Raw genomic sequence first — 60,863 nt, 5'->3', positions numbered from 1 at the left:
TATGTCCCCTAGTCTCCTTTGCCTAGATGTAAAGATATTCTCTTTAGTTACAAGCTTTTTCCGGATTTTAATTTTACTTGTCCCTTCTTTATCTTTGGTCTTATTTCTTCTTCTTTCCTTACATCCTCTCAGCTTCCGCTATGAGGATATTTTTACATTCTTTTTCTTTTATTATTATTTTACTTCTAATTTCACCTCTTTCTCCTTTTCTTACCCTTCTATCTTTTCTTTTTGCATTACGTGTGCTTCTAAGACAATTCCCCATTGTTAAAGGGCCCTTCCTTCCGGTGGCGGCGTCTTCTTGCCTCGGCCGGGGCTGGTTCCTTCGGGATACCGGCTCCGAGCGGGGCACGAAGACTCCGGGAGCTGTGGGTGGACCGAGCTGGGGCTCGGGAAGCCCAATCCGAAGGCTCCAGGGATGGGGACACCGGGCGGGTCCCTCCGGGAGGTTAACCCCTCCCCCGGGGCATGATGATAGCTGGGAGGTGTCCTGTTGAGTACTCGCGTGATCCAGGCACCTCCCATTTAGCTTAGGTGGGCGTGAGGTTTTAGTGGGTAGTCCCCGGGGGCTCGCCCCCCGGGGAGAATCCCACATAACCCCGGCTTCCCCCAGGGAGTCGGGGTATGTATAAAACATTTCCTCACGATAAAAAAAAAAAAAAGGGTTAGGGTTAGGGTTAGGATGGGGTCCGAGGACCTGTGGCCTCTACAGTGGGACCAGCTGTCCCACTGTCGAGCCGTTCTCTCTATTTGAGGGATGTCACAGGTCTAAAGTCCTCTCGCTCCACCTCTTCGTGGTGGACCCTGGGAACACACATAGTTGTGTGTTGCTAACGGAGCGTGGGGCATTCCGCGGGAAGTAGTCCCAATGATGTGTGAGGCGATGCCGGCGGGATCTTCGGATCCTGGCAGGGCCTCCCATGCCGGTAAGGCTCACACGGAGGAATGAAAACCGCGGGCTCTGTGTCCTGCGGATAACGATCGGGGAGGTCGCCGCAGGGCCCCATACCGTAAACTGGTGGTCATGTTTTACCGGAACGGGGGGCTTGCCTTAATCGGCCGGCCTGCGAGGAGGATAAACCTCTATAAAAAAGTCTCTATTCCCAAGCTATCGTAAACGTGGCGAGGGGAAACTCCCGGGCTAAGCACCGGGGGTGGGCGGTGGATGCACCGCTCATTAGCGTTTGTACACTTCGGGATACCTGCCGACCTCCCGTTGTAAATAGGCTTGCCTGGGTAGTGGGGGCTCTGCCCAGGTGGACGTTTCTTTTTCCGCCGTACTCGTGGGATCATTATGGATTGTCTTGAAAATAAAAATGAAGAGGTTAAGGAGGGGGAACCACACCCGGAAGTGGTTGAGGGGGGGCTGTGGTGGCACCAGTGTCACCACAGGTTATGGGGCCACCGGCCCCAGTGGGTGGAGACCGGCCCAAGGCCAAACCGGTCAAGGGATTGCCGGGACGCGGCGGGCCCGACGTGGAGGAGGACCGTGTGTCGGTCTTGTCGATTAGGTCGACCAGGTCGGCCATGTCGGCCAGATCGACCCCCTCCACCAGCGGCGCGGGTATAAAGCGGCCGCTCACCCCGACTCCGGGGAGGGCCTCGCCGACCCCGGCGGATAAGCGGGATAGGTTGGAAGATGATCTAACCTTCTCCCAGCTTCCCCGCCCGGAAGTGAGAGCCCTGCTCCCCGGGGAGCTGACCGCCCTCCTCGTTGGGCTCGCCCGCGAGAACCGGGACATGGCGGAGAGGTCGCGGAACCTTAAAGGTACATTCGTTAAAGGTTTCCGTGACTCCTCGGACCTGATCGAGGAGGTCGCAAACGAGATTGACCGCAGGGGCTTCCCGCGGGGAATCCCTGCGGTTGGCTCTGGCCCCTCGTCCCTCACGGATCCCGAGGCCAGCTTCCTACGGGAGCGCTGCGCGGCGTTGGAGAGGGAGATGCGGGAGACCCGCGACTCCCACGAAGCCATCAGGGGGGAGTTAATGGCGGTCAAGCGGCTGCGCGACGCTCCCTCCCTGCCGGCGCCGGCTGTCGTCGAGGACACCGCGGCGCCTCCATCGGACCTGATGGTCCAGATGCGGGCGCTCATGGAGGCTGGGCTTAGCTCCATCCGCCATGAATTGCGGGTGGAGTTCCGGCGTGCGGTCGCGGCCGTTGCCCCGGCTGCGGGGGCGAGTAAGACGCCCCGCCCGTCGCCTCACGTGCCGCTGTCCCCGCCGAGGCCTGCACCTGCGCCCGCGGCGCCGACGCCCGCGCCGCCGACGCCCGCGCCGCCGACACTGGCCCCCGGCCCGGGGGCGGGAGGGGCAGGGGGAAAGAAGAAGAAGAAGAAGAAGAAGCCTCCGGCCCCGCCCACTCCGCCGATGGACCCTCGTCCGGCCCCGTCCCCTGCACCTGTACCGGGTACCCCGGCTAAGCAGGGGACCTGGGCGGAGGTGGTCGGAATGCGGGCCATCTCCGCGGCCAAGGCCGCTGCTAAGGCAGCGGCCCAAGTCGCGGCAGCAGTTGCGGCTGGCGCCGCTAAGCCGAGGAGGGCTGCTGCTTCCGCCCCGAAGGGCTGGAAGACGGCGGCCAAGATCAGGGCTCCCCCCGATCAGCGGCGGTGACGATTACCGTCCCGGAGGGGAGCAAGGCCTCCTATGAGGAGGCCATCAGGAGGGCTCGTCAGGGCGTCGACCTCGAGGCCCTGGGCATTGGGGCCCTCAACTGGAAGCGCGCGGTCACCGGGGGCCTCATTATCGAGGTCCCTGGTGCCGACGGGGGCCCCAAGGCCGACGCCTTGGCGGCCAAGATGGCTGCCGTCCTGGGGGGGATTGGAGGTGAGGGTCTCCAGGCCCGTGAAGAAGGCGGAGTTTCGCCTCACGGGCCTGGAGGTTTCCGTAACACCCCAGGAGGTGACGAAGGCGGTGGCTAGGGCCGGGGGCTGTGCCGCCGAGTTCGTTAGGGTGGGGGAGCTCAAGGCTCCGCCCAACGGACTCGGCACCATATGGGTGCAGTGCCCGGCCGCGGCGGCCTTAGGCATAGAAAAGGCGGGGAAGATACCCGTGGGGTGGTCCACCGCCCAGGTGGTGGTGTTGGCGCCACGACCGCTGCAGTGTTTCCGCTGCCTGGCCTTAGGCCACGTACGGCAGCGGTGCACTGCGGAGGTCGACCGCAGCGGTCACTGCTACCGCTGCGGGGACGCCACCCACCGGGCGGTGGAGTGCAAGGCGCCACCCCACTGCGTGGTATGCGCCGCGGTGGGTCGGCCGGCGGGCCACAAGGCGGGGAGCAAGGCGTGCTCCCCGCCCCCAAAGGCCATGAAGGGGGCGGGCGGTGTGGCGCCCTCCCCAGTTGCGCCACCGGATACCCCGGTGGCGAAAGCGGCCGGTCCCTCAACCTCCAAGGAGGGGGAAAGTATGGAGGTGGAGGCGGCTCCCAGCGGAACGGGGGGTAATGACCCCCCGCAACCCCCACCGGCGGCTAAGGAGGGGACCAGAGTGAAGGCCAATTAAGGGCCCATATGCCCATATTAAGGGATGTTCCTGGACCGGCTGGGGCTTATGATAGCCCCGTATATAGCCGGTCCAGTGTTGGTCCTGGGGGACCTCAATGCGAGGTCCACCACCTGGGGTAACCCCGGGACCAACGCCCGAGGCGGAGTCCTGGAAGACTGGGCGGAGGGGATGGAGCTCCGGTTGTTAAACCGGGGCTCCGTGCCTACGTGCGTGAGGTGGAACGGCTGGTCGATTGTGGACGTGTCGTTCGCGACGGCCGCCGCCTCACGCCGTGTGTCCAACTGGCGGGTCTAGGATGGAGAGACCTTGTCTGACCACAGCTACGTCCTGATGGACGTGGCTATGGTCTCGGACTCACCATTGGACACGCCTCTCCGACGTGGCACCCCGCCAGCGCCCAGATGGGCGCTGAAACGACTAGACGGGGACCTCCTGAGGGCCGTGATAATCGGCTCCGCCTGGCCTTCGGCCAGGGAGCGCGGGGAAAACGAGGGGGCGACTTGGATCCGGGGCACGTTGCAGATGATCTGTGACGTGGCGATGCCCCGGGTACTTCGCCGTTCGGCCGGCCGAGCCCGCCGCCAGTACACCGGCGCCCGTCGCCGCCATTTCCTGGGCGGCGACGCGGAGCCGAGGTTCGCCGAACTTTACAGGGAGTACAGATCGGCGGCCGTGGCCCTCAAGCGTGCGATTGCCGCTGCTAAGGCCAAGGCATGGGATGAGCTCCTGCTCACCCTCCGTGACGATCCGTGGGGACGCCCGTATAAGGCGGTGCTTGGGAAGCTCCGCCCCTGGGCGTCCCCGGTCACGGAGAGGTTAGACCCGGAATTTCTGGGGCGCGTTGTGAGTACCCTCTTCCCCCTGGTGATGGGAACGAGGGGAGGAGGGAACGCGCCCCGGGTCCGACCATTGAGTGGTCGGACCAATTCCGGGTCACCGAGTGGGAGCTGTACCGCGCCGTCCGGGAACTCCGGGCCGGGGGCAAGAAGGCCCCTGGCCCCGATAGGGTTCCCGGTGGTATAATGGCCTTAGCTCTGGAGGTCCTCGCCCCGGTGTTCAGGAGCGTCATGGACGCGAGCCTGCGCCAGGGAGTCTTCCCCAAGGAGTGGAAAGAAGCGTGCCTGGTTCGGGAGGCGCTCAGTTGCGCACAATACGATTGCGCACGTACACATTGCGCACATATCTTTTGGACATAGTATGATTGGACACAAGAAGAATCGGAAACGTTTCAATTGCGCACACGAAAGATCGGACACATCTCAATTGCGCACAAATAGAATTGGAAACATATTTATTGCGCACAGATAAAACTGGACACAAGCGAATCGCGAACAAATAGAAATGCGCACACTAATTTTAGACAGTGATGGAAATGCGGCCAAGTCGTGATTTATTTCGGGTTATGTGCGCTTGATGTTAAGTGTCAAATCCATGTTTAGGATTTCCTGTGATGAATCTGTAAAATTAACCGAAACTAATTAATATTTGAAGTGTTAAAATGAATGGTTTTTAGAGTCTGTAGTAAATGTTAGGGTTAGGGTTAGGGTTAGTTGTTAGGGTTATTTGTTCGCAATTCGCTTCTGTCCAGTTTTATCTGTGCGCAATAAATAATGTTTCCAATTCTATTTATGCGCAATTGAGATGTGTCCGATTCTTCGTGTGCGCAATTGAAACGTGACCAATTCTTCTTGTGTCCAATCATACTGTGTCCAAAAGATATGTGCGCAATGTGTACGTGCGCAATCGTATTGTGCGCAACTGAAGGCCTCTCGCCTGGTTCTCCTCCACAAGGAGGGGAAACCCGCAGAGTCTCCCTCTGCATACCGGCCGGTGTGTTTACTCGACGAGGCAGGCAAGCTATTCGAAAGAATAATTGCCGCCCGCCTCGTCGAGCATCTGTCGCGGGGTGGTCCCGACCTGAGCGACAGCAAGTTTGGATTCCGGAGTGGGCGCTCCACAATTGACGCCCTGGAGCGTCTGCGCCTCCTCCGTGAACGGGCTGTCGCTCGGGGCAGGGTGTTGGTGGCGGTGTCGTTAGACATATCTAACGCCTTCAACGCCCTGCCCTGGAAGGAGATAGTGGGGGAGATGGAACATTTCCAGGTGCCCCCCTATCTCCGGGAGGTGGTCGGCGACTATCTCCGCGGCAGAGAGGTGGTGTTTACCGGCCGGTATAGCATTGTGCACACGAGGGAGACGCACCGCGGCGTCCCGCAGGGGTCGGTCCTCGGACCGCTCCTGTGGAACTTGGCGTACGACGCGGTGCTGCGGGTTGTCCTCCCCCGGATACGGGTGTCATCTGCTATGCGGATGACACCCTGGTTTATGCCGAGGGGGGGACTGGAGGAGGACCAGGCACCTGTGTGAGGCCGCCCTGGACTGCGTGGTCGGGCGAATCCGGAGGATGGGACTGACCGTGTCCGCCGCAAAGACCGAGGCGATCTGGATGTATGGATCGCCTCGGCCGTGGCGGCTACCCCGTGGTCAAGATCTCCGGATTCGCGTCGCTGAAACCTCCGTCGCGATCGGGCCCAGGATGAGGTACCTGGGCCTGGTCATAGACGGCCGCTGGCGATTCGACTACGACTAGAATATGCCGATAACTTTTCTTCGTCGACGGCAATGGCCCTAAATGATTCGATATGATATGTATCTAATGGTACTTCGCCCTTATAGATCGGGTTGAGAAAACCGTACTGCTTCCCTAATTTTCGTTCCACAAGTATGCATTCGATACAGTTCGCAATAATCTTCTCTGTCTTTAATCTAATACCCGGAAACCAATACTCCCTTTTTAATAATTTTTCTGTTTTCGCCGCTGCGAAATGCCCATTCCCGTGCGCTTGTCGTATCACCTGTGCTCGCAACCCTTTTGGCACAACTAGTCGGGCTTCTCCGTCGACAACCTTAAAAAGCAACCCGCCCCTTACTACGTAGCCGTCTATCTTTCCTTCCTCGGTCCCTTCGTATACCCGGCGCGTTTGGTCGTCTTTCTGTTGCGCTCGCCTAATCTTAAATACAATTCCGCTATCCTCGCAAATCGCTAAACATACCGGCAGCGGATTTCTGCTTAACGCGTCTACATGCGACATTGCTCTGCCCGGTCGGTGTTCAATCGCGTAATTGAACTCCTCCAGCAGTTGGGCCCATCTTGCTATGCGCACGCATAAGTCTCGCTTCCTCATCGTCAGCGCGAAAGATTTGCAGTCTGTGACTATCTTAAATTCGATGCCTACAAGATACGTTCTAAATTTTTTGGGACCCTTTATGACTGCGAGCACCTCTAGCTCGTAGCTGGAATACTTTTCCTCCGCCGGTGTTGTCTTCCCGCTCGCGAAATATACCGGGTGCATTTCTCCGTCGTCGTCGCAGAGTTGCATTAATATCGCCCCGAAACCGTACATTGATGCGTCCGTATGCAGTTCGGTCCGTGCTTCTGTTCTATACAATTTTAGCACCGGCGACTCGCATAATTTTAATTTAAGCTCCTCGAACGCCGCTGTCTCCTTGGTCCCGAACTCAAATTTGACGCCGTCCCGTAATAAATTGCTCAATGGCCTTGCGATGAACGCGTACCCTTTTATAAATTTCCGGAAATACCCGGTTAACCTCAGAAAACTTTGAACCTGTTTGGTCGTCGTTGGTTTCGGGAATTTAGCGACAGCGTGCGATTTTCGCTCGGACGGTCGAATCTCGCCATTCTTGACTATGTGCCCTAAAAATTCTACTCTGCTTAGTAATAACGCGCACTTCTTCTAATTTGTGTCGAGGCCCGCCTCTCTCGCCGTTGCAAGTACCTGCGCTAGTTTTTGCGTACCGGACTCGAGGTCGACTGCTGATACGATTAAGTCGTGCACAAACGATAATACTATTTTTTCGCTGTTTAATTTTCTAAATACGGCATCGATAAACCTCGCGAAAACGGCAGGTGAATTGCAAAGACCGAAAGGTACGCGCAAAAATTCGTACTGCCCGTCGGGTACAATGAACGACGTAAATTTACGGCTGTCTTCACTCACCGGTACGTATAAAAATCCATTTTTTAAATCAAGCGTGGTGAAAATTCGCGCGCCCTGCAATGCGTCGAGTTGCTCTTCCACTATCGGTAGCGGATATCTATCTTTCAAAATCTTTTCATTCAATTTTCGATAATCTACGCACAGCCGTTTTGAACCGTCTTTCTTGTTTAGTAATACAATCGGACTCGCGTACTCTGACAACGATGGCTGTACAATGCCTTTCTGCATCCATTCCTCGATTTGCTTATTTACTAGCGTTCTCTCTGTCGGCGCTAGCCGTCGCGCTCTTTGGTACACCGGCTGTTCGTCCTTTAAAACTATACGCATTTTAACATTCGTTTCGCGCGTCTTTTCGGGAACGTAGTTCGCGACCATCCGCTCGACTTTACCCTTCACCGCGGTATCACTAATATGCGATATATCCACCCCGTCGACGTCCTCTATACATTCAATGCGGTATATGTCCGGAATATCTCTGTCGGCAGAGCGTTCTTCCCGGCATCCCCCTATTCGCACGACCCCTTTGTTAATTGCGACGTCTACTCTGCTTAAGAAATCTGCCCCTATAAGTAGATCGTATTTTAACAATGTATCCGGCACGACGTGCGCCGTGATCGGATACCAGCCCCCGTCGATCGCGATGTCTGACCTGAAACTACCCCGCGTCTTTATATTTCCGGACCCGATTCCCCGGAACGCTATCCCACCATTCTGCAATCTCGGTGCGCCGATTTTGTCGTGGCATTCGGTTCTCATTAGCGTCAAGTCGCTACCCGTATCGATGAGAGCTGTCAAATTGAGTCCGTTTATTCTCACCGATTTGCAGGCCATCTGTCCGGAAATCTGTGCTACCAGGTTCTCGTTCCCTGCCGTCCCTCCACTGCTCTGTTGTGGGCACCTCGGCGCGATGTGTCCATGCTCTCCACATCGGTAACATCGCAGACTTCGATCCCAGGCTGGGCAATTTCGGCTCAGATGTCCCATTTCACCGCAGTTGTAGCAGTTCACAGCATCTCTTCTCGGGGCCCTCCAGTCTCCCTGCCGGTGTTCCTCCGTCCTTGTCGGTGGGCTCACCTTCGAACGGTCTCCCTCCGTCCTCGGCAGCGGATTCGCCCTCCACCGGCCACCATCCGTCCTCGTCGACGGACTCGCCCTCCACCGATCTCCGCGGAAACTGCTTCCCTGGCTCGGCTGTGGTAGCGCAAGCTTCTCGAAAGCTCGCAGCATGGCTTCCGGGTTGCTGAAACAGTACATGATCGCCTGGTTCCTTAACGTTTGATCCGGAATGCCCTCCACGAGATGGTCGATAATCTCGTAGGAGTCATTGATCGGCACCCTGTTCGCCTTGATCATCTTATCGTGGTAATAGTCCACGAATGACTCGCCCCTTTTCCACGTCCGCTCCTGCAGTTGTCTCAGTGCCTCACTTCTGCTCGGACAATTCTACTTTTGTGCCCGCCGTCGATAACTCGCGACTCTCCAGCATCTCTTTCAGCCTTTGAATTGTAAAATCCGTTGGCTTACTTGCCATGTCTTCTGCGTAACTTTCCCGACTTTATTTGACTGAAATCTGGTTTCAGGTTGGACGAGCCCCCAAATTATGTAGGAATAAAGCCGGCTGACTAGTCACGCAGATATTTATTGGCAATATAATTCACAATCACGACTTAAATTCTAAAACTTTACCGATTCGGCTATGATTATTTTCGACAAAAACCCGACTATACGACTTTCACTATCTATTTCAATCGTTAACTGTCACCGATGCCCGTCTGCCCGTTTTTATATATCGTTCGTCTTATTTATATTATTTGTTTACTTCCCGGGGCAACGGCCGCTTGTCCTAGCGTTTTTCGAGCGAACGTCAAAACATCGCATCCCTTGCGCTGTTTTTCCGTTCGCTCAGGTGACTCGCGCCGCGAAGGTTGCGGGGCAACGCCTGTTACCTTTAAACATTCGGCGGCTCTCGCGTCCCCGCCGCTCACCCTTCATCCATCCACACACACACACACATCCATTCATCCATCTCACAATACTAACTAAGCTAAATAGTTTATTGAATTTATTATAATAGGAGCTAATCTCTATGATATGTAAAAAGAATAAATTGACCTTATCTTCTACAAATATGTATATGAACACTTAAACGCTAACTAAAGAACTAAGATAAATTGGTACTGCAAAATCAGCAGTTTACACTAAGAAAACGCTAAATAAGCTAATAGAATAAGATTATAGTCTAACTGTAATTAACAACTAACAGAACAAACCTAACTCTATTCTAAATATATATAATGTTCTTCCTTTTTGGGATAGGTTATAAATAATTAAACCGAATTGTTTCAGTGTAAAATCCAAGAAAGAACATTCAATGTTTATTATCCACTCTATCTCCTCATTACAATCTCCCCCTCTTCATTTCTGTTCCACCTATAGATGGCAGACCTACAGACCTTCTTACCGCTGTTACGCGGGATGTTTCGAATGATACTATGGAAGTGTCATGTACTTTCCTTACATCCCCCCCCCCCCCTGAAGAGAAAATTTGACCGCAAAATTTTCATGAATTAGGACCTCCTTCTTTTTCTTCTATGGCAACGGAGTCCGAAACTGGGATAAGTTTAGTGATATGAAATAGATTTGACTCCGATTTCCTATGACCTGTATCCACTTTGTAAATTGAATTTGATATCACCGCAACCAAAGTCGCTAATACGGAATGAACGAGTTTTTTGGAAATATCGTTAATGGAAGTCGAACAAAATCTGTGAAAATCAAGAATATTGATACTCTAATCGAAGGCCCGACCCTGATATAATTTCGAACTCTTTTTTTTCGTGGGGAAAATGCTTTACGCATTCCCCGACTCCCTGGGGAGAGTCGGGGTTATGTGGGACTGCCCTTGGGGGAAATCCCCAAGGGGTACCCACTAAAAACCCACGCCCACCTAAGCTAAAGGGGAGGTGCCTGGATCACGCGAGTACTCAACAGGACGCCTCCCAGCTAACATCAAACCCCGGGGGAGGGGGTTAGCCTCCCCCATTGCCTACGCTATAAGACCCCGGGCGGAGGGACCCGCCCGGTGTCCCCATCCCTGGAGCCTTCTGATTGGGCTTCCCGAGCCCCAGCTCGGTCCACCCACAGCTCCCGGAGTCCTCGTGCCCCGCTCGGGGACGGTGTCCTGAAGGAACCAGTCCCGGCCGAGGCAGGAAGACGCCGCCCCGGAAGGAAGGGCCGTCGGAGGCGCGATCCGGCTCGCCCCAACCCTTCCTTTCCCCAAACCCCCCACGGATCCCCCTCCCAATCGGGGAGGTACGGACCGACATCCCCCCACACCGGGAAACTAAGCCGGGGGATGTCGGCCTATCATGGGGGGAGCTATGCTCCCCCCCGGGGGCCCGGGTCAGCTCACACACCTGGCCCCCAAGTTCGCTGCCCCCAGTTGTGGGGGCACAACAGGGCGCGGAGAGACTCCCCGCGCTGACAACACCCCGCCCCCCTCAACGGGGGGCACCTGCTGACGCGGGGGAGACACCCGCACCCTCCCCACCCTCGCCGCCCCCCTCGTGGGGGGCACACATCCTGTGCAGGTACTCTCCGAAGCACCCATGGCAGGAGAGCACCTGCGTGAGGCGGAAGGTCAACCATCCCCGCCTCCTGCACCGTATATAAAATATGGGCAGGAAGGCCCGGACAATCGGACGTGTGGAGGGCCTCAATAGCGCCCTCCACTCCGAAAATGTTTCCGTCCGGGACTGACGATTCTGGCTCTCGAGCTCCAACTCCTCCACGCGCGTGAGTTCCACACCCGGCGGGCGGCGGAAAGAGCGGGCGATGTGGTCTAACTTCGCCCGCTCCGCCGCCAACACAGGGAAGGGTGGAATCACGGCGAGGAGTCCCGTCCCCTCGGCGGAGATGGTGCGGTAACCCCGTATGGCCCGCAGGGCCAGCCGCCGCCTCACTCTCTCTAAAAGATTTTGGCTTGGCGTGCTGGCCCCGAGCGAGCGGTGCCATACGGGGGCCCCATACAGGGCAATAGACCGCACCACCTCCATATAAAGACGGCGTACTTTCAAATCCGGCCCCCCGACATTCGGCAGCAGCCGCGCCAAGGCGGCTGCCGTCCTCTCCAGTCGGGGGGCGAGGAGCTCGAAGTGTCCTTCGAATCGCCAGACCCTAACCCTAACCCCCCCCCCCCAAACCCCTGTTTTATTCATTTTCCTGCACGTAGTCAGTTATTTTTTCCCAAACTTGTATATTTCAATATATTGTAGTATTCTGGTATATTCTGGTATCTTCTATTATCATATATTCTAGTATACTCTGTCATATTCTGGTATTTTCAGGTGCATTCAAGTATAGTCTGCTATAATCCAGTATTTTCTAGTATATTCTAGTGTATTTTATTATCTTCTAGTATGTCCTTGTATTTTCTGGTTTATTCTAAAACATTCTGTAACATTCAGGTATTTTCTGGTATATTCTTTCATATTCTTGTATATTCTTGTATATTCTAGAATATTCTTTACACAGACGGCGAATTAGCGATTGCCGAACTTTTGTTTGTATCGAGGACTCGGCCGTCGTCGCCTTTCGTCTCTCTCTCGCCCCGCACACTTCGGGCGGACCGAGTAGTTCAGGTGCGCGGCGAGGGGAGAGAGCCGCGTCAATATACACGGCAATCAGTCGAGCCGTCGCGCTCTTTTCCGGGAATCGCAGTGACGGTAGTAATAAATCAGATAGCTCTCCCACAAATCGCATTTTATTTCTAAATTATTTCGGGATCGTAAGTTAAAGGTTCCTCGTTACGGAACCCAACGAAGATCCAAAACATCTGGTGTATTCTAGTATAAGTAGGTAGTATAGGCGGGTTCTAACTCAATAGGCGAGGGGGGTCATTCTCTTGCGGGGCGATCGGAGGGATCGCCCGGCCGCCGCCGAGGTATCACCTTGCGGTTTTTGTTACCAGGATGGTGTTTCTTATCGCTGCATCGGGATTTCGGATTTTTGCTGAAGTAGCTCATTATCGTTGCAGTCGTATTCTGCAATGTGATTTGGCCTTGAAGGCTGCGATATATTTCGCGGGAGATAGAGAGAGAGTGTTCAGTATTGGCATAAAAAGGGAGCAGTCAAACGAAGGTGTTCCGACCGTTGGTGATGAGTTCAAAATTGTTTTCGCGTTACAAACGCGCGATCGAGCGGCTGTTGTCTCGCTCGCGTAAACAGCCGTGTCACCGGCGACAAACACCTCCGTTTGAATCTCACCTCGCGTGCAAAGGTGAACCGAATTCACCCATTAGAACAATGGGATCAACTGTCCTTCCGACGTTTCGTGCGTTCTCGTGCGCGAACGAGATCTCAGAATACGTTCTGACTTCGCAGCGCTTGCTTGCATTTAAGACTTCGCTCGTGACTTCGTCACCTACTTTCAATTATTCATTTTCTCGCGGCATCGTCGCTTCCTATCTCGCTATAGTTTGTATCGCGATTTCCGTTATATTTCTTTGTTTGTGCCAACGGTGAACAGAGAAGTTGTTTCTCTCTCTCTCGCTCTTGCGTCTTCTTGCCGCGCGGCCATTTATTCGCTCTTGCCGCGCGGCCATCTTTTTATTATATTTCGCGGGAGAAGGCTGTTTCTCTCTCGCTCTCGCGGTTTCATGTCGCGAGATCGCTGCATTTTGGCGAGACGGCGTCTTTTCTCATAGAACCGTATACTTTTGTCAGTTGCGATCGCGTCAACGGTTTTTTCATTATCACGTCTACACCTCGTATTCGAGAAATATGAATTCTCTTGGGCGAGTTGGCATGCAGTTTTTCATTATCGCGTCTACGTCACATCAAAGGTTTTTTATTCCACATCCTTCGATAAATTTTATCGCTCGAGACGCCTTTAAATAGGAGGCGATTCGCCGCTACGCGCATATCTGAATACGGGACGTGGACGCGAAATAGGAGTTGTCTCGGGCGAATTGATATGCAGTTTGCGAAGGTACCCTCCTTACAAGCTTTTACCGTACAAAGTTATTTCAGCGTGATATTCGAAATTACTCCGAGATCGACTACTACGGTAACAACAACGACGAGGAAAAATGCTAGTTTTATCCTTAAAAAACTTGGCTTGGGTTCACGTTTTAAATTTGTATTTGAACGGTAGTTTCTCCGACGACGAGCATCAGAAAACGTTGATAGAACATTTAATGTGAATCGACACGACGAGTCGCATATGTTTTTTCTACACGAAAAGATTCAGCCAAGTCGTGGCGCGCTGGCCCGCAATCGATTCACCGTCAGCGATATTGGATATCCTCGAAACGGACGAACAGCGCATCGTGGTGCCGGTTGGATGCGAAGTATAATCATATTTCTGAGAACTGGAAATTTAGCGGATGAGGTAAAATTAAAGCTTGAAAAATTGTTTCGTTACAACAAAAATGGAGGGGAACTAGATGATTCGGATTTTAAAAAATACATTAAAGTGCCTGACACGCATGTCAATGGCTATTAAAACTATCAACGAGTATCGCGAATGGTGTCGATCGTATATGGAATGTTTGCAATACTGTACGAGATATTTGGCTTGCGCGAAGGACGACCTGCCGGTGGGTGTGAAATTTAGTTTAACATCGATAATGTGCCGTATGAAAAGTTTGAATGTATCGTTGGACCACCGTTTTTCTCGCGTCGGCAGAGGTTTATACGACAGGAGTCGCGCCGGCGGGAGAGCAACGTCTCTTCGTTGGGAGGACGTCGAGTCGGCGTTTCGAGATCGCATATCGACCGGCCTTGTTATCAACGTCGAGCACATCGATCCTCGCCAATTTTTACAACATGCGAAACGGATGATCACGGCGCGCGTTATGGAATCTCTGAACGAACATTCATCGCTGAAAGTAAACATTACGTTGGAGGCGGAATTTGTGTTGCGCGACATGGTTTCGGTGAAAAGTTTCGGTACGCGAAATTTCGCACTGTTTCGAACGAGTGATTTACGTCGCTGGTACCTCAAAGACATTATGCCAACGATTTTGGCATCGATGCAAGAGTTTCAGGAACGGGACAGCGGGTGGGCGCTATCGAAGATATTGCATCTAATAGTGAATTGCAACAAGTACCAGCCGTTGCAAGCCGGTTGCAACGTCTCTGTACCTCGAGAGATACAACTCAAGAGAGCGGTCATCAACGTGAAAAGTAACGACGAGGCATGTTTCTTTTGGGCAGTCGTGGCGGGTCTCTATCCGATTGAGAAAAACTCGGAGCGTTTCTCTTCCTATCCGCATTATCGCACGGTGCTTCAAACCGATTTGAATGGTAAGTTTTTGGTGAAATAAATTTATTTGAATATAAAGTTTTACATGCACATAAGATTTAAAACTAGAAATGTTTTTTTCAGATTGCCGGTATCAACATTTTCTACCGCAGACTGGTGAGCGATAGTAAAGTGTTCGACGTGCTCGCTTTTATGTATTGCTAACAAATAAATAAATATTTTATGTATTGCTAACAAATAAATATTTTATGTATTGATAACAAATAAATAAATATTTTATGTATTGATAACAAATAAATAAATATTTTATGTATAGGTAACAAATTACAGGTACAGGTACAGGTACTGGTACAGGTACGGTAGAGGTACGGTACTCTCTCAAAGCTGATCGACGTGTTCGCGAACTAATTTTTAATTCTGTCCTGTAAGCTTATTCCGAAATTCGCTAGCCGATCGTCGACGACGTTGACCGCCTCGTCTTTTATTTTCTGCTTCAAGGTTTCTCCCGTCATTTTGCGTTTGCGACGCATCCAAATTATCGATTTTTGCGTTGATCTCGCCGATGATGGAATCGTATAATCTCATATTCGTGTTAACATCGTGTGGAACGTCATGTAACTTAGTCTCTATTTCAGACTTTAACGTCTCTTCGGCGGTTTTCGGCTCTTCCGTCAGTTTTCCAAGGATCTCAGACTTTAGGCTCGCGTTAGCCGTTTTCAACATGTCGCTGATCGACAGCAGTTTTCTCCCACGTTTCGATATCTCGGATTTTGTTGTCTCGATGGCGGTTTTCAGCTCTTCCGCCAGTTTTTCGATATCGCGTCGAACGCCATCGTGTATCATAGTCTGTATTTTAGACTTTAACCATGATTAGTTCCTGTTTCCAATCTTCGATCGTTTCCCTATAACACGCGTATATAATTATTCGCACGTTTACGTCGCGAGGGGGGGGGGGGGGGGCGATGATTTTGCGATAGCAGCGGGATCGACTCCGATCGGTACGTTACCACAATCTAGCCCGCAAACGTGTCGACAGAATCTTGACCAGGTGCGATGCTCCGTCATGGGATCGTCGCCCTGTTCCCATAGATACAGCCCTATGCCACAGTCGAAACATTCGACGCGATCCGTTTCGTTCAAGCAGTAGAATCCTGCGGCCGCGAGATCTTCGGGTTTGACGACGTGAGAAAACTGCCAGTGAAAACTTTTGAAAACTTTTTAGTCTGTCGCGTTCGAGGCGGTAGTCGGGAGAATCAATTTTTTCTTTGCATATTTCTCGAATCATGTTGCTGGAAAGAAAAAAGTTTACGTAAGAATCAATTGCGAAGAAGTGCTTATAAGAGTATTCCGTACGATACCTGTTTCTTAGAATTGATCAGCCATGCGCGAAATGTTCGAACTTCGTTTAGACAGCAATGATACGTTTTTCCGACAGCGTTTTTCCAACGATGAAGCCGGCAGGATGCGTCGTCGTGGTCAATTTGGTACACGGGATCGCGAATCAGGTTATCATACTTTGGACAACCAAAAGTTTCCAAATTGATCGATGGTATATTCAAATTTTGAAGACAATTTTTCTCGTAATATCCACCTCTGTAGGCTACCACCGGATCCGCGTAGCCGCGAACAAAATTTTTAATAATGTTGGGTATATCTGTTTGTCGGTAAGCTTCATAACCGAAATCTCTGACTGGGATTCCATGCACCGAATTGCTGACGAACCATGCCGCCCGTTTGTCGATGCTGGATAAACTATAAAATTTTCTGTCTAAACGAAATTCGGCGAATTTGAATGACCCGTCGTGAACGTCGATGATGGATAGTTCTTTGCAAACGAATTTTTTTCCACGATAAATCCGTCCATGTCAATAATGTGTGTGATATGATTCATCTAAATACACAAGCAAATTCGTCCATGTCAATGATGTGTATGATTCATCTAAATATGCAAACAAATCCGCCCGTGTCAATGATGCGATTCATCTAAATACAAATTCTAAAAGGTTACTACATTTACCGCGAGTTAGAAGGATGCGGCAAAACTGTCGAGAACAAAAAGACTCGCGATGCGCTTCGTACGTGACGTGTTTGCAATGTAACTTGTCACGAAACTATCGAGGTTAATTTATAAGAATGCGAGAGAGATGAGACGACGTCCCCCCCCCCCCCCCCCCCGCAAAATGTGGTTCTTCTCACGAAACTTGCGGCGATAATTTATAAGAATGCGGGAGAGGGAGAGAGATGAAACGACGTCTCTCCCCTCTCACGAAAAATGTGGCTCAGGATGCGCGATAACCATATCGCATAGTTGGGATAAAGAAAAAACGTTGAATTAGAAATGTGGGATTGGATATTAATAAATTTGGTGTAACGATTATGCATATTTAAAAATTTATTTTGAAAGTTGTATCCCTACTGTAAAAATAACATAAATATAAGAGCGGAAATACGATTAAAGTATAGCGGTTTTCGATATCCATGAGTTATGCGACGCGTCCAGCCCTAGCCATTTAACGTATATTTTATTTCCTTTTCTATTCAATATTTTTTCCACCAAGTATATGTCGGGATATTTGACAGCGCGTATCTGATGCTCGTAAAATCCACCGGCGATCGGGTTGTCCTTCCAGTCGGCCAAGAGGTATGCAACAGGATTCGTTCGCTTCACCGCAACAATCTTGAATATTTCCGTTGACCAGTTCGGTGTGTATCCCTTGTCGAATACCGTTTTGAATTTGCTGACGCGTACGCGATCGCCAACCTTGAACTTGGCAGGACCAGCGATCTTCACGTTGTTGTACACGGTGGACAAAAGATGCTTGGCATTTTTGCGATTCACGTCCGTGGGAACCGTGTGTCCAATAATACCGTGTCCAAAAGAACCGTGTGCCATGCCGTCGTGCGCAATCGTCTGTGCGCAAAAGAGCCATCCCCATACCGATGGTACGATGTTTTCGATTGTTGTAACCATCGATACGCGTGGGAAGCGTCCAGCGATATTTTCCGCTCAACGAGAAGAATTTCCACATGCAGTTCTTCAGCGTGCGATTGAAACGTTCCACGACAGAAGCCTTCATGGTGCTGTACGTCGAATAATGGTTGATGTTACGTTTCTTCAGATATTCTTGAAACGTTGCGTTGTAGAACTTTTTCCCCATGTCGGTCTGCAAGTCGTTCGGCGCCCTGCCATCCTTCTTTAACGCCGACGCGAAAGCTTTGCACACGTCGCTCGCGTTTTTACTCTTCAAAGGAACCGCCCACGCATATTTGCTGAATACTTCGATTATCGTGAGAATGTATCGATGTCCCCGGTTGTCTCGCGCATATTGCTGAACTTCGACGATATCGGCTTGCCAAAGATCGTCGAATCCTCGCACGATCACCCGTCTACGGGAGCAGAATCCGTCTAAATCGTTATTGTCTAATGTACCGAATAAGCTCTTGGATACTGATCCTATAATATTTAATAGCCCTCTCTTATATCTACTATGTGTGATTAATTTTAGGTGTAGCGCTAAGCTATCCAATTTTTCTATTCGTTCGTTTAGTGAATCAATCTCGTTCTTTAGTCTGCAAGCTTCTTTACATTGTATCTGAATACCTTTACTATACATCTTAACTTGATTAAACCTTATAAATACATCGTCTATGTTCAATCCTATGTAAATATCTACTTCTGAGTTATACAAGTATGCTTTATTGATTTCCTCGTGGAATATCGAGCTGTCCTCTAAGGGTACTATATCTAATCCGTATACGAGGTTCCCGGTAAAGGTGATGGTGACCGTCCTGCAAAGTAAGGTTTTAATCGGTTACCGTGTATCTTTTTAACTTGGTTGTCGACAAAAATTTCATAGTACGGTGTGTTGACTCTTTGTATCCTATATGGTCCTAACCATTCAACATCTAACTTGTCTTTTTTATGATCGTTGTGTACTAACACAAAAGCTCCTTCTTTAAATATTGCCTGAGTCCTGACAATCTTTCTTCTTTGGTCCCTTTGATACCTCTTTTTACTCTTCAACAGAGTTTCTCTAGCCAGTGTCAAATATCTATTCAATTGTTTTTGCCAAAGTGAAAACATTTCATCATAGGTGAAACCTGTGGTTCTCGCGATGGATGAGGGTAGGTTAGCTTTTCTACCGAAGGTGAGTTCGAAAGGTGTAAAGCCAGTTGCTTCATGAATAGAAGTATTGTATACTAGACAAATAAAGTTGAGGACATCGTCCCATTCCTTGTCACTGTCATGTAAGCTAGTTCGTATTAAATCTTTTACTGTAGAATGAGTTCTTTCTAAGGATCCGTTGGATTGGGGATGGAAGGATGTGGTCTTTACGTATTTGATTTTAAATGCTTCCTCGAATTTCGTCATTAGTTCGCTAATAAAGTTTTGTCCCTGGTCAGTGAGTATTGTTTTAGGTGCTGAAAATATGTATATGTAGTGGTCCAGTAATGCATTAAGTATCGACTCTGTCTGTTGTGTTTTTAGTGGTACTAGTATCAGGTATTTCGTTAGGTCATCGTGTATAGAGAGTATAAATTGATTTCCTTTTTTGGTCTTTGTCATTGGGCCTATGACGTCCATAGCTATTTTATCGTTCGGTTGCATTGGCGTGTCTGATATTATTGGCATTTCTTTAGGTCTAATTCTTGTTAATTTTTCCTTTTGGCAGGCGTCGCATCTTTTCACATAATCTTCTATCTTCTTCATCAGGTGTGGTATTTTGAATTTGTCCTTTATTCTCTGATAGGTCTTCTGTATTCCGAAGTGTCCGGTGGCGTCATTGTGGTTTTCTTTCAGTATCCTCTCTATTTCTTCTTCCGTCAGTTCTCGTATCGGTTCCCATGCGAAGTAGATCGTTTTATACCGGTCGTTGAAGTACATTAGTATGATCTTGATCCTGTTTTTCTCCATTTCGGTTAGTGCCTTGTCTCCGATTCCAATCTTCGTACTTTTCTGCAGTATTTGGTATATTTTCTTCAGCCAGTTTATTCTGTCGTAATTGCCTAGTTCAGTTTTGGTTAACTGATAGAACGTATGGTCATTTGGTACGATCTTTAAACGCGCTGGTATTGTTTCATCCTTTTCCCATTCGTCGAAAATCTTTAAGTGGTTTTGAATTTCGGGATCTTCTTTGTCTTGTTGCCTGGTGATTGCATGTACTCTTGACAACGCGTCCGCGGCTGTGTTATCCTTTCCTTTTGTATATTCGATCTCGTATTCGTACTCTTCCAATTTCAGTCTCCATCTCATTAATCTCGAAGAAGGATCTTTACAGTTGTTTAACCATTTGAGTGCTTGGTGGTCGGTGCATATGACGAACTTCCGCCCTAATAGGTATTGTCTCAGTCTCTTTACTGCCCATACGATGGTCAATAGTTCTTTTTCTGTTGTCGTGTAGTTTCGTTCAGGTGCGTTAAGTGTTCGCGATATATAACAACATGGGTGACCGTCTTGTGATAGTACTGCTCCTATACCTTCGTTACTGGCGTCTGTCGTTAGTGTAAATTGTCTGTTAAAGTCTGGGTATGTCAATACGGGTGCTTCACATAGCTTTTGCTTTAAGGTTTCGAAACTGTTTTGTTGTTTGTCTGTCCAGTGGAATGGTACGTCTTTTTGGGTCAAGTCTGTCAATGGTTTAGCGATCTTTGAAAAGTTCCGTATGAATTTTCGATAGTATCCGGATAATCCTAAAAATGATTTGATTTCTGTTTGTGTTGTAGGTACTTTAAAACGTTCTACAGCTAGTATCTTTTTAGGGTTTGGTTTGACTCCTCCTGCGGTTACTAGGTGTCCAAGGTATTCTAGTTCAGGTTTTAAAAATTCGCATTTGTCTGGCTGTATCTTTAGTCCAAGTTCCCTGAGTCTCTGAAGTACCATAGCTAAGTTTTCGTTGTGTTTCCCTATCGTGTCGCCGAAAATTATTATGTCATCTAAGTAAACGAAGCAGTGTTTATTAACTAGTCCTCTAAGTGCTGTGTCCATCATTCGTTGAAAGGTAGTTGGTGCATTCTTAAGTCCAAAAGGCATTCTGTTATAGTGAAAGTGTCCCTGAGGTGTACTAAAGGCTGTGTATTTTTTTGAGTCAGGATCCATAGGAATTTGGTGGAAACCAGAGGATAGGTCTAGGGCCGAAAAGAATTTAGCGTTTCCTAATTGACTAAGTATGTCGTCGATGTCTGGTAAAGGGTAAGCGTCTTGGTCTGTCAATTCGTTCAATTTCCTAAAATCGATAACTATTCTCCATTTCTGTTTTCCTGAAGCATCTGCCTTTTTAGGTACCACCCATACAGGAGAGTTGTATGGTGAATCCGATTCTTCGATAATTTTCTTGTTGAGCATGTCATTCATTTGCTTCTCGATTTCGAGCTTGTGACATTCCGGAGGTCTATACGATTTAGTGTTAATGATTTTATTTTCTTTCAAAGTTATAGTGTGTTTAGCAAGGTTAGTACAGGGCAGAGTTGGGCAAAAATTTATTTTAAAATTTCGAATACAAATAAATGAAATCTATTTTTTATTCGAACTCGTTTCTCTCGGATACATATTCACCGCAGTCTATCCGTCGGATACTTTTCACGATTTTCATTTGTCGTCCGTGGGTCATCCGAATTGCGGAGCAACGGCTATGCGTATCCGACGCCTCTAGCGGCGAGATTTTTTATTTGAGAGAATGTATCCGAAGATACAGCTGATGAGTTGGAAAGTATCTTTGATTTTTATTCGATAGTTTTTAGCAGCGCCCCCATGTATTCGACGGTCAATTTCGTCAGATACTCGCAACTCAGAATGTATCTTAGATTTTCGACGTACGATTTTTGCGTGGCCCAGAGATTTATTCGGATGGTCGATGTAGGGAAGATGATTTATTCGATTTTTTATTCGAGACGAGCATGAGGAATAAATGAAAATCAAATGTATCTTTTATTCGAAATTGTATTCGAAGTTCGGATAAAAGACCGAGCGACGTTGCCAAATCATAATACTTACGTTGTAATATGCAAGTACGTCCTATGGTATAGTGACTCCCATTAATATTCAAACACTATTTATTAATTAAACGATTGTTTAAACCAATGAATTTGTATTATTTAAACGAATGTTTAAACACATACATGTTCATTATTTAAACGATTGTTTAAGCAAATAGATTTGTATTATTTAAACAGAGGTTTACATAGGTAAATGTTTATTATTTAAATGACTGTTTAATAAATGAATTTTTATTATTTAATCAGATCTTTCAACCGATATATTTTTATTACTTAAACGATTGTTTAAACAAATAAATTTTTATTATTGAAACAAATGTTTAAACCAATACATTTTTACTATTTAAACAATTGTTTCAACAAATAAAATTTTATTATTTAAACAATTGTTTAAACAAATACATTTTTATTACTTAAACGTTTGTTTAAACAAATAAATTTTTATTATTTAAACAATTGTTTAAACAAATAAATTTTTATTATTGAAACAAATGTTTAAACCAATACATTTTTATTACTTACACGGTTGTTTAAACAAATAAATTTTTATTATTGAAACAAATGTTTAAACCAATACATTTTTATTATTTAAACAATTGTTTAAACAAATAAATTTTGATTATTGAAACAAATGTTTAAACCAGTACATTTTGATTACTTAAAATATTGTTTAAACAAACACATTTTTATTACTTAAACAATTTACGTCACCTTTTGCAATGAGTAAAAGTCTTTATAATAAAAGGAAATGTCATTGGGTTTCACCATCGGTACTCTGCTGGATATTAAGGTATTAAGACAATTTTATAAAGAACTCTTTAGATTATGTATTATGTACAGGTATACGTACATAGGCATTGCATGCTATGGAATTTTTCTGTCTACGGTTCTGAATTACAGACTCTGTAGAACATGCAGAAATTTAGAATCAAAGACATCGATGATTTAAATTATCTGGAACAGTACTAAATAAATAACAAGTTAACCATTGAAACAATGAATTAAAAAATTATTACTGAAAATATATATTTATGACGACAATTATCAGTGGATAGGCATAATTTTTTAACGAAGTTTACTGCAAATTTCATGCTGATATCTCTTACGGTTCAACATTTATTGTAAAATGTCACGAAATTTCTCGACCCAGCACAGTGTCCGGCCGTCCAAGGCTGTGTATCGCGATGCAGCATTCGCTTCAGATAATTTTAATTTCGTTAATTTTAAAATGTTCATCTTTTTAAAAAACAGGTCTGTAAAGAGGACACTTGGGGCTATATCCTCATTTTTTTGCAAATTTTTAAAAAGTTCCCTTCTATGAAAAGATTGCATTTGTTGAAAACAACGCACACCTTCGGCCAAAAAGAAAGTAACACATGTTTCGTTCTTCTACTCTCGGAATCATTCGGCAGGGATCGACGTCTGTCGTTGCACACATGAACATATGTATATCGTCGCCTGTGATTGCACATATATATGCATATATTTGTAGCCGCTTCGACTGCGGCGAACGTAGATAGAAAAGGACAGCATGCAAACACGGCCGCGTGGCCGAAGGCGCTAGAAAAAGGCAGCACAACCCGATGATATTATTATTCGATTTGTACCATGTTTGGGCTTATTTTGTTCAGGAAAACATTTTCAATCGGTAGGTAATGATATCATTATGGTAACGTTAATAAGAAATAATATTAGATATAGTTGGTAAACGCCAATACGCTACTGGTTACAATGTTGCCTCTGATACTGAATCACGACCATATGGAGCGTCGCGTCATGTGCCGCCTGGAGACAACAATGTAAGCGTTTCACCATCACTTATTAATAACAATAAAATGTGTGTTACAATTCATAATTCTGCCATGGGAACATTATTAATCGATTGCAAATAGTTTGCTGATGAAAACAAGTCTAAACACGTCACAAATCTGATAAGTTAGACGGTGCCAGTATTGAAACGTTTCCTTCGAAGTTTATCAACGAATTTTATTTCACTAGCTGACCGTTCCATTTCGATAGAGTCCGCTGCCGTACCAGAGCATGTTCTACAGAGTCGGTAATTCAGAACCGTAGACAGAAAAATGCCATAGCATGCAATGCCTACATATGTACGTGTACCTGTACATAATACATAATCTAAAGAGTTCTTTATAAAATTGTCTTAATAACTTAACATCCAGCAGAGTACCAATGGTGAAACCCAATGACATTTCCTTTTCTTATAAAGAGTTTTACTCACTGCAAAACGTGACGTAAATTGTTTAAGTAATAAAAATGTGTTTGTTTAAACAATATTTTAAGTAATAAAAATGTACTGGTTTAATCATTTGTTTCAATAATACAAATGTACTGGTTCAAACATTTGTTTTAATAATAAAAATTTATTTGTTTAAACAATCGTTTAAATAATAAAAATTTAATTGTGAAGACTAGCGTTTAACTAGTAAAAATGTACTGGTGTAAACATTTGTTTCAATAATAAAAATTTATTTGTTTAAACAATTGTTTAAATAATACAAATTTATTTGTGTAAGCTAGCGTTTAACTAGTAAAAATGTACTGGTGTAAACATTTGTTTCAATAATAAAAATGTATTTGTTTAAACAATTGTTTAAATAATACAAATTTATTTGTGTAAGCTAGCGTTTAACTAGTAAAAATGTACTGGTGTAAACATTTGTTTCAATAACAAAAATTTATTTGTTTAAACAATTGTTTAAATAATCAAAATTTATTTATGTAAACAAGCGTTAAAAGTTTAAACGATAAAAAGTGTTCGATTATTAATGGTAGTCACTGTACCGTGGTACGTATTTACGTATTATGGCTTGGCAACGTCGGATAAAAAAGTCGGCCATCCGACCATCGAATACAATTTCGAATAAAAGATACATTTCATTTTCATCTCTGCCAAATACTCGTCCCGAATAAATCCTCAAATAAATCGTCTGGCCACATCGAGCTTCGGATATCGAATAAAAGTTACGAATAAATTTCGCCGCGACATCTGCCTTCGAATACATTCTGAAATTAATTTTTATTCGACGCCTAAAATCGTTCGGATGGTCGGCGGACGCCGAGTATCTACAAATAAATCCGTCGAATAAATGGGGGCGTTGCAATCGACCATCCGAATAAATCCTGACGTAGCCAGAAAATCATCCGGAGGCACATCGAATACAAATCTCGAAACCAGACGCTCGTCGAATAAAGATACAAATAACTGCTCACGATTCATCCGACTTCGAATAGAAACAAAAGAACAGAGAATTTGTATCCGAAGGCGCTTCAAATAAATTTTTCATCGGATACTGCCCAACTCTGGTACAGGGTAGGGTATCGGTTTCTAAGTTGAACACGTCTAAGTAATAGATTAAAATTTTCTCAATAGATTCGCGGAGGTTTTTCTCTATATGACTTGTTCTCACTATGGCTTTGAATTTTGCAATTTGGTCTATTTCGTTTATGTTATAAATTTGGTTAGAGATATCTTTGTCTCACCAAAGTTGAAGAAGCATACTCGCGTTGGTCTGCCTTCGAGATAGATTGTCTGAACTTTGATTTCTCCTGGTTGTACTGTAGCTGGTTTCTGAAAATATAGCACATTATCGTTGAGCTTGATTTTATCATTAGAGATTTCATAGTGGTACTTTTCTAAGCAAGGTAGCCCTATGATTCCGTCTTCTATTAAAGGAAAGTCGTCTGGTATAACAAAGAATTGATGTGATTGGTCAAAGATTCGAATTTTAACGTATCTGTCTGTAGTGTAACGGTCTTGTCCCATAAAAAATGTTCGCGGTTCTGTTTTGTTTATAACGCTATTAATTTTTGATTCTTTAATTAAATTTATTCCTGCTCCTGTGTCGATGAGGTGTATCCGTCTTCCTCCTGATGTATTGAATGTGGTGGTAAGAAGTCTTCCTGTTGTTGTATTGACTCGAATTCTTGGCCGTTCTCGATCTCTACTTTGTTTACCCGTGGTGGTAGGTTTCGCTGGCTGGCTGGTGGAAAATTTCCATTCGGACACTGGTTGGCTATGTGTCCCGAGGGATTGCACTTTAAGCATTTTATTGCTGCGTGTTCAGCTAATGGTGTTCGTTCGAGGCGCCTGAAGCTGTTTGCTGCTGCTGACTGCGCGATTGTTCGTACCGTAGGTCGTCGCTCGTCGTAGCGTCTTGGTTGTTGTTGATTAGCGAAGCGGTTGGTGTTCACTGCTCGTTCCGATCGTGATGCTGCTGGTCGCTTCCATTCGTTTTGCTCTTCTCGTAGATAGCGTTCGATTTCCGCTGCTTTCTTCTCGGTTTCGGCTAAAGATTGAGGTTCGTTTGCCAAAAGCGTTCGTCCTATGTCTCTTCTGAGTCCTTTCAGATAGATTCTATTCACTTTATTCATTGTTGCTTCCATCATTATGCACCTGGTTATTGGTTGCGGATATTCGTTGGTAATGGCATATGTTAGCTTGTTCAATACGCGTCTGAATCGAATGTTAAAGTTCTGTACACTTTCTTCTTTTCCTTGCTTGATTTCTCGCAGTTGCTCGCTGTATTCGTCTGTGGTTACCTGAGTTGCCACGTTTGGTCGTAATGCTTCGTATAGTTCACCAAAAGATTCTATTTGTAAATTTCGTATCCCTTGGGCTGCTTTCCCAATGATTTTCTCTACTTTAATGGCTTTTAATAGCAATTCCTTTTCGGTACACATGTTGCGCATGGAACGTACTTCTTCAATAAAATCTTCTACCCCAATATCGTCATCTCCGTTTAGCGTTGGAATATACCGTGTAGCATCCTTAGCTCGTAGCGTTGGTCTGTTGCTCGTTCAGAAACTTCATCGTTCACATCATTATTAATTGTGACTATCGGTGGTGCTGTTCGAGTTGCGGTGGTTTGTCCAGCTTGTTCTTGTTGTATGGCTGTACTTGCACCATCGTCGCCCGTTATTAGCGATCCGAACTCGTCAGTCGTCACTGTTCTAATACTTACGCACATCCGTAGATCAGCGAGGTTCTTGCCGAGGATCTCTATTTCCCTAATACGTTTTTTATTTTCTTCGTCAGCTTGTTTCGTTAGTAGCACGAATTGCCTTTGAACTTCCGACATTTCTTTTTCATGTCGTTCGTTTTGCTTTTGCATAGCATCTAGGATTGCTCTTAGATTGGGGTCTACACCTGTACAGGTTGAAGCTTGTTCTCCGTTCTTTGTCATTATTGTAACCTTTTCGTCGTCTTGAATCTTGACTGCTGATACTACTACCTCTTACGCGGTAATAAATAAATGAAGCCAGAGTTTTACCTTAGTGATTGCCGTAGCACGGGGCGGTTCCGTAGAAAGCTCCAAATCGACTGGTTCACTGGATTCGTTATAGTGCAGTTGTCTTCAGAGTTGACCGTAGTCCCAAGGAGTGGCTCTTCCGTAGTAGAGTTGTCGTTGGTTTACTTGAAGATCGATTTGCACTATCTTGGCAGGATCGCCAAAATGTGACGTAAACTGGGTAAAAATACTTGAAAAAAGGAGAGTGGGAGTTACCCAGCTCTTTATCCCGTTCTTTACTGACAAAAAGTATAAGTTTATTTAAGACAGAGTTACAAAACGGAGGTTCAGCCAAGATTGACTGCCCTGGGAATGTTCCCATACTTATATCTTGGCCTTATTGATTAGTAATGCATTTTTTGGGGGCTTTCGAAACCAGGCGGATGTGATTTGACTAATGCTGTTGCGTACGCGTGTATCGAGAAATGCTGTGGTGTCGAGGTGAATGCTCGGGGAATGCTGACTTGTGCAAAGGACTCGGGAAATGCTGTGGTGTCGAATGGAATATGATCTGGTATAGCTCGGGGATTTTTAGGGCGTTACATCCGCCTCGTCTTTTATTTTCCGCTTCAAGGTTTCCCCCATCATTTTGCGTCAACAGCAAGATCTGTACACGCTCCCCTGCAGAAGCTTTCTATACGTCGAGGTAAAACTTAGTTTACCTGGAAAACTTGAATTATCGACCGAAGAATCTCGCATCGACACGGTGAGTCTCGATAACAATACCGCCCCATTCATGTTCGGGGAAATACGCTACGAATTGAACGGAGTGGAAATCGATCGGTCCAGAAATCCCGGCACAACGACGACCCTGAAGAATTATGTGAGTCTGTCCAAGACGAAAAGCGTCGCCTTGTCCAATGCGGGGTGACTGTATGTCGATGTTACGTACTTTAGACAGCGGCAGACCGATCAGCATGAGCTTTCGATCGTGGGATCTGTACGAGTATCCTCTACTGCAGGCAACCACGAAACATACATGGGCGACAAAACAGCTCCGCAAATGGAAAAACCGCGATACGTGATATTCGCTTTGCAAACCGATCGGCGGAACAGCAGAACGAAAAAGGCTACGCGATTCGATCATTGCGCGTTAGCCAATATTCGACTTTACTTGAACTCAGAAACCTATCCGTACGACGATATGAACATTGATTTCAATTACGGTAAATACGCGTTGCTCTACGATATGTATGCAAAATTCCAAGAATCGTACTATGGAAACGGCGAAGCGCTACTCGACGTTGCTAATTTGCTGCTGTGCGCCCCGCTCGTCGTTCTCGATTGTTCCCGACAAAACGAAGCGCTTAAAACGCTATTTCTGAGCGCTTCAAGTACCTACAACTCGAACTTCAAACTGTTATATCTCATCATGGAAGTATCTGACAAAAAAATGTTTCAGACAAAATTGACTCGTTTTTTTCGGTAGAATCTAAATATGTAACATTTTATAGGGGGTTCCATTTAAAATTACAAAGGTACCTCCCCTCCCCCGTTAGAGGGGAAGGGAGGCCACTTCACGTTTATGTAGTCAGAAAGGCCCTTCAGTTCCATGCAATTTAAGGCTAAGAACTTTAAAATCGATGGCATAGTTTTCGAGATATTGAGCTGTTCAGAGTTATGTGGGCCACCCTGTATAAAAAAATGTATATAAGGAGGTTATATCGCCAGTTGATATAAGGAAATAGACCAATATATGTTACTCTGAAAATAGAGTTTTTATTTGATTATTATACCTTATGTTTGCTATTTACAATATTTACAGCATGGTTTTACCTGAAAATAGAGGAACGACAATATAGGTCTTATCTCTCTATTGTATTTTATCTTTTATATTCGCTCCTGTAAAGCAACTTATGCACGTGTTCTCTATCTCTCTAGTTTTCACTCCTCCTTACAGAGCGCGCTGAGTGATTAGTGCGCGTAATTCGGATTAAAGAGAGTACACTTTCTTTATATCTCCCCCCCCCCCCGGGCAGAAGCTGGAGTTCCACAATTTCCCATTTCTTTTATCTATGTTTCTCCATCAATGGAATCTTTGTCATTTATTTCTGTGTCTATTGGTGTCAGTTTTGTTACGTGAAATAAATCTGGTTGTTTCTTTTTTCCTGTTTTTATTTTGTATATAGATTCTGAGATTTTATCTAGTATTTCATAAGGCCCAATTCGTATTTTATCCATTTTTTTCCTATTTAGTCTGTTTCCATTCTCTATGTACACTAGATCTCCAGTTTTAAATGTATGGTTGTTGGGAATTTCTGCGAGGAGGGGATCACAGCCACCGAATGGACGAAAACCACAAAATAATGACAATCGTAACCACACGTACTAGCCACTGTAAAACTCTTATATATTTTCCTTGTGCATATTCCAATAAATGACGAGGATGACTGGATCGACGGCGCGTGCGCGACGTCGCCCCTGCGTTCCTCCCCGCGGCCCGCGAGTCCCCAGGTGGATCGAGCAGCTTGGTGACTCTCGCGGGACGCGCGGGGGACGGGCGTCAGGAGCGATCGCGATAACGGCCGATCGACGCAGTCTTTCTGTACTATCGACATTCGACAGATCTCAAGTGTTTTTCTCTGTGTATTCCTTGCGATCCTCGTTTCGTCGGGCTTTTTCCTGCCACTCCGTTTCTGCGAACTGACGGAAATCTTTCACAGTGTTGAAAGATCCGAAGAGTTCGCAACAGTTGGTCCTTCGAGTCGGATTAATTTCGTTCGTGCGGGAGTGCTGTGCATCGGTTTCGATCCAGTCTTCTCCTTAATCCGCGCCTCCGTTCTTCGCGACTTTACAACTCGCGACTCGGTCTTCAGACGGTGATTCGTGGTTCTTCTCGTCTGAAACAGGACTCTTTTAGTGCCAAGAAAGTACTCTGACTCTGTCGAAACGAACGAGTTTCGAAAACGGTTCGCTCTTTTTGAACTGCTAACGGACGTGTCTCCGGTGACCTGTATACAAGCGAACTCGTTCGCCCGCAAAACAAACACGGTGCGCCCACCGTTATTTACACGCTCGATCAAAGTGTACGTGTGCGCGTGTGTTTCCCTCACCTCTGTTGGCAACGGTCAGAGCACACGATTCCGAAATGACATCAAAAGTGTCAGACCTCGTCTTCGCGCAGAAGGATCTCGGTGGTCGAATCACGAGGTTCCTGATCAATCTGAAAAAAAGCGGAGCCGAGAATTTAACGCGGCCGAACCTCCTGAGGCGTCGAGACCTCCTGGAGAGCTACTGGAGGCTTTTCAACGATCGGCATGCGGACATCACCTTACAGGCGGAGCCTGACCTCCCTTACCTGACCGCCGACTACTTCTCCGAGGTTGAGGAGGCATATATCGACCATGGATCTGCGATCGACGAGTGGATCGAGGCGAAACCCGCATCGACGCCGATCACGCCGACGATCGCGACTCCTGCGGAACCGGACGTAACGTTGCCATCGATGAAACTCCCGTCTTTCTCTGGGGACCTGTTTCAATGGGAAAGCTTCAGAGATCATTTTTGCGCGTTGATCCATGAATCCACCTGCATCTCGAAGGTACGAAAGATGCAGTACCTTAAGTCCTGCCTCTCGGGAGAAGCAGCCAAGATGCTGGACCTTACCCCCATCACTGAGGCCAGCTACGATGGAGCCTGGACGGCCCTGGAGAGGCGGTTCGGCAACCAACGCATCCTCACGTCGGGACACATGAGACGTTTGATTTCCTATCCGTCTATGGTGAAGGCTCAGCCGTCGAAAATCAAACGCCTGTTGGACGAGTTCCGACAAACCCAGCGGGCATTCCAAATACTGAAAAAACCTGTCAAGGAGTGGGACGAGTGGTTGGTGTTCCTGGCGTCGGAGAAACTCGATCAGACGACTAGATTGGCGTGGGAGGTCTCGCTGAAGGACCCGACAGTCACCCCGTCTTTCGATGACCTGGAGTCCTTTCTCGAAAATCGGGTCCATGCTCTCGGCTCACGACCCTAAACCAAAAAACAAGGGCGGTCGTCAGTGCCCACTGTGCGTCGGCAATCACTCACTCAGCGCCTGCAAGCAGTACAAGGCACTTACGGCAGTAGAACGCAAGCAGTTCGTGACGAAGAAGGGACTTTGCATCTCTTGCCTCGCGTCCAGCCATCAGCTGCCGCAGTGTTCGTCGGAATTTCGCTGCTGGGCGTGTACGGACATCATCACACCATGCTGCACGACGCCTTCCAACGGGTCCAACCAGCCGAGTCCGCTTCGACTTCCACGTCGGCCACTTATGCGCTGAGCAGCAAGCGGATCACTCTCCTCGCCACCGCCAGGGTCATCCTCGAGGCTCCTAACGGGCGGACCCTAACCGCCAGAGCTCTGCTCGACTCAGGGTCAGAGTCCTCGTTCCTGTCGGAGTGGGCCGCCCAGTCGCTCAGACTGAAGAGGCGTTCGGTGCGCGTGGAGCTGACGGGATACCAGGGGACGAACGTCGGGACAGCGCGCACCGAGGTCCAGGTAACCCTCAGATCACCGCTAGAAAGTGATTTCCAGGTCACCGTGGAAGCTCTCGTCACGAGGAGTCTCATGGCACCCACGCCGTCGCAGCAACTGTCGTCCGGGGTCTGGCCGCACGTTGAAGGGTTGCCGTTGGCGGACCCGCGTTTCTCCGAGCCCGCTCAGGTAGACGTACTCCTGGGGGCCGTCGTCTGCGGGATGCTGCTTCTGGAGAAGCGAGTGGGACCCGCCGGCACTCCTGTAGCCGTTCGAACGCCGTTTGGGTGGACCTTGATGGGGCTGATCGAACAGCCGGAAGCTGTAAGGACCGCAAGGATCCTCCACGTGAGACGTCAGGACCCGCTGCCGGACCTCCAACGCTTCTGGGAGCTAGAAGAAGTCACATCACCGTCACTGCTAACTCCGGAGGAGATGAAGTGCGAGGAGCTTTTCAAGCGGAGCACGCAGAGAGACATGTCTGGTCGGTATGTGGTTCGCTTAGCTTTCAGGGGGGAGGAGCGCCCAAAGGTCGGAACCTCGCGAGCCGTGGCACTGAGGATGCTGCTCAACGCCGAGAGGAATCGATCACGAGATCACTCTCTCCGCGAACAGTACGTGGGGTTCATGGAGGAGTACCGCCGCCTGGGTCACATGGAGCGTGCGAGGGAGGAGCTGACGGGACGAGACCTCGGCTGCTACCTGACCCATCACGCAGTCTGGAAGGAGACGGATGGCCACAAGAAGATCCGAGTGGTCTTCAACGCCTCACTCGGAATGGGGTCGGAAGGCTCGCTCAACGATGCTTTGCTGCCTGGTCCGAAGCTGCAGAGTGATCTTTGGGCTGTGATCACCCGCTGGCGTCTGTACAGGGTGGCCTTCTCTGCGGACATCGTCAAGATGTTCCGCCAGATCGTGATCCACCCCGACGATCAGGACTGGATCCGAATTTTGTGGAGGGACGATCCCAGTAACGCCGTCTCCGATTTTAGGCTGACGACGGTCACGTACGGAACTGCGCCGGCACCGTACCTCGCGCACAGAGTGCTGAAGCAGCTGGCCACCGACGAAGAGCATCGGTTCCCGTTAGGCGCTCAGGCCATCAGGAATAACTCCTACGTCGACGACATCCTGACCGGCGCCGACGATCTCCAGCAAGCGATGGAAATTTGCCGTCAGCTGTCTGACCTCCTTGCCTCAGCAGGCTTCCTTCTGGACAAATGGGCCAGTAGCGACCCCGACCTCCGCACGGCGTGCGTGGAGTCGAAGGTTTTTCAGGACAAGGACGTACATGGAGCTCTGGGGCTCCTCTGGGACACCCGGCAGGACTCCTTGGCCGTCCGTGGGCCTCGAATAGCGAATGCAGTGCCGGCAACGTGGAGCAAACGAGCCGTGCTCTCCGAAATAGCACGGCTCTTCGACCCGCTTGGATGGTTGGCGCCGGTGATCGTCAGGGCGAAGACGATCATGCAGGATCTCTGGCTGGCTGGCGTGTCGTGGGACGAACCCGTAGGTGTCTCGGTGGCTGCTCGCTGGATCCATCTACGGAGCGAGATCGCAGCGTTAAACCAGATCACGCTGCCACGGTGGGTAGGGTACTCACCAGATTCCGAGGTGGAGCTCCACGGGTTCTGCGATGCATCGGACCGAGCCTACATTGCCACTGTGTATCTCGTGGTCCGGCGGGCGACAGAGACCTGGTCGAGCCTGCTCATGGGGAAAACACGTGTGGCACCCATCAAACCATTGACCATCCCCAGGCTGGAGCTGTGTGGCGCAGTTCTGCTTGCCCGTCTGATGGCCTCGCTGCAGTTGGAGGTGAACTTCGCTGAGGTCGCAGTTCATGCGTGGACTGACTCTACGGTGGCTTTGACGTGGATTTGGTCCCATCCGTCGAAGTGGAAGCCCTTCGTTGCTCACCGAGTCGCAGAGATTCAAAATCTCCTGCCTGGAGCAACGTGGAGGCATGTGGGGACCATGGACAACCCGGCAGACGTGGCCACAAGAGGAATCTCCGCTGAGGAGCTGCGCACTTCATCGCTGTGGTGGCACGGACCCCCCTGGCTTTCTAGACCAAGTGGCGACTGGCCTGAGACCACTCCGAAGACCCTCTGCGTGGAGGCTCCGGAGCAGAGGATGGTAACAGTCGCACAGGTGGCCGCGACGCCAGCGGAAAATCCATTTCTGAGCCGGTTCTCGTCCCTCTCGAGGCTGACTCGTGTCACCGCTTACCTCCGCCGCTTCATGGTCAACTGCAGGAAGTCAGGTACCAGGTGGATCGTTCCCCTGTCAACCACGGAACTACGTGAGGCACTGCACAACGTGCTTCGCATATCACAGCGGAGTACTTACCCGGTGGAGATGGACTCCCTCACACGAGGTAAGCCGATCCCTCTGAACTCGAGCCTCAAAGCGTTAACCCCTCTTGTAGGTGACGACGGCGTACTACGGGTCGGTGGTAGCTTGCACCTGTCCTCTCTGTCGGAGTCACGCCGGCATGCAGCCATTGTCGACAGGTCGACACATCTGGCGACGCTGATAATCCAGGAGGCGCACCAGAAAACTCTCCATGGGGGCCTCACCGCCAGTCTGGCCTGGATCCACAGGGCATTCTGGATTCCCAGAATACGTGCTCGGGCCAAGAAGCTGCTACGTGACTGCGTCACGTGCACTCGACTTAGAGCGTGCGTGGGGCAGCAGCAAATGGGTGACCTTCCCCGATCCCGCGTACATCCTGCTAAACCCTTCTCTTCTGCAGGAGTGGACTACGCTGGCCCTGTGCAAATCCGAACCACCAAGGGCAGGGGGCATAAGAGCCACAAGGGGTACATCGTGGATTTCGTCTGCCTGACGACCAAGGCCGTACACCTGGACGCAGTCACCGACCTGACTTCGGCTGCTTTCGTGGCGGCGTTCCAGCGGTTCGTGGCGCGACGAGGGCGTTGCAGCACCCTGCTCAGCGACAACGGTACCACCTTCAAGGGAGCCGACGTCGTACTGCAGGAGATGTTCCGAGAGGCGTCGGAATTTTACGCAACCGCCTCGGAGGAACTGGCCAACGACGGAACGCAGTGGAGTTTCATCCCTCCATACTCCCCGCATATGGGCGGCCTGTGGGAAGCGGCGGTCAAGTCGGTGAAAACACACATTCGATGGGTGATCGGAGAAACCACACTCACCTACGAGGAGATGGCCACGCTGCTGTGCCGTGTCGAAGCGTGCCTGAATTCACGACCTCTGACCCCGCTGACCGACGATCCCTTGGACACGAACCCACTCACTCCCGGGCACTTTCTTGTCGGCGAGCCGATACACACTTCCCCCGAACCCCCCTCCGACACAACCTCCTCGTCACTGACCACGCGTTGGACACTCATTCGTAACCTCCACGACCACTTTTGGCGCAGGTGGAGCTCCGAGTATCTTCACCAGCTGCAGCAGCGTCCGAAATGGCTACGACGGCGGGATAACGTCCGAATCGGCACGCTCGTGCTCGTCGCCGACGAGCTCACCCCACCAACGCGCTGGCCGCTCGCACGTGTCGCCGATGTGCATCCCGGACCCGATGAGCTCGTCCGTGTGGTCACCCTGAGACGCGGAGCCCGCACCTTCCGCCGGACAATCGCCAAGGTGGTCCGGCTCCGTGTTGTCTTCTATAACGTGTCCCAGGTATTTAGCAGAACTTGAAGCGAATGTACATTTTCTAAATTTTAATCGGAATCCTTCTTTTAGTATTGCACTTAAAACTTGTTCTATGTGTTGTGTATGTTTTTCGAAAGTTGGTGAAAATACAAGTATATCGTCTATATAATTTTCTGAGAAATCTTTTAAATTATTTTTTTTTAAATATTGCTTAGTATTCTTTGGAATATTGCCGGTGCTGTTTTTAGGCCGAATGGGAGGCAGGTCCATTGGTAATGCCCCTCTTGTGTTACAAAACCTGTTTTATGTCTATCGTTTATTTTAAGAGGTATTGACCAAAAAGCCGAATTGATGTCTAATGTTGTGAAAAATCTGCAGTTCCTTGTTTTTGCTATTAAGTCTTCGATTAGTGGGAAAGGTTGTGCTTGCGATACAATCAGTTTATTCAAATCTCTAAAGTCTATGCACAGCCTTGATTTTCTATTTTCTTCCTTTTTAAATGCAAGGGTAACAGGTGCTGCAAAAGGACTGTATGATTCTTGTATTAGTTTTTCTCCCAGTAATTTTGTTATCTGTTGTTCTATTTCTTTTTTATCTTCCATCGTGCATCTGTATGGTCTTTTACTACAGTATTTATCTTCTATTAAATCTATTCTTGCTTCATAATCTTTAACTGTCCCAATGTCGTATTTATCTTTCGCAAAGACCGTATTGTATCTCTTTATTATATTTTTTATCTTTTTCTTTTTATTATTTTCTAAATGTTCTAATCTTAAATCACATTCCTCTTCTGCTACATGTTCATTAAAGTTTATTTTCACTTCTTTAACTTTTTCCGTTTCCTTTTGTTTTATCTGTCTATCTTTTTCTTTTATTATTTCTTTCTTTTGCGAAATATTTAAATTTTCGTCTTGTATTAGTTTAAATTTTTTTATCATATCCAAACCTATTATTACATCTTCAAAGTCTATCCTGTCCACTATATCTAAATCTACTTCTTCCTCCATCTCAAATATTTTTACTTTTACTTTAATTAAATCTTTTGTTGCACTGACACCATTGACTGACTTCAAATATATTTTGTTTACATTTTCTTCTCCTATTTCTGTTTTAACTATTCTTTTATTTATTAATGATATCTGGGCCCCGGAATCGTATGTTCCCAGCAGTCTTAATTTATCATTTAACAATATTGGTATCTTAATCAATGGTGTCTGTATTCGTTTTTTTCTTGTGTGTATACATGTGCATCTATCCCTTTATTCCGTGGGAAAATGCTTTACGCATACCCCGACTCCCTGGGGGGAGTCGGGGTTATGTGGGACTGCCCTTGGGGGAAATCCCCAAGGGGTACCCACTAAAAACCCACGCCCACCTAAGCTAAATGGGAGGTGCCTGGATCACGCGAGTACTCAACAGGACACCTCCCAGCTATCATCATACCCCGGGGGAGGGGTTAACCTCCCCCACTGCCTACGCTATAAGACCCCGGGCGGAGGGACCCCCCGGTGTCCCCATTCCTGGAGCCTTCGGATTGAGCTTCCCGAGCCCCAGCTTGGTCCACCCACAGCTCCCGGAGTCTTCGTGCCCCGCTCGGAGCCGGTATCCCGAAGGAACCAGCCCCGGCCGAGGCAAGAAGACGCCGCCACCGGAAGGAAGGGCCGTCGGAGGCGAGATCCGGCACGCCCCGACCCTTCCTCACCCAATACCCCCACAGATCCCCCTCCCCAATCGGGGAGGGACGGACCGACACCCCCCCCCCCCCCCACACCGGGAAACTAACCCGGGGGGTGTCGGCCTATCACGGGGGGAGCTATGCTCCCCCCCGGGGGCCCGGGTCAGCTCACGCCTCGGGCCCCCAAGTTCATCGCCTCCAATGGTGGGGGCATAACAGGGCGCGGGGGAACTCCCCGCGCCAACCCAACTCCGCCCCCCGCCACCGGGGGCACACGTTGACGCGGGGGAGACCCCCGCGCCCTCCCTGTCGTCGCCGCCTCCCTCCTGGGGGGCACACGTCGGCGCGGGGGTCGCCCCCGCGCCCAAATACTCCTCGCGTAGCCCGGGTCTCTCTCCCGGGCCCGCTCGGCGGCCTCCTGCTTAATAACATCATCGCAGAAGGAGGCCACCGCCTTCCACGACCTCACGCCGTCGACCATGTGGTCGACCACGGTCGACAGCGAGAGGTCCCACCCTTCCACCGCGGCTCTAAGGACACGGCGCGGCTCAGCCCAAACTGGGCACTCCTCCAGAGTATGCCGCGCCGTGTCCACATCTTCGCCGCAGTGGTGGCACTGCGCAGTCGGCTCCCGCCCCATTCTGTGCAGGTACTCTCCGAAGCAACCGTGGCCGGAGAGCACCTGCGTGAGGCGGAAGGTCAACCTTCCCCGCCTCCTGCACCATATATAAAATATGGGCAGGAGGGCCCGGACAATCGGACGTGTGGAGGGCGTTAGCAGAGCCCTCTACTCCGAAAAACTTTCCGTCCCGGCCTGGCGATTCTGGCCCTCGAGCTCCAACTCCTCCTCGCGCGTGAGTTCCACCCCCGGCGGGCGGCAGAAGGAGTGGGCGATCTGGTATAATTTCGCCCGCTCCGCCGCCACCACAGTGAAGGGTGGAATCACGGCGAGGAGTCCCGCCGCCTCGGTGGAGATGGTGCGGTACTCCCGTATGACCCGCAAGGCCAGCCGCCGCCGCACTCTTTCAAAGAGCTTGCGGCTGGGCGTGCTGGCCTCGAGCGAGCGGTGCCATACAGGGGCCCCATACAGGGCTATAGACCGCACCACCTCCACATAGAGGCGGCGTACTTTCAAATCCGGCCCCCCGACATTCGGCAGCAGCCGCGCCAATGCGGCTGCCGTCCTCTCTAGTCGAGGGGCGAGGAGCTCGAAGTGTCCATCAAATCGCCAGCGGCCGTCTATGACCAGGCCCAGGTACCTCATCCTGGGCCCGATCGCGACGGAGGTCTCAGCGACACGAATCCGGAGGTCCTGACCTCGGGGTAGCCGCCACACCCAAGGCGAATATAACCATATCGCCTCGGTTTTTGTGGCGGCCACGGTCAACCCCATTCTCCGGATTCGCCCGACCACGCAGTCCAGGGCAGCCTCACCCAGGTGCCTGGTTCTCCTCCAGTCCTCCCCCTCGGCATAAACCAGGGTGTCATCTGCATAGCAGATGACACCCGTATCCTGGGGGAGGACAACCCGCAGCACCGCGTCGTACGCCAAGTTCCACAGGAGCGGTCCGAGGACCGACCCCTGTGGAACGCCGCGGTGCGTCTCCCTCGTGTGCACAATGCTATACCGGCCGGTGTAAGCCACCTCTCTGCCGCGGAGGTAGTCGCCGACCACCTCCCGGAGATAAGGGGGCACCTGGAAATAGTCCATCGGCCCCACTATCTCCTTCCAGGGCAGGGCGTTGAAGGCGTTAGATATATCCAACCACACGGCTATCAACACCCTGCCCCGAGCGACAGCCCGTTCCCGGAGGAGGCGCAGGCGCTCCAGGGCGTCTATTGTAGAGCGCCCCGCGACAGATGCTCGACGAGGCGGGCGGCAATTATTCTTTCGAACAGCTTGCCCGCCTCGTCGAGTAAACACACCGGCCGGTACGCAGAGGGAGACTCTGCGGGTTTCCCCTCCTTTTGGAGGAGAACCAGGCACGCCTTTTTCCACACATCGGGGAAGACTCCCCGGCGCAGGCTCGCGTCCATGACGCTCCTGAACGCCGGGGCGAGGACCTCCAGAGCTAAGGCCATTACACCACCGGGAACCCCATCTGGGCCAGGGGCCTTCTTGCCCCTAGCCCGGAGCTCCCGGACGGCCCGGTACAGCTCCCACTCAGTGACCCGGAACTTGTCCGACCATCCCATGGTCGGATCCGCGGCGCGTTCCCACCTCCCCTCCACCCCATCACTCAGGGGGAAGAAGGTGACAACGACGTGCCCCAGGAATTCCGGGTCTAGCCTGTCCGCGACCGGGGACGCCCAGGGGCGGAATCTGCATCTATCCCTTCGTTTGTTCCAACTATTCTTGTCTTTTCTTTTTCTAGTTCTTTATTCCTGAACCAACATTTTTCTTCAGGATGAAATCTGTTTGGTTTTCCCATTTTCTCACATATTTGACATGGTTTCTTATCTTCATTTTTATATTTATAGTTGTATTTATTATCATTTTTTTTACTTATTATTTTCTTATTCGTCGTACTTTCATGTTTTCTTACTTCATTTATTAATGTTGTCGAATCTACACATTCTTCTTTATCTATTTTATTTCTTATCCATTCCGGCAGGCCCATTGCTATCAGTGCTATTATTGTCTTTTTCTCCATATTTGGGTCCATGTTTATTAGTAATCTTTCTTTTCTTATCGCATATTCTGTCAATGAACCTTCATAATACTTGTAGGCCAACGCATATATGGACGAATTCCACCCTCTGTCTGCAAAAGTTTTCAGAAATTTTTCTTTCCAGTCTTGCCAATTATTATTTATTCTTAATTCCGTTTGAGTTGTATAATGCCAGTCCATACAAGCTTTATCTAAGAATAGTCTCAAAATCTCAATTTTTGTATTATCATCAATGATCTCAAATCTTTCGCATTCCATTTCAAATGTATCTATTCATTGGGTTGTATTTATTTGTCTTCCATTAAATTTTTCTAAAATAAATTTTTCTGAAATGTTTTTTAGATTAAGCTTGCTACTTCTATCTTGTTGTCTGTTTTCTAATAATTGTTCTAACAGTCCATTTATGTTTGCAGGATTATCGTTTATTACATCTAAGTATGCGTCTTTAAATTGGGGATTCCCTATTTCATCCATATACGGGTTTTTAACTCATCTTGTAGTATTATCCATAATTTCTTTTGCGTGCCTCTTTTAGCAGTACTTTTAAATCTATTAAATACCTCTGTTTTCTTGATTTCTGTGTGATACTTCACATTTTGATATTCTGTTGGTATAGAATACTGTTCTCCGTTGCTTGTTGTGATGGAGGTTATTTTTATCACGTTTGACTTGGTATCCTCTGGTGAGGCTACAACTTCGAAATTAAACTGCAGCTTAGCCATCTTTGTAGTATTGAGACGATATTGTCGTTCTATAAGGAAGTTATATCGCCAGTTGATATAAGGAAATAGACCAATATATGTTACTCTGAAAATAGAGTTTTTATTTGATTATTATACCTTATGTTCGCTATTTACAATATTTACAGCATGGTTTTACCTGAAAATAGAGGAACGACAATATGGGTCTATTCTCTCTATTGTATTTTATCTTTTATATTCGCTCCTGTAAAGCAACTTATGCACGTGTTCTCTATCTCTCTAGTTTTCACTCCTCCTTACAAAGCGCGCTGAGTGATTAGTGCGCGTAATTCGGATTAAAGAGAGTACACTTTCTTTACATGTATTTATCGAATAAAAATAATCTTTTTGTTCGCGATCGGAACGCCGTACGCGTTCTTCTCGGCATAATTGCTTGTGTCGTATCGATTGATATCGCGTTTCAACAGTTCGTACGCATCGTCGCAAACGATCTCGTATATCAAACTGTCCGTGTCCGTGTATAAAATCTTGCAGTTTTCTTTTAAATTTGGGTACATATAACCGTAATGAAAGTCGTACAAATGGCATTTAGATATATCCAATACGAACATGCCTATGTAGACAGGTTTATAAAATTTAATAAGCGTTTTTCTCAACTGAATCGCAACGAAATCCTCCGAGAACACCGTGCAACTGTGAAAATTCGGCCTAGCTATCAATCGCTCGACACCGTGTCGACCCTCCCATCGAGAGAGTAATTTCACGCTCGCGTGATTTCGAACGTTCTCCATAGTCTTTCCAAACACCGCGTTATTCATTAGTTTGAACAAATTTTTCGAAAAATCGTTGCTCGCGTTGGCACGCAATTTTGTGTTCAAATCGATGTAGCTGCACAGCCATCGCGACTGCCGAAACTCTAGAATTCGGTAAATTTTCCTCAATTTCAAACCGTGTTTCAAACTTTGTTGCAGATATCGATAATGCAGAACATATCGCTCCTTATCGCGAAGCGTTGCCAACAACTTCCTTTGGCTCGAGCCGGCCGTCGCTGTGTCATGACTCGGACAAAACGTAAGATCCGCGTGAGCGTCATGAATTTCGCGCGGATACTCCAAATTCACCTCCAAAATGTAGCCTACGGGACTGTCGATTGGAATAGATTCGATGCTAAAATTATCTATACGCGTCTGATCGTCCACCCAGCGAAAACCGCTGTGCGGTAGAGGTTGTGACATGGCCCAACCATACAAATTATTAACGTCGAAATACATTAGATAGGTGGACGGTTCGCTCGAATCGTACGTTGTTGGTAAATACTTGTTATTGGTGCGCGCATACCTGTGAGAACATTGACTCAGTCCGCCGCGTATTCCACACTCCACGAACAATAGCATGTCCACGTCGGTGAACAGCTCCAGTTCGATCTTTGTCATTTTTAGAATCACGTCCCACGCGAAACCGGGGAGCGTGTAATAATGCGCCGGATCGAGTTTATAGTTCTCGAGACAGTCTTCGCGGAAATTTTCAAAAACATCCGCCAGCAACAGTACGTCCAATTTCAAATACAAATCGCTGTACTGTCCTAACGTCTTTATAACGAAACGCGACCAAACCGTATTCGCGTGAAGATAATCGGTGTCGGATATCTCGCTGGCGCATAGCCGATTATAAAATGCTTCGCGCGGAGGCAATCGCTCTTCTTTTAGTTTATCGTACGACGTTAAATAGTCGTACGGAAAAACACCTTTTCTGGTTAAAAGATACGACGCGCAATTTACTCTTGCCCAAATACGATGATAACTTGTCCAGACTAGAATTCAGGAATTTGAATGAATCGATGAATCGAAACTTCATCAACTTCCTGTAATCTCTTTTTATCCCCTCCTCGTTCTCGACGTGAACGTGTTTCGTGAACGAGATGTACCGCTCTTTCGTCAACGGTAACACGTCCATCTTCCCCTTAAACGCGTTTGCCAAATCTTTGATGATAAAATGCGCGTCGTAACCAGACAAATTGTGAAAAACCACCGGTATCACGTACGAAGATTGGTAATTCAAATTGCAAACATTATGCGCCGGACCGCGATACGCGCCCGTGATATGACAATGATCGCGCACTTTTTCGTCGGAGTCGTTGAACGGTCTTTCGCACACGTGGCAGCGCGTGGCCGTAAGAAAATCTAATTTTTCTGCTTCGGTTAACGCATTCATCGGCACGTTTTTATCGAGTATCGGCTGTAATTTACAACTTAACTCGTACAACTTTGTCGCGAACCATGTCGAGCATCCCTCTTCTCTGGAACAAGCCTGATACTCGCTCAAAGAAGCATCGTATCGGCAATGCACGCAATAACCTATGCTGAACGCATGGTGATGTTGATACTGCGTGCACGCCCCGCGGCTCTGTCCTTCCTGTTTCTCTAGCAGACATTTCAAATCGGCGTAGATGACGAATGGTGCCCGTTCTTTTCATACGGCACATTATCGATGTTAAACTAAATTTCACACCCACCGGCAGGTCGTCCTTCGCGCAAGCCAAATATCTCGTACAGTATTGCAAACATTCCATATACGATCCACACCATTCGCGATACTCGTTGATAGTTTTAATAGCCATTGACATGCGTGTCAGGCACTTTAATGTATTTTTTAAAATCCGAATCATTTTGTTCCCCTCCATTTTTGTTGTAACGAAACAATTTTTCAAGCTTTAATTTTACCTCATCCGCTAAATTTCCAGTTCTCAGAAATATGATTATACTTCGCATCCAACCGGCACCACGATGCGCTGTTCGTCCGTTTCGAGGATATCCAATATCGCTGACGGTGAATTGATTGCGGGCCAGCGCGCCACGACTTGGCTGAATCTTTTCGTGTAGAAAAAACATATGCGACTCGTCGTGTCGATTCACATTAAATGTTCTATCAACGTTTTCTGATGCTCGTCGTCGGAGAAACTACCGTTCAAATACAAATTTAAAACGTGAACCCAAGCCAAGTTTTTTAAGGATAAAACTAGCATTTTTCCTCGTCGTTGTTGTTACCGTAGTAGTAGTCGATCTCGGAGTAATTTCGAATATCACGCTCGAATAACTTTGAACGGTAAAAGCTTGTAAGGAGGGTACCTTCGCAAACTGCATATCAATTCGCCCGAGACAACTCCTATTTCGCGTCTACGTCCCGTATTCAGAAATGCGCGTAGCGGCGAATCGCCTCCTATTTAAAGGCGTCTAGGGCGATAAAATTTATCGAAGGATGTGGAATAAAAAACCTTTGACGTGATGTAGACGCGATAATGAAAAACTGCATGCCAACTCGCCCAAGAGAATTCATATTTCGCGAATACGAGGTGTAGACGTGATAATGAAAAAACCGTTAACGCGATCGCAACTGACAAAAGTATACGGTTCTATGAGAAAAGACGCCGTCTCGCCAAAATGCAGCGATCTCGCGAAATGAAACCGCGAGAGCGAGAGAGAAACAGCCTTCTCCCGCGAAATATAATAAAAAGATGGCCGCGCGGCAAGAGCGAATAAATGGCCGCACGGCGAGAAGACGCAAGAGCGAGAGAGAGAAACAACCTCTCTATCTCCCGCGAAGTATAATAAAAAATGGCCGCGCAGCAAGAGCGAATAAATGGTCGCGCGGCGAGAAGACGCAAGAGCGAGAGAGAGAGAGAGAGAAACAACCTCTTTCTCTATCTCCCGCGAAATATATCGCAACCTTCAAGGCCAAATCACATTGCAGAATACGACTGCAACGATAATGAGCTACTTCAGCAGAAATCCGAAATCCCGATGCAGCGATAAGAAACGCCATCCTGGTAACAAAAACCGCAAGGTGATACCTCGGCGGCGGCCGGGCGATCCCTCCCATCGCCCCGCAAGAGAATGACCCCCCTCGCATATTGAGTTAGAACTCGCCTATGCTACCTACTAGTATATTCTAGCATATCCGTGAATTTCTGGTCTATTCTAGAATATTCTGGTATAGTCTCGTATATTCTCTTATATTCTGTAGTATTCTAGTATATTTTGTTATATACCGGTATTTTAAGGTGTATTCAAGTACAGAGTGGTATATTCTGTTATAGTCTGGTATATGTTAGCTGGCTCGCTGTGCTAGTGATACCGAAATATCGCGACTCCTTGGAATTTAACCGGGTTGTAAGGCTGGTTACGCGTTGACGATATTAGGGTACCGCTGTGCGTCAAATTAATGAAGGACAGCTATTTTTTATTTGAAGCGTTTATTTCACACTAATCACGAAAATACATGGCAATTGATTCAGTGTATCTCGCAAATTGTTTTAAGCGGCGGATCGATACGAAAGTCGAAAGGCCGAGACAGAAAGATGGAGTTGACGAGCGGAGAGTTACCTGTCGATAGGACTGAGCTAACTGACCAAATTATATGATGTCTGACCTTTATATACTTTTGGACATGAATGATTAGGGGCTGATTGGCTAGTGGGCAGATGGTGCGAGAGATGCGAAAAAAAAACAAATGTTGGTACAACAGGTACCCCGAGCTGACGACCGAAGTGGACGTGAATAGGCGGTCCGTCATAAACCTTGGGTCGCAGAGCAGAGGCCCGGTGTCCCATTGAGCGCACGAGTACTATTTGTATTATTACCGGTCGGTTCGACGACATTGACTTGGATAATTTAATTTTCTGCATAATAAAACCTGATGTTATTAAGGGGGCAACATCCATTTGAAGAATGGGGCGTAATGCTGAACTAAAACGATTATTCGAAATTGTAGCTGGGTTTTATTGAAAGAGTCTACCTAAGCTATTTCGATGAATGCTAGAAAAGGGCATTTTTGAAATTCCGTTCAGAACGGAACGGTATATATAGTATATTCTGTTATTTTCTAATATATTCTGTTATATTCTAGTATGTTCTGCCAACCGTTACGGCAACCGTCGAGTGTTCGCTCGTTATCGTTGGGCGAGGTCGCATAATATTTGTCAGAGCTCAGTGCCGGTAAACCTCCTCTATTCGAATTTCGACCAAGTTGTTTACCGGTATCATACGATCGATCAAAACTGATAGCGTACACGTCTGCCGGTCGAAGAACATTTAAGGCTCTCCCCTGGCGGAGGAGCTCTCTTCTTTCTCAGTTCTCGCTCGAGTCAAATTCAGTATCTATCAGCTTCATTCAAATTCTATCCTCTCGCGACTTTAATATTTTGTTCTTCGGCCAGCCGATATTTCCGCGTCGCGTTGCGCGACTCTGCTCGCGACAAGATTTTTCGACGCTCGCGTTGAAGATTTTCCGATCGCGGCGGCCCTCGTCAAGGTGCCGCTCAAGATTTCCGGCGCGATTTATAGCAGAGACTCCGGTCTTTATCGAGTGAATAAAGTGCATTTTAACCGAAAGGACCAGAGTTCGACTCTCCCGTTTTCTCCGTGCCTCCTCGCGCGCTCATTTCTGAGTGGTCCCGGCCCCCAGGCATTCCGACCGTCGGTCGACGCCAAACATAGTATGTTCATGTTTATTCAAGTATAGTCTGGTACATTCTAGTACATTCTTGTATATTCTAGTATATGCTGGTATATTCTAGTATATTCTGTTATAGTATGGTATATTCTGGTATATTCTAGTATATTGTGGTATATTATTCTATATTCTAGTATACTCTGGTATATTTTAGTATATTCCGGTATATTCTGATATTTTCGTGTATTTTCGTGTATATTCTCGTATATTCTTGTATATTCTGTTGCATTCTGGAATATGCTTCTATATTATGTTATATTCTTGTTTGGTAGTTTAGGTGTTCGTGTATTAAGTAAGATTCACCCTTTTACTACAATAACAATTTATTAACAAAACAAACTCAACAACGTAACAATAACAAAAGAAACGAAATAACGATGAAACAAATTGCCGACGATACGGAACGTGCTATGCGCGGACAGATGACTACCAACAACAGACAACAACTGATCCTGTCATCCGTCAGAATCCGCGCTTATATCTATCCCCCGTGCCTCCAGAAATTTCCTTCAAACAAGGAAACTTCTGGTGTGGGGATGTCGCTTTCCTGTACGTGCCCCTTGGAGAAAGTTCGTGTCCTTGGACCGGCTACCCGTGTCCTGGCGAAAATCAAGATATAGCTATAGACTGGTGTTGTTGTCTCAAGTATCTCTCTTGTTGTCTCTCCATCTCCTCCCTTTCTTTCCAACCCCATATCTCCGCGCCATACAGTGGTATTCCTTTTACCATTACTTCGAATAGCTTCAACCTCCACGTCACATCTGCTTTGAATTTCCATTCTCCTATCCCCCATAATCCTAACATTACTTTCCTGGCCTTTCCTACGCATTCTTTTATATGTGCCGTTTCACTATTTTTCTCCTCCATACCTCCTTACCTCACACCCTTACCTCCCCATTTCCAGATCTCACTCTTCCTTCTTCCTTTTTCGTTGTTACATATCATTATTTTTGTTTTCTCACTATTCACCTGTAATTTTTTCTTCTCGAAGTACCTGCTTGTCCTCTTTATCATCTCTTCCAACCCCTCTCGTCGTCCGACAGCAGCACTATGTCATCAGCATATCCTAGTGACCAGATTATTTCTCTCCCTATTACCACACCTCCGTCTTGCCTTTCGGGCTCATCGGGCACCCCTGTCTCACTCCTTTCTCCACCCAGAATGCCGCCGACACTTCTGCCCCTATCCTCACTCTGTATCTCGTCTCCTTCTATATTTCTTTTACCTTTTCTACGATCTTCTCTTCTATATCTCTTTTTTCCATTGCTTTCCAAAGTACACCTGTATCCATCAAGGCAAAAGTAGCTCTTAGATCGACGCAAGCCATGCATACGTTTCCTCTCTTTTCCTTGAGCCTTTTCCACGTTATCCATTCTGTTTCTCCTTTTCCTGAATCCCGATTGTGTCTCATCCAGTCCTTTTCTTTCTTCTAAGCTTTTTATCAGCCTATCATTCAGCACCATGGCGTAAATTTTGTACGTTGTTATCGTCAGGATCGCTCCTCTGTAGTTCTCCACTGTGTCTGTGTCACCTTTTTTGTGGATGGGAACTACTATCCCCTCCCTCCAATCATCTATGTATCCCTCTCCTTTCCATATCTTCCAGATAATCTCACCTAGTTTTTTTCCTGCCCTTCTTCTCCCTGCTATCCATGCCTCATTCTTTATCTGGTCTACACCCTCCGATTTTCCTTTCTTCAAACTCTTTATTTTCTCCAGCACTTCCGCCTTTGTACGTATTTCTTCGTCTTCCTGTGTAACGTTTTCTCTAACCCTGCCTCTCTTCGCTCCCCCAGGGCCTTCATGAAATGTTTCCTCCATTGTTCCATGGTTATTTTATCTCTCACCGTCACTTTTTTCCTTTTTTCTCTATTTATGTATTTCCATGGCTCTCCCTGTTCTCAGATTTCTTGTATCCATTTTTCTTCTTCCTCTGTCCGCTCTCTTTTCTTTCGTTTCCACATTTCCTTGTACTGTTTCCTCTCTTCTTTGAATCTTTCTACACCATCTTCCACTCTTCCTTTTCCCTTTGCGATTTTTCTCCATGCCTTTTGTAATTTCTTTTTCCACTCTGTGCATTATCCGCCCCACCATTTTGCGTTCCGCGACCGTTCCGCGGCCGTTCCGCGTCTGTTCCGCATCCGTTCCGCGGCAGCTCTGCGCCTGCGCACCGCGAGGTTAGTTATAAGCTCTAGGTATAAGAATCGCGCTAGTTGTAAGTTTTTTCTACCGTCGCTCTGTTCATAATACCACGTCGTCCACCGACGTTTTGTCTTCAGCCGCCAGCGAAACCCGAGTCCACCAATAGGGACAACCCGGGGACCACCGCAAGTCCAGCTGGCAATCCACGTTTAAATAAATAGTATTATCAACAGACCCTGGCATTCCGCCCATTTCTACCTCTCTGCCCTCTCGAAGAACACTGGTATGGTCGACCATCCAGCGAGAGCGCCTCCATAACGAAACGCAACGTTACATATTCTTGTATATTCTAGTATATTCTGTTATGTTTTGGTATTGTAACGTTGGCCCTTATCGCCGCATAGGAAGACGGGAACGGGTCCAACTCCGGGAATCTACGGGGGCTGAGGCCGGACCTTGTATGGCCGTGAATACGCGATCCTCCCGGTACAAACGAGTTCTCGAAAGTCAGAATCGAAAAAGAGAGCCTAATTGCTCGATCGCAAGGCACCGGAAAAGTTCCACGCGAAACAAAAAGACTTCTCGCCCTCGCGCGAAGCGGAGGGCCGGAAGTCGTGCCTTCCAGAACCGCGAAACAGAAGGCAGACGCGGATAGGTCCAATGTTCGGACACGGGAATAACGGGGACAGCTCTCACGGCATGCCGCATATCGCAAGTCGAAATAACTATGGTTGTGTTACCACAAAAACTGCGTTAGTTTAATAGGAACTTTGTTTTATTAGCGTGTTCAAAATACAACGGGCGGTCGAAAACTCATAATTGGAGACAGAGAGACCGACAGACAAAATACCCAGACCGATAGGCAAGGAGAGCAAGAAGGGGTTTTGTGGATTTCCTCCCTTTATATACTAATCTTCGGAAAGGCATTACCTTTCGCATCTATTGTTTATGGTCACCGGCAAAGGTGGTCGCCAAATGTTGGAAAAAGGGCTTGTCGGGACCGCGCGTGCCGCGCGGTCGGACAGGCCTCAGCGGTACCCGTCTGGCCACGTTTATGATGGGGTAGTTAAATTTTCTACACCCGTAAAGTCATTTGGCAAATAAAATAATTTTGCCATCCTGCAAACGTCAGGATAGGTTCTATTACCTTACACCCTAACATCTGCAGGCGGTCAACTCTAACATCTTGCGATGCGAATCGCGTACCGCTAGATAACGAATTACGGAATTGGCTCCAGTTGTTTATTACAAGTCAGGGTGTACAAAATGCGCGGCCACGTGGCCGCACCTGTGAGCCCGCGCTCTTCATACGAAGTTAGCGAATAGGTGGGTTTCGCAGCGCGTAGTGGTCGCTAGTCTAAAAGATACTATAAAAGATCGCCGCGCTCATGGGATACTTGGGCACGAGGTAAACATTCGCCGAGGCGGAACTTGGCGGAACGCAGATGTACGGCGCAATTACAAATACACTGCCGCGATAGTTCCCGAAACGATATGGAGGTTAACGCTTTCGATTAACGATACGCGAGCTCGCGGGACCGCGAGGGCGCGAGATCGACGTCGAACGCACGTGATATGATATTTTCTGCACGGCGGAATTCGCTTTGAGAAACGCGAAAAAGACGGGATCGACTACAATTCCCTAAGACCGCGACTCCTCCGAGGAAGACTTCCGAATTCTATTCCGACTGGAAACTGCGGAAAAGCTCAAAACGCGGACTGTTCAGGCGTGAGCGAATTGCACGAGGCGTAGAACGCCTCGGCACGCGAAGTCTGGAGAACGAGACAGGATGTTGACGCGTACGACGAATAATACGCTAGCTCGCGAGGTCGACGTCGGACGCACGCGTCGTTCTCCCTCGAAAATCTCTCGCGAATCAACTCGCTAAAACAATTAACCAAGAGAGAGCGACGAGAGCGTCCTCGTTACCCTTACTCGAAGCCTTAGTTCCAACTTTTCATAATGGGGCGCGCTACGTACGCGAAATCCTGGAATGCAGAACCGTGTCCTCAATTGGTCCTCGGGCCCCGGACCATACGCGAAAAATTATCACGACCGCGTTTCGCGGCCGGGGGAGGTCCGATATCTCCCCATGGTACGAGTGCACCACCATCGCCGAGGCCCCACTTCAAGTGGCTGGATGAGGCGGCGGCAGGGCCGCGAAAGGGGATGTCTGGTGTGCGACAGAGGCCTTCGTCTCGCGTTGTCGCCTCCGGGTTGTCTGACCCGTATGCAGTGGGTCCATTTTCCAAATGCATGTGCACATAACTTTTCTCGTAATGGCCATGGGTTTGTCGACGGGCGGTCCCACGAAGCGAGGCGCCCTTCGATGTAGTCGGGAAACTTGTTGGGTGCGTCCACCACGTCCCTGAAACTCGTCCATGCTCGGCGCGCGCGAAATTCGTCGGAAGTCGATCTACGATCGATACGGAAGTTCCTCGGGGAGCGCTTCCTAACCTTTGGAGCATCCGTTTAGCGCGATAATCGGCAGTCCGGTCCTTGCGATAGATCGCATTGGGCCGCGAAGAGACGTCGCAAAATTTGCAACGTCACAGTATATTCAGATGTATTCAAGTATAGTCCAGTATACTTTAGTAAATTCTGGTATATTCTTGTATATCGTTGTATATACTCGTATATTGTAGTATATTCTTATATCTTCCAGTATATACTGTTATATTCTTATATATTCTGGTATATTCTGGTATATTCTTGTATATTGTAGTATATTCTGTTATATTTTTGTATATTCATATGTATTCAAGTATGGTCTGGTATATTCTAGTATATTCTAGTTCATTCTGTTATATTCTAGTATTCTCATGTATTGTAACTGCACATTCTCTATGCTCGTTTATTTAAATTAATTCTATCTCTGTCTCGGCTACTCAAGTGTAATCTATACGATCTCGCGGGGGCCGGTTACTACCCCGAATTCCCTACGCGTGTCAATTCGCGAAGGAGATGGGTTTGTGCCTCCAGGCACTGGAAAGCGGCGAGGTTTGGACGAGACGAATAAAGCTTTGTAGACAAATTTCTGGTAAAAGGACAGTATATTCTTGGAAGAATTATTTATATAATGTGCTCGCAGGAGAGCTGTTTGTATACAGGACGGCCCGTGATCTTTCCCGACGTTCAGGGCAATAAATTCAGTTGTGATGACGCGTGGAATACCGAGTATCGGTAATCCGTACCGAATTCTCGTAACACGTAAACACACAGCGTATACCGTGTTACGACGCACGCGGCTCCCTCGCTTTGTCGCTACTCCTGGTTTTCAAGAACCGATTTAAACGATTTTCAATCTTATCGCGCTCCGCGATATGCGAGTTCGTGACTTGTCTAACCAACCGTGCACTCGGCCGCAAATACGTACGAGTGGTCCGGTTGGAGACACACAATAAAAACCACTGGCACTCCACGCAACCAAGAAGTTTACTCTTCGGCACGGTACGTGGCCTCCGAGCAATCTCCGTGTAGGTAGCGGCAGAATATCAGCGATCGTGCAGAGTTCGGTCGTATCGATTCGACCCGAAGGGACATCGTGAGTTCGTTTGAACAATCCGTCCGCGTATTACGCACTTCACGGTTGTGGACTTGTCAGACCATCCATGCACTCGTCCGAATACTCGTATAAGTGATATGGATGGAGACGCACACTAAGCCGTCGGTCACGCCACGCTACCAAGGACTATGCTCTTCGGCACGATACGTGGCCTCTGAACACATTCTTTACAGATAGCGGCAGAATGATCGCGACTGTGCAAATCCTACCGGAGCAGTCATAGGCATTTCGAACGAGAATCACGAATTTGACTATAACGAAGTGTCCGCTCGGTACCACGATTTCGAAAAACGATTTATAATTTTGCGATAGTTTACGACAATTTTGCGATCGCGTCCGCAGAGCACAAACTGCGTCTTAACTGTCGGCAATGCCACGGCGCAGTTTGCACCTGTGACTCCTCGGTTTGAGGCGCTTACGCGTCGAGGATAGAACAGTCGGTTTGTCTGTTCTATCGGATCGGTTTGACCCCTCGATCGCGTACCGTGTTTCGCCGACCGAACACTTCGCGAACGCGTGCTGGTAGACCCGCTTCCAGACGTAGAGTGATCTTGGAGAAGGAGGAGGGGGACGAGGTAGAGGGAGAGGCGCAAAAGAAAAGGAAAAGGGAAGCGGGAACGAGAAGCCTGAGGAGAAGCAGATTCTGCAGGGCCGGGCTAGGCTGTTGAACGAGAGGAGTGAGACGAGAGGATCGAACCCGAAAAAGATCATTCCCGGGAGGACAGCGGAATCCAGGAATGCCACTCCGAGATGCCGTATAAACTCCCCTTGGCACACAGCGGCCGCCCCTCCCCTCACCGAAGCTTCCTTCCTTCCCCCAGAACCGGGGAAGACTGACATGAATAGAACAAAGAAGAAGGAAGAAAGAAGAGAGAAGAATTTAGACAGAGCACGAAGAAGCGGCGACATATAGAAATAAAGTAGGATTAAGCGAAAGAAAACAGGTCGAGTAGTAGAAAAGAAAAGGGGGTTAGAAGCAAAGAGAATAGGAAGTCAGCATAAAGTAGTTGAAAGCGAGTAATATAAAAATTAAAAGTAAGAGAATAATAGAAAGAAAATCAATTAGAATGATAGAGGAAGGACAAAAATGTTATGAACTGGGAATATAAGGAGGTATAACTAGGGATATATGCAGGTATGCGTATAGTTATATAGGTATTTACTAGTATTTACTGGTATTAATAGTCGCTAGTGAAGTAACAAATGTAGTAAAAAGAAAGTAACTCTCACGAGACAAGAGAATAGAAGAGGTAGAAAGAAGAGAGAGTAGACAGAATAAAAAAGTAAGAAAGATTATATTGAGTGAATACAACGAGAAAACTGTAATAAAGTAACTTAGAATCTGAAGAATGTTAAAAGATCTAAAATAGCAGTTAGATAAGAGCAAAGGAAAGTACAGAGTATGGAAGGATGCATATAGGTAGGGGCTCCCAGCGAGACTAGAGAAACTGGCGTAAGGAAATTAGCGTAAGACAGGTTGCGGGAGAAGTAGGGGCTAGCGAACGCCCGAGCGAAGAAGCAGCATAAAATGGCGGAACGAAATCGAACCGAGAGAGCAAATAGATTGTTATAATTTTAACAACTATTGCGGGCACGGAAAGGCACCAAAATCGGTACAGGGGATTACTTCTCAAAGGGAAAGCGATTAGCATCATAAAAAACAGGAAAAGAAGGCGAAATAGAGAGAAAAATTTTGATGAAAAAATAGATAAATTTTTAAAGGTGCAATAGGTAGAGAAGAAAAGAATAAAGGGGTATGTAAAAAACAGTAAGGAAAAATATCAGTAATTAAGGAGGAAAGGAGGGAAAACGGGAGCGCGAGGTACTAGTTACAGCGTAGGGAACGCCACGAGAGAGTACAAAGCTAGTCGCCTTCCCGAGAGAAATTCAGCTAGAAAAGAAAAATTAAAGAATGATACAGAAAAAGGCGAAGTAAGCAGAAACAGAAACAAAGGGTAAAAAGAATAGAAAGTATAACTAGTGCAAGCAAATAGTAAGAATAGAAAGATAAGAAAAAGCGGAATAAGAGATAAGTAATATTTTAAAAGAAATATGTAAAAGACCTCTTCCCAATGTTAAAGGCAGGAGCAACAAAAATTAAAGCAAAAATAAAGAGAAGTACAGAACGAAATGGTACAAGGAACAGTAAATGTACAAAACGGTAAATTGATTTAGTTTAGTAACAGAATTAAAAGAAAAAAGAATAACAGTAAAATAAAATAACAACTTAGGGGAAGTAGTAAAGGTAATTTACTAGACAAAATTAGTTAAGAATAATAAAATTAAAATAAAATAAAAATAAATAGAGTAAAACTTACATCAGGAGAAATTACTTACTTACCAACTAGCTGAAATAGAAATAGAAATAGAATTAGAAAAAGAAACATAAATAGAAATTGAAACAGAATCGAACTGATAAAATATTAAAGAGATAAACGAAGGAAAATAAAAGAAACAGAAATAGGAAACAAAATTTGAATTAGAAGTACAGCGAGAAGAAAAGAAACAGTATAGCAGGTTATTTTAGAAGAACCGTTAGGTAAATCAAGGGGGGATGATAGGGGGAACAAGCAGCGTGCGAACCGACCGACCCCCAAGCGAGCCCCAAGGAGAGAAGCAGAGGGAACATAGCAACACAAAAACACAACGAGGGCATTGAAACCGCCACCTCGAATAAATACCCACACAAACACATACACCGACTTTGACCTGCTCTCACACATTCAGAACCATTTCACATAATATATACAGTACAACTGACAGAGAACTGAGCACGACAGAAACAGAAGAAGAGAAAAGGATGGAAGAGGACGAGAAATGGCTTACGCCGTTACAGCCACCGGAAAAGGGAAGCATATTTAAAAGAAGTGAAAAAACCAAACGCAGTAATGAAAGAGAAAAAGAAAAAGAAAAAGAGAGCACTAAGAGAGACAGGGAATTATACGAAACGGACTCGGAATCGCAATTGTCAGACATAATACTGCTAGAGAATTCAACACTGAAGAAAAAACGAATAGATGATAGACATAAGTCCTCGACGCCTAAACTGAACCATTCGAAGAAAGAAAGCGAGGAAAAGAAAAAAGAGAAAGAAAAAGAAAGAGAGAAAGAAGAGGAGGAGGACGTCCTCAAACTAATAAGTGAGCTGTCAACGCTACTTAAAAAAACGAGGAATTCCACAAGGGAGGTCAAGGGTTATTGTATGGACCCGCTTAAAGAAGTGAGGAGTTTTACAAAAACTCACGCGGCCCAAGCGGATAGGCAGCTTGAAGCGGCCATCACCCGCCTGAGGAATATAGAGCTGATTATAGAAAACAAAAATTTAAGAAATAGCCTACTTCATAGAGACATCGGCATACAATGCTCCCTAAAGGAAAAAACCGAAGAGAGGGGAAAGAAAACTGGAGGAACGGGAAGAGTAGCCACAGAAGAAACAAGAAAGGCTCTTACCTACGAGAGTGAAACGGATGACAACATGACGGAAAGGGATAGCGAATCCAAACAAGAAAATGAAAACGACTGGAAAACAGTGGAAAATAAGAAAAAAGCGGAAGAAAAGAAAGCCGCAAAGAAAAAGAAAAGAGAAGAGGCAGAGGAAAATGAAAAGAAAAAGCAAGAAAGGGAAAAAGAAAAGGATAAGGAAAGAGAGAAGAGAGAGAGAGAGAAAAGGGAAAGACTTCCGCCGATCCCGAAATCAGAGGCTGTGATAATTAAAACATCGGAGAACAGAACGTTTGCAGATCTTTTTAAGCAACTGAAGGCAAATCCAGGAGAAAACATGAATGGAATCCATGCGGTGAGGAAATCCAGGGGCGGCGATATTGTAATAGAAATGGAGAGAGGTACAAAAGCGGAGGCCCTGGAAAAATTCGCCAAGGACACCTTAGGAGAAGACTGCCGTATAAGAAGGATGGCACCTAGAGTAATATATGAGATCAAACTAGCCTTGATCCCACAATGGACAGGGAGGAACTACAGAATGAGTTTGCTCGGGTGCTAAATCGGCAGATAAGCGAGATAGAGATAAAAACGATTAGGTTCGGATATGGAGGTACAAAGACGGCGATTGTATCCCTCCCGGCCGAAGAACTGGAAAAAATAGGCCAAGAAAACAAAATCAAGATCGGATTCACAAATTGCAGGATAAAAAAGACGCAGAACATTATAAGATGTTTTAAGTGCCATGCCTTCGGGCACATGTCTTATAACTGCGCTGTGGACCTCAAGGGGCAAGAATTATGTAGAAGATGTTGTGGAATTGGCCATCAGATAAACGGGTGCGAAGCGGTGAGATGCTGTGTACTCTGCACTAGGGAGGGAGTACACGCATCGAAAGCAGAGCATGTGGCAGGGGCCGTAAACTGCCCACAATATAAAAAATACTTGGAGCGTTCAGCTAGGAGTACAATGAATATTTAAAATTCACTTTCAAAATTTTGCAGATAAATCTAAATCACTGCAGATTGGCACATTGCCTCCTCATGCAGTCGGCTATCGAACTGGGAGCAGATGTCGTACTGATCCAGGAGCCATTGTTCAACCCAGGGAACTGGCTATATTCGCCAGGAGGAACAACAGCTGTATGGGTCACAAACAATAACGGCCTAAAGAGATTGGAAGACGGAGACAAAGCAGATGAGGATTTTGCTGCAGTAAGAATAAAAAACCTGACAATCGTAAGTACGTATTACTCTCCGAATATGTCCTCAGATCTGTTTGCGTACAAAATAAAAAGACTGATGCAATTTGTTAAAAAAGAAAAGACTGAAGGGAACTATTCTGCTAGAAGAATTATTGAGAAATAATTTTCACATTTCGAGGCACACTTTCGAGAGGGGATGTGCCACTTCGAATCTTGATTTTGTAGCAACTTCACAAGACCTGTTTAAACCAGAACATGCACTCTCGAGTAAAGTGTTAAATTTAGAAACCGCCTCTGATCATAAATATTTACTTACAGAAATACAAATCGCAGAGGAGTCCCAAACAACAAGGACAAACTATGGAGTTAAATGGAAAATTACCAGATCAGGAATTACCAGGCTGGGGACGGCTTTAGAACACAGGATGAGAGAGAAAGGACTAAATCATGAGAGTACGTACAATTATGACGAAGAAGACAAATTTCTGACGTGTCTATACGAAAGCTGTGACGAAGCATTAGAAAAGGCGGATACGACAACTGCAAAAAAGAAAAGAAATCCCTGGTGGACACCAGAAATAAGAAGAGAGGTACAGAAGGCGAGAAGAAAGGGTAATGAGGATGAGAGGGAGGCAAATACTTTTCTCTATAAATTAGCGAAGAAAAACCTACAGAGAATGGTCTGTAGATCGAAGGAAAAAGTATGGAAAGACCTTTGCGATTCCATAGACAAGGACGTATGGGGTAAACCCTATAAAATTATAATTAGACAAGTTAAAAATAATAACCCTCCTGCATCACTTTCAGCAGCCTCTGCGGAAGCAGTAATGAAGGGCCTTTCCCCCCAGGAAAACAACGTAAATAAGGAAACGGACCAGGGGAATACAGGAGCGGGGACCCCGCTAAGGACTTTAGATGAAAATCAGGGCCTGACAATACCGGAAGTTTCCGCGGAGGAAGTTCTGGAGGCGGCAAAAAGGTTGAAACCAGGAAAGGCGCCAGGGATTGATGGTATGCAACCTGAATTAATCAAAACAATGGTCGAATTCAGACCCGACAGGTTCGCAGCACTCTTTAATGGGATCTTGACGAGGGGGGCTATCCCCTTGAATTGGAAAAGGGCAAGAACGATAATGCTGAGAAAGGAAAAAAATGACCCCTCCACCCCTTCAGCATTTCATCCCATATGTATCATAGACGCGGTGGCTAAACTTTTCGAGTATTTTATCAGAGCGAGACTCCACAAAGAAATGGGAATTAGACCATTTAGTAAGTACCAATACGGATTTACTAGAGGAACGTCGACGGTACACGCAATGGAAGAGGTAAGGAAGGCGGCAATCGAAGCATCAAATAAGAACAGGTATGCGGTCCTGATAGCGTTAGACGTTAAAAACGCATTTAACTCATTGAGTTGGACTGCAATCCACAAGGAACTCGAAAGGAGAAATATCCCGAAATACCTAGCGATGATAATGAAAGATTACTTTAAAAACAGAAAGGTAGAATATGAAGCACCGCAGGAGAATATTGAACTTAACATGATGATGGGAGTCCCGCAAGGCTCGGTGCTGGGACCATTCATGTGGAACATAGTATATGACGGCATGCTGAATAGTCCAAATCCGCCAATGTCGAAGAAAATCGCCTTCGCGGACGATATAGCGTTGATTGTCCAGGCTTCAACAGAAAATAGACTAAAAATTAGAGCTGAACAAATGGCGGAGGAAGCGAAACAATGGATGGCCTCGGCGGGTCTGTCTCTGGCGGAGAATAAGACGGAAGCCCTAATGTTGAACTGCAAAAAGGTGGAAGAAAACTTAACGTTTAAAATCGGAGAAACAGAAATCAGACCATCAACAGAGGTAAAATACCTGGGGGTAACATTTGACTCAAACAAAAGTTTTAGAAGACACATTGAGAACAGTACTAACAAGGCCATTAAAACAATGGCTGCTTTAAGCAGAGCGATGACGAATAAAATAAGGACCAAACAATCGGCAAGGAAGCTTTATTACATGACGACAGAGTCCATAGTCCTATACGGAGCACCAGTATGGGCAGACGCAGCAGAGAGAATCTCAATCAGGAGAATGCTTAGAAATACCCAAAAAATTGGATTAACAAGAGTGGTCTCTGCGTATCGATCGGTACCACTCGAGACATTGTCTGTACTAGCCGGAATCCCACCATGGGATTTGAAAATAATGGAAAGAAGGGAAATCTTCGAAGAAGAAATCGAAATGACTGAGATCCTACAGAATCAGGTAAATAGCAATAATAACAACAGTACACAAGAGGCAGAATTGGGAAGGACCACCAGTAACAATATAGTGGAAAATCTGAAGAAAAGGACAGTTTCCTGCGGTACCACTTAACAGGGGATAAAGTAGAAATCTAGGATCAGATGTAAAACGAGTAAGAACGGTTCGTAGTCATAAGGGGCTGCCGTGCCAGCGACGTATTGCTTTAAGCAAGCGTCAAGATGGCGGATCACGGCAAAAGCACGTGGCACTTTAGTTTTTAACAGATTTTAGGACACAGGGAGCTCATTTATGCACTAAAATGTAAACCTGACGCTTTTTGGCGACGACGGATCGTTTGGGACTATTTTCAAACTCCAAAAAAGCCCAACAAAAAAGATATTTTCGCGGGGAGGGGGGGGGGTGTGAAAAATGATGCAGCCTAAAGGTATAAAGGTTTGTAGGCCGTCGTCGCCAGAAAACGAGTGGGTAGTGCAAATGAAATCCAAAAGCGTTAGAATTACGAATATTATTTATTGACGTAAGATAAATTAACGGTAGAAAGCAAGACATAGGACGAGTTACTTTTAGGTTCTATAAGAACACGGGTAAACGATGAAAAAGCAGTAACTTTAACGAACGCGCTCACCTGAAGGTTAGCAAAGAGGAAAAAACAAGCGAAATTGGTAATAATAACGGGGTTACTTGAGGCCAAAGCGCGATAGAATAACAACGCGCCGACGAAACGGTTGGAGTACCGAACGGGTGGGGGTAGTATTATAGGTCATGCGAGCCCCAGCCAGAAAATTCAAAATCATAGCGAAGTGAACCTCCGTAGAGTACACAGCTCAAATTTAACAAAGTATTACGTGAAAAACCCAAAGAAAGTTTGGATTTTTTAATTAGGTTAGGAGAATTAATTAGAACAGTTTATCGAGAAATCGTAAATTAATTAATTAATGACCGACTAATGAAAAATTCGAGAAAAACGAGTAAATACGCGAAGTTTTCACGGGAAAACCGGAATTTCGGAGTTTCGAGTGCATTTTATCGCAGAACTAAGAAAAATTGCGCGAGAAACAGTGAGAACAAATAGAAAACAATTAAATAAATAAATAGAAAATTAATTAATAAATAGAAAATTAATTAATAAATAGAAAATTAATTAATAAATAGAAAATTAATTAATAAATAGAAAATTAATTAATAAATAAATTAAAGAAGCAGACATTAGAGTTAGAACAGAGTCAAAATAGGAGAAATAAGTGCAGAAAGTTCGTGAACTCTCGCGAGAACTAGTGAAGTGAAGGAGAAAATTAATAACAATTAGAAGCAGTTGAATTAACTAATTAAATAAAAATAATTAGTGAATTAGCTGAACAGTTAATTTCTCCCGCGACGAAAAAGGACTTGATTCGGGGACAGAGTGTCTGGAAAAGGAGGCCACGCTGCGAGGGGTCGGTCCGTATCGAAAGGATTAAGGTAGGAGAGTGGACACTGGGTATAAAAAAGGGTTAGGTCCCCGAGTAGCCTAGTAGAATAACCAAAGTCGTCCGATCAGGCTGAAATTTGAAACCGAGCTATTATAGGGGGTGACTAGGATATAGGGTCGAATTGGGAGACGTTTCTCCCGGGTGAAGAAAGATTTCCGATTCCCCCTCTCCTTTCCGCGTTACAGCCAGAAATAGGTCGGGTTTCGCAGATAGAGGAAAAAGTGAGAGGACAAAGTTGGAGAGGTCACCGAGACCTTTCCAACGAGACCAAGAACGTGTAAATCGAAGAAAGTCGAATTATCGATTATACCGGGTGTCGAAAAAGTTTGGAACATTTTTGAAAAATCCGTACACGTGGAGCACTTTTAAATAAAATTTTGGGAAATAAGGGAGGGGTGTGGTTAAAAGAAACCCCCTCGTGACGAAAAAACCGTTTTCCCCCACTTTTTTCGCCAAAAACGAGGCTGTGCAAGCGAAATAAAGCGTTTTTCGACAAACCGCAAAACAGGACGAGCGTTGGGGACCCTTAGGGCTATCCGGTAGGCAGATAAAAAATAGGGGTTATATAGCCAAAAACACCCACTTCCCTCTTGGCAGAAACGCCGAAAGGGCCTTTTGGGACGGGTTTTTCGGCGAAACCCCGTTAGATCGGATAAAAATAACATTTTTTCTTAAAATAAGGCAAAGTATACTACAATGTGGAGTAAAATATAAGTGCAAAAATTTAGTCAGCGTATTTTTTACATTTTATACTAGACTACATAATAAGAAAATTATAGTTAACAAATATAAAAAAATATATATAGGAGAATAATAACCAGCGTGCGAATTAAAATAGAGCTAACTTAGGTTAAAATTTAATTAAATTAAATTAAAATTTAAATTAAAAATAAATTAGATTAGTATTAAAAGTAAATTAGATTAGAGTATAATAATATAGTATAGTATAACGGTAGAATTAGAGCCTGCGACTTTAAAAAAGTAAGTAGACGATATAAGTATTGAGGATAGATTTAAATTAAACAACATAGATATAAA

At 46.8% G+C, this 60,863-nt stretch overlaps 3 protein-coding genes across 3 annotated transcripts; 1 reads left to right on the top strand and 2 right to left on the bottom strand.

The window, feature by feature from the left end:
* Positions 1-25,626: 25,626 nt before the first annotated feature.
* On the bottom strand, positions 25,627-29,830 carry LOC143363290 (uncharacterized). The gene is made up of 3 exons (XM_076803902.1): positions 29,816-29,830; positions 29,653-29,725; positions 25,627-26,573 (listed from the first exon to the last, which is right to left on the bottom strand). Exons 1-3 carry the CDS (start codon positions 29,828-29,830, stop codon positions 25,627-25,629), a joined length of 1,035 nt encoding a protein of 344 aa, XP_076660017.1.
* Positions 29,831-30,177: 347 nt separating this feature from the next.
* On the top strand, positions 30,178-35,134 carry LOC143363289 (uncharacterized). Its single transcript, XM_076803901.1, has 3 exons — positions 30,178-31,035; positions 31,120-34,906; positions 34,950-35,134. Exons 1-3 carry the CDS (start codon positions 30,178-30,180, stop codon positions 35,132-35,134), a joined length of 4,830 nt encoding a protein of 1,609 aa, XP_076660016.1.
* A 5,463-nt stretch (positions 35,135-40,597) lies between these two features.
* On the bottom strand, positions 40,598-41,974 carry LOC143363288 (uncharacterized). Its single transcript, XM_076803900.1, has one exon. The coding sequence runs from the start codon at positions 41,663-41,665 to the stop codon at positions 40,598-40,600; it is 1,068 nt and encodes a 355-aa protein (XP_076660015.1). The 5' UTR covers positions 41,666-41,974.
* Between the last annotated feature and the right edge of the window lie 18,889 nt (positions 41,975-60,863).

This window comes from Halictus rubicundus, unplaced genomic scaffold (assembly GCF_050948215.1).
Source record: "Halictus rubicundus isolate RS-2024b unplaced genomic scaffold, iyHalRubi1_principal scaffold0029, whole genome shotgun sequence".
NCBI classification, from domain to species: domain Eukaryota; kingdom Metazoa; phylum Arthropoda; class Insecta; order Hymenoptera; family Halictidae; genus Halictus; species Halictus rubicundus.
This window is presented reverse-complemented; position numbering and strand designations above follow the sequence as displayed.

Excerpts from the sequence above, each read along its gene's own strand:
- LOC143363290 (XM_076803902.1), bottom strand. Across the intron at positions 26,574-29,652 it reads GAGAAAAACACTTGAGATCT|CTAAGGATGCTACACGGTAT; the intron begins GTCGAATGTCGA and ends CAACGCTACGAG.
- LOC143363289 (XM_076803901.1), top strand. The coding sequence starts at position 30,178 with ATGACATCAAAAGTGTCAGACCTCGTCTTCGCGCAGAAGGATCTCGGT. Across the intron at positions 31,036-31,119 it reads AGTCCTTTCTCGAAAATCGG|CGCCTGCAAGCAGTACAAGG; the intron begins GTCCATGCTCTC and ends TCACTCACTCAG. Across the intron at positions 34,907-34,949 it reads CTCCTCGTCACTGACCACGC|GTGGAGCTCCGAGTATCTTC; the intron begins GTTGGACACTCA and ends CTTTTGGCGCAG.
- LOC143363288 (XM_076803900.1), bottom strand. The coding sequence starts at position 41,665 with ATGACAAAGATCGAACTGGAGCTGTTCACCGACGTGGACATGCTATTG.